The following is a 52,415-nucleotide window of genomic DNA, read 5'->3' on the forward strand; positions in this document are numbered from 1 at the left end:
CGACTCCACAGAAGGGGTGTTTCTGGGAGGGAAACGTACAGTCAGTCATCCTATCCCCTTAGCAAGGCTTTAGCTGAAACAACCTGACAAGGGATGGTCTCTTGGCCAAATGACTGACAGGCCCAGATGAGTTATCTTCTAAGGGAGGAGTGATGGTATGAAACATTCTATCCTTTTGGGACAGATCGTGCTGCCACCCACGGCCAAAGGTATTCTGCTCTTTTGACGAGGCCTAAGAAACGGCAAAGCTGATGTTTGCCTTTCTAGTGTGACCAGTGGGGTGGGAGGTGGGGGCCGAAGCTCCAGTGGCCTCCAAGAACATGGAGAAGGGGCAGCTGGGTAAGGCTGACTAACCCTCTGTGGGGAGAAGCACAGTAAGCTGGGACATCCGAGTCCCACCACCCCCCTACGATATACAAGACTGTGACCAGGGGCCTCTCTTCTTCATACGGCATCACCCATCTCCTGGAAACAGACGGACATTCATCAGTTTATCTCCAGCTCTACAGCAGGTTGAGGATGCTGACATAGTTACAATAGATAGCTTTTTAGGTCCCTTCAGGGCATAGGGTCTGTCTAGTTGGTGCCCTCCTGGGGGAAGCAGGAGGGAAGAATGGATCTGGTGAGGGATCTTCCAGAGGCTTGCTTCCTTGCCTTGGGTGCCCTGAGATGAAGAAATCCACACTGTTTCTCTGAGAGCTCCAGATGGAAAAGGGAACCTTTCCTGCTGTGGTTTAGGAAATTGCTTTTGTGACCAAGAGAGAGCAATGAGAATTCATCCCTGATACAGCTCAGTGCTGGTCAGGAAAGGAACCAGCTCACAGCAGAGCCAAGACAACTAGGAGTCAGTACCCTGCCTCCCAGCACTTCCAAAGGGACTCAGAGTCCCCTTGGGAACCTCAGATGTACTAATTATACCTGTGTGTCCCTTCAAAATAAACCACAAGCTCTTTCTCTTCCACGGTTCCATTTGTGTGTAGAAATACAATAATTGAGCAAAGCAAAGAAAACTTTAACCTTTTGTTTCCATTTTTATTGATGATGTGCAGAGATCCAGACACACAGGGGTTAGGTGGGCTTTGATGCACTTCTCTGGATGACACACTGATGACAATACCATTTTTATTGAAAAAAACACGAATTCTGTGCAACAGTGGGACAGACAGCCTGAGAATGTGACCCGTGGCCGTGCCCCGGCTTATCAAGCCTCCGAAGTTGCTCTAGAATATTCTCTATGCATAGTATCCATACGATCCATTTGCTGTCTGCATTCCCTGGGGCCTAAACAATCCCAGACTTCCCTAAGCCATCTTTGACTAACACACGGCACAATTTGTCTAACCTGAAGAGAACAATGTCAACTCATTCTTAGGCATTTCTTTCCTGTGGTTCAATGTAATCCAATCCCAGGTGGGCAAAGATCTCTTCTTCACTGTCTGCTTCAAGAAACACCCTCTGCAAGCATAAGGAGAAACACACACACTCAGAAGCTTTCCTTCAGCGTCGCAGTACAGACACACTGACCCACCTCCTCAGGGTGAGTGACAGCTGAAGCATCCCACCCTGCTCCTGAACGTAAAAGATCAGAGAAAGTCAGGGTGTGGTGACTCACACCTGGGATCCCAGCACTTGGGGTGCAGAGACAGGAGCCTGGGCTATAGAGTGAGACCTTAACCCAAACAAACAGAAAAAAGCCCTAGTTACTGCTTCCTGTAGTTTTGACACTTTCCCATCCAGGAAAATGGCACGTGTGGATTAAGGTAAAATTGTGACAGAGTTCCCCAGTCAGCAAATGATACATGGATAATTTTCCTATGGGCCTCTAATTCTTCTAATTTTGTGTGTGTGTGTGTGTGTGTGTGTGTGTGTGTGTGTGTGTGTGTGTGTGCACATGCGCTATAAGAACAGTAGACCTTTTTGCTCATGGATTTGACAGTAGAATTGTTAATTCTTCATCAGCCACATAGTAATGTCACTGTTCTGAGGCATGAGTTGAACAAGGTGCCACTGTCAAGCGAGTCCCCCATGATTAGGACTGAGGCTTGATGGCCTCCCGTCCATCTCTGGGCACCCATGTGGCTCTACTGTAGGAGATGCTCATTCATGACCCACTCAGAACGTGGTTGCATTGGATTGGCGTTTGTGTGATGCTTGTGATTTGTAGCAAGCCTTGATTTTCTTTGGAGTGAATGACTGTAAACACCAAGCACATAGTCAACTCAATGCTGGTCACCTCTGTGCTGGCCCTGGAGCCCCATCAGCTCACTCTCTGAGCCAGAAGCCTCAGAGTTGCATCCTGGGCCAGGTGGGGTCTGTCATCTGAGCAGATATTTCCAGCTCCTCTCAACTGTGATCCACAGAGAACAAAACATTTGTACCAAAGAAACCTGGACATGAAAATCAGTTAGGGTTAGGGTAGGGGTTAGGTAAGAGAGCCCAGCAGGTAAAGGTGCTTTCTGCCAATCCTGAGGACCTAAGTTCGATACCTAGAACCTACATGGTTGGTCGGAACTGGCTCCCCTGACCTCCACATGCAGATCATAGCATATGTACACCCATTTCTGCCACTATAAAAAAATAAATAAATGTAATAAAAATTGTTTAAGAAATCTGTTCAAGGGAAGGGCTTGGGGGCAAGGGTCAGCAGTGCATCTCAACAAGGGAACGCTACCTTGGTCTTGTCATACAGAGCATGGTTATCCAGCATCATCTTCCGCTCATGGGTGGCATAACGCCGCAAGTCTCTCTCAAACTGCTGCAAAGAGAATTGAAATAAATTACTATCCATATGCAGCGTTTAGAGCCATCCTGCGCCCTTGGGTGTTTGAAACTGCCATCTCCTAGCATATGTTCTTATATGACTTTCTTCCCCAGGGCCATGGTCCTGGGTGGCTGAGCTCTGGGGTCTCTGTACCAGAATAGAAACTCAGTGTGAACAGGAAGCTGATGGGCTTGTTCCCTTGTCAGATGCTGTCCAACAGGCAGCAGGTGGTGTGTGAATATCTGTTGAATAGACGAACGGACAATGTGAGCATTGTTTCTAGAAAAAATACCTGGTCCAGAGTAAATGCTGCCTAAATCATTTTAAGTTTTAAATATCATCATTATAAAAGAGGGTGAAGAATGGGGAGATCTTGGCCCAGATTTTGGGCCTATCTGTGTGCCCTTTGGCACACTACCCAGCCTTTCTGAACCTAGCTTTGCCCCAGAGTGGAGGGAGTGCACATTAAGGCCACTCCCTCTTTGATGTCCACCCCTACTGAGATTCTGTGAAGAGTCACAGTGACATCTCTCATGATCAGGAGTACACCCTGAGACTTCAGGGAATAACACACACACACACACACACACACACACACACACACACACACACACACACACACACACACACACGGTGCGGTCTAGAATAGTCCTTGGGATTAAAGAGAATGCCTGGGACAGTTGCGCCCTCTAGTGGTGAGAAATGATTTCCTCTTCGCTGGGAAGTTTCTGGGACTGGGTGAGACTTTGCCACCCAGGAGCCCTTTACAGCAGGTGCAGATGCAACCAGCCTTACGGAATAATTGCCGGGAGCAGATTCACTAGCACAGATCAGGGAAGTTCTAGGTCCTACTTAGCTCACTGGCAGTCTACCCCAGCTCTTGGCTGGGCCGCAGCTGCCCACAGCTCACACTTGTTTGCCAGCTTGGAGAAGTTTGGTGTTACAGTTTGGAGAAGCTGTAGGTGTAATGGAGGTTGGCTAACAGAGGTCAATGGTGGGCTGCTCCCAGCTCCCACCCTGTGTGGTTTGGGAGACAGAAATGTATTCCTGAACTCCTTGACCAAGGCCTTCCGGGAGTTTCTGTGCATGTAAAGAGATACAGCTCACTCAACAAATACCTGCAGAGTGCCAGTTCCTGGGGAGCTGAGAGTCTAGCAGGGGACACAGACAATTTATAATAACAGAAGAAATAAGCAAACTATGTGCTGATAGGAAGCCCGTGCCGTGGACTTACTGAGCAGGACTACCATGGTGGGCATCAGTGAACAAGGGCTTGAAGAAGGTGATAAAAACCAAAATGGCTCAAGAGAGTTGTGCTGGATAGTTTTATGTCAACTTGACACAAGTTCGAGTCATCTGAAAGGAGGAAACCTCAATTGAGAAAACGCCTCCATAAGATCCAGCTGTAAGGCATTTTCTTAATTAGTGATTGATGGGGGATATGCCATCCCTGGGCTGGTGGGTTCTATAAGAAAGCAGGCTGAGCAAGCCATAGGGATCAAGTCAGTAAGCAACATCCCTCCATGGCCTCTGCATCAGCTCCTGCCTCCAGGTTCCTGTCCTGCTTAAGTTCCTGTCCTGACTTCCTTTGATGATGATCTATGATATGGACATGTGTGGTGATATATTGTATGCCCTAATGAAGCTTGCCTGAGGATCAGAGGACAGAGCCAGGTACTAGATTAGACATAGAGGCCAGGCCGTGGTGGCACACACCTTTAATCCTGTCACTCGGGGAGGCAGAGATCTATCTGGATCTCTGTGAGTTCATAGGCCACCCTGGACCACATGAGATTGACTCAGTCTAGGAGAGAAAACAGAGCCAGGCAGTGTTGGCAGACACCTTTAATCCCAATACTGGGAAGCACACAGGCCTTTAATACCAGGAAGTGATGGCTGGGTGGAGAAAGGTCTATAAGGCATGAGGAGACAGGAACTAAGGGCTCTTTTTGGCTGAGGCTTTTCAGGTGAGGACTCAGAGGCTTTTAGTCTAAAGATTCGTGGAAACAGGATCAGCTGAGGAGTTGGCGAGGTGAAGTGGGCTGTGGCTTGCTCCGCTTCTCTGATCTTTCAGCTTTCACCCCAATATCTGGCTCCAGGTTTTTTATTATAAGACCATTTAAGAACTGAACAACAGACATGTAAGTTGAAAAAAACCTTTCCTTCCCAAGTTTCTTTGATTTATGGTGTTTCATCACAGGAATAGCAACCCTAACTAAGACAAGAGTCCAGTCCTTTCCTGAGCCCCAGAGATTTGCTGGGGATGGAGGTGGGGGTCACTGACACCCAGGCATCATGCTGGGAACTAAATCTACCAGGGACACAATTTCTTAGTTTTTAGAAGCTTTGAGAAATAGTAGCTCATCTCAGGATATTGCGGACTCAGACAACATGCAGCCACTCTGACTCCCATCAGCTGTCACTCACTGCCATTGCTCGTTCCTGCTTCTCTCCCTCGGGTTTCAACAAGTCACACCCACCCTCTTCCTTCCCCCAGGTGGGTTGGCCAGAGCCTGGGAGGGAGATTCAGGGCGGCAGCAGCAGTAGACAATAAGAAAGAGCAGGAGCAGCAAAGCCTACAGGTCCTCCTGGTCTACCAGTGACCTTGGATGCTACCCTGAGTTAAAAGGGACAACTAAGGAGTGCCATACGTCCTAACAGGATCCTGTGGCTTCAGGGCCAGATAAGATACTTAGGAATGCCTTCTTATGGTGCAGGCAGTGACACCCCGGCATTTATGGAACCCTGAGCCTGCTCCCAGCTCAGCTGCTTTGTTCTGTGAATTTTCCGCTGCGCTACATGACTGCGGATGCTTAACAAGAGCCTAGCATTACCTCTAAAAGAAGGTGGGAGGCAGTGCCCAGTTCAACCCCAGTTTTAAGATGAAGTCACTGTCTGGCTGAGTCCTCAGCAGAGCCCTGTGAGGTTAGTGTTGCTATTAGCCCCAAAGAAGGCCCAAGGACTGTTATTTACCTGAGATTCAAGAGCAGGGTTCAGCCTCTTGATTCTCAGAGTCTCATTTTAAAAACCTCACCAGTTTCTTGCAGCAGCACTGGGAGGCAGAGGGCATGCATGTGGTCTTTTGCTTCAGAAATGCAGACAGCAGGTAGAAGGTACAGAGCCCTAGTGCAGCTGCATCATTGTTTACAACAGACTCCAGGCTTCAGCCCGGGGGTCTGCAAGCTGTGCATTGCTGCCCGTGGAGGGTGCCACTCACATCAGTCTTATAGGACTTAGTCCAAGATCGCTCAGCTGGGAAGAGGCAGGGCTGAGCACTTCAGTAGGCCTAGGGCCTGAATCCATCTGGGTTACTCACACTATGCTGCTTCCTGGCTTTATCTAAAATTCCTCCTAGTTACCTATGGGCTTTTCAAACATAGGTGGCTGGGCTTAGCTACCTAGAGTTTCTGAAGGAGTGGTATACAGTGGTGTGGAGAATTTATAAATCTAACCTGTCCCTACGTAAGGCCACTGCCGCTGGCTTGGTGAGCCGCACACTGGGGATGTCTGTTCTAAATGAATCTGACTCGTGACCGTATGGCAGTATCACACCCCGGTTTAGAGGCTTGGGGGCATGGTCCCCTCACTCTCCGAGCATTCTCCCCTGCTGCCGTCAGCTCCCTCCTGGGCCAGGGCCGCTCACAGCAGACGGCTCTTACCCTGGAGCCCGTCCATCCGAGCAAGGCGAAGGCCCGGCGATCGTAGGGACACATGACCAAGTCTACGCGGATGGCCTTCCAGCCCTTTCCTTCCTGCTGGCTGCTCTTGTCGCCGCCGTCCACTTTCTGGTGGTACAGCTTCAAAATCAGGAAGCATTTCTGGAAGTGATCGAGAGCATCCACCTTCCTGCTTGGCAGCTTGAACTTCTCGAATGTCGACTCGATGAGGTCACAGTACAAAAGCAACCCCTGAAAAAGAGAGGGAGAGAGTTCAGAAAGGGCCCTTGGGGGGCCCTTACCATCTTACAGTGGCTCTTAGGGAAGCATTTTTCAGAGCTGAACAGACACGGGTGGGCTTCTGTCCTTGCTCTCTCGGCAGCTAGGAGAGAAGGTAGTAAGTGGTTCTCAGGCTCTCTCTACAGAAAAGGAATTTCTCCATGAGGAAGGCTGAGCCCAAACTCCTCAATAATAAAACTTCAGAGGCTCTACCTCTCCTTGTCTGCTTCTGAGGGACAGCCTTGCTCATTTCAAAGCAAACCGCAATGAACAGAGAGCCGCACTGTTCCCTGTGTGTCACGCTGACGATGGCCTGGCCTGGCTCAGAGGGTTGTGGCTGGAAGCCCAGGCCCGATGTGGGGTACGGTGACCTGCTGCTTCCATTGTTTTGTGCTGTTTTCACAATGCCAGGGGTTGAACCCAGGGCCTTGAACTTGCTAGCTAGGCCTTCTACCCCTGAGTATACCCCAGACCCGGAAATGATGCTTCTCCTGAGAGAACTATCTGCCCATCTTGGAGGCAGTGGGAGAAAGCCCATGATGCCTTGTCTCGTCTCAAGTGATTGTTGAGAAAATTAACAAGTGATTCAAAGGAACGCCAGGCAAGTACCAGCCTCTGGGAGTTCCTCTCTTCCTCACAGTGGTGCACGTGGCTGGTAACAGATGGGGGCACTCGATCCTGAACTGGCCAAAGCTTCGACTAGAATGTTCCTTCTGGTGCTGGGTGCGCTCTGCAGCAGAGCCCTGCTACCACCTCAGATGTGGCCCGAGCTGTCCCAGCCAGCTTTCTGCTGGGTGTCCCTACTGTTTGACGCTCCCCTTCCTGTCCCGACTTCCCTCAATGTGATTTCTGTCCTCTGAAGCTGCTTTGAGGGTGGGCTCAGGCTTCCCCATCGGTGCCCATAGTTGTCTTCCTAGCAGAAACCAAGTGACTGTCCCGGAAGGAGGCATTTCTCTCCTACTCCTTCCCTCCAGTCCCGGGGTTTGGAGGTTGGAGGAGTTGGGGGTTAGGACAGTTCAGCCCTTTCATAACGTGCTCAGCATAGGTGTGGGTTTTTTGTGTTTATCATTTGTTTGTTTGTTTTTCTAGTACCTCTTTCTATCTGAGGGTGGTTGAGTCTATGAATTAAGAACCCAAGGCCATGGTCACAGACGCTGACTTTAAACTCCCTCTGGTTCTGGGTAGCCTGGAATGGAACTCATGGTTATCCTCTTGCCTTGGCCTCCTGAATCGCTGAGATGACAAGCATTAGCTACCATGCCTAGTTCTCAACATTTTGAATCTTCCAGAAGTTCCATGAACTCCAGGGGGACCACATGAAGCAGTTAGGGTCCTTGTACCATGCATGAACCCAAGCCTGAGTCATGTAATCTCCTTCCTTTGTGGTGAACTATCAGCAGCCACAACCAGAATTCAAGCAGAATGTGTGCATGTCTGGAGAATTCTGACCTCCCCAGAGATCAGTATTTCTAAGTGCTTCCCCTCCCTTTCTCCTTCCTCTGACCAAGGAGTCTTCTCCAAAGGACACCATTTAGGGTCACCTGATGGGAGAGCACACTGAGGCTCCTGGGCTGCTCAACACACTTCTCAGACATTTAAGCATCTTGTGGGTATGCCGTGCACGGTCCATGAGTACACGTGTGTGCACTGTGTATGCTATGCTTACAGCCATGCGTAAAGCGAAGCTCGGTGTAAGAACGGCTGGGAAGGGGGGTGATGTGGAGGTGGAAGCCAAATTCGAAGAACTCCGCTGATTTCACAGCTGAGGCACTGGGGGTGTGTCGGGACAGCAACACCAAATCACCTGGCACCTTGTCCCTGAGGGAAGGGGTGGGGCTGCCCTGCAGGCTCCTGGGCCCCCTGCAGCCCAGTGCCTGGCTCTCACAGAGTTCAATAAGCAGCCCTACCAGGGATCACCGCAGCCTCCATTTGTTAGGTGTTTACCATTTGTCAGGCACTCCAGGGTCTCCCCCATTGAGTGCCCTGTTAGCACAGACAGGAAACGACCATGAACTGTTAGGGACCATCCCGGGGTGCACCACCAGTGACTGGACTTCGGAGGTCTCCGATCAGACGTGTTTCACCATTGGTTCCCACTGCGGGGCCTGGGATTATAATGCCCATCTCTGCCCAGGGGCCACAGCAGGAATACCTTGAAGCTGGTGATGCAAAGAGGCCTGCCCCACCCCCCACCCCCCCACCCCTTCCACTACCCTCACCCCCACCCCCACCTCTCCACTCCAGCAGTCACAGATAGTCTCCGCCTGAGAACAATGGCACAACAAACACCAATGAGTTTCCAACCTTGGCAGTGGGCCTGGGGAGAGAGGTGTGGCAGAGAAAGCCTTCCCTCTCCTCCCCTACCCTCCTCAGAGCAGAGCACTGGGCAAGTGTCCTGACTCTTTGTGGTGTCTTCGGGCTGAGCTTATCTTGTCTACTCTCAAGGGCTCTGGTCACCCTGTGCTCCTTCTCCTGAAAGGGACAGGGAGACATGGCATGGTCTCACAGATGACTTTGGAGCTGATTCCAAAATCTAGTTTTCGTTTAGAGTGCTCATGGCTCCGGGCCTGGCACATTGTCTGGTCTCCTCTGGCATATCAGTGAATTGGCCCGTGCCCAGCAGATACTGTCCACCCAGGAGCGGGGAGCTGCACCAGGGAAACTCAGCCTCCTCCTCCTCCGCTCAGTCGGACCTGCAGGCCCCTAGGGGAGAGCCCTTCTCTCCCTAGGGAGAGGGCCAGAAGTCAGATGGCTTTGGCTGTGGGATTAGCTTAACCCCGCTTTGACCATTAACAATGGGTGGCCCTGTGGCAGGTGGATCCTGGACAGTAGCTATTGACCATGACCTCTGCAGGGCCCAGCCTACCCTCACTGGCTTCCTTCTTCAAACAAGATGCATACATGTAATGTGCAGCCTAGGACCCAAAGCTGGTCAGTCTCACACCAGCCGTGTGGTGCCGTCACGAGGTGTTGCAAACCATTGAGAACTGACTCTGTAGTCACCGTACAATGATCATGTAATAGAAAATTAGCAATGCTTGGGGCTGGAGAGATGGCTTCGTGGTTAGAGCACTGGCATGTAAGCACGAGGACCTGAGTTTCAGATTCCCAGAACCCACAGAAGTGCTTGGTAGACATGACTGTCGGTCTGCAATTCCAGCCTCAGAAGGTGGAGACAAGGGATCCCCAGAGCAAGCTGGCTAGTAGGACTACCCGTATCGACGAGCTCTGGGTTTGATTGAAAGACCCTACCTCAGTGAATAGGGTGGAGAGTGATTGATGATGATTCCCAGCATCAACCTCTGGCTCCACACACCCCCACACATGTATGCCTCTACATATGCAAAACATGCATACATACGCACCATGCATACACACACACACACACACACACACACACACACACGACACATAAAACACTAGAGACACACACACATACACACACACCACATACACTACACACACAAAACACTGGACACACACACACACCACACATCACACACACAAAACACTGGACACACACACCACACATACACACACACACACACACACACACACACACACTACATACACTACACACACAAAACACTGGACATACACCACACGTACAACACTAGACACACACACACACAAATACACCACACACACTCACACGTACTAGACACACACAACACACCACACATACTTTCACTCATATACCATACACACTCACACACATACACACACACCACACATGCAACACTAGATGTACACATGTATACACCACACACACTAGACATACACACATACACCACACACACTTTCACTCCACACACAAACATACACCCCCACACACATATACCACACACACACACACACACACACACATACACACACACACACACACACACACACATACACACACACACACGAAAAGAAACAAATGAAAAGCACTGCTAAGAAGGTCTTGAGTGGCAAGTGACTGCCTTGGTCTCCTTACCTGCTGTCCCCACAAGTCTGTCACTTTATGCAAGAGTTGCTGCTCTTCTTCCTCTGTGGCTCCTGGGCTGGTAATTAGAAAGTCTACATCATGCCCAGTCATCTTACCCCTAATTTGAAAAAGCACAAAATGGGAAATCAGTTCCAATTCTAGCCCTTCATTAAAAAAAAAACAAAAACAAAAACAAAAAAAACAAAAACAAAAAAAAAAACAAAGAACAACAACAAAAAACCTCTTTGATTCTGTGTCCCAAGTATGGGGTTTGTGATGCAAAATGCTAACAATATTTTTAAACCAGCAGTTCTTGGTTGTACAACTCTACTTCTTACAAAACCAATTCTTGGCAGAAAAAGCCAGATGTGGCATATATATTGCTATATATGTATGACAATAAGTAGCTAACCAAGAGCTATGGCCATACCATACAAGGTAGCCTTCTTGGAATTATGGTATGGTTAAGTGATTTTTCTTTTCTTCTCTGTCTCTGTCTCTGTCTCTGTCTCTGTCTCTGTCTCTCTCTCTCTCTCTCTATCTCTGTCTCTCTCTCTATCTCTCTCTCTATCTCTATCTCTTTTTTTAGAGGAGGTCTCCTATGGTCCAGACTGACTTTGAACTCACTATGAAGCTGTGGATTACCTTGGACTTCTTATCCTCCTGCCTCCATCTCCCAAGTGTCGGGATGATAGGCATATGTCACCACACTTGGTTTATTGGATGCTGGGAATCAAAGCCAGGGCTTCCTGCATGCTAAGCAGGCACTCCACCAACTGAGAGAAAGGCCCAGCCCAGGGAAATTCTCTTAGATTTAGTCCTCTTTGATCCAAGTGACCAGGTAAGGTCTCAGGAGAGGTGGGTGAGGGGCAGAAGGGACAAGAACCCCTTTCTGATATGGAGGCATTAGTGTCCAACTGACTACATACATTTCTGAAGACTCATTCACTTAGTTATTCACTGGCTTAACCAAAGTTTCCTGAGCATCTGCTTTGTGACTGGGCTCACACTCTGGTCTCAGTGGGAACTAAACCCCACTAGCTCCACAGGGAAGGCGTGCATGATATAGGCATCTGGGAAGCATGGAAGAAAGTCCCTAATCCAGCACAGAGCAAGGGCGAGTCAAGGGGGGCCTTCTGGAGCAGCATCTGAATTGAGTCTTAAGGAAGGAGAAGTCAGATGCGTGCCAGTTTTACAATATTGTAGAGAAAATTCCACCTGACCAACATCAGAGGCAAGAAACAGCTTGGTGTGCAAGAGATGTCAAGCCCTTTGGAGCTCCCGAAGTGAAGCGCTGGGTCAAAGCAGCAGAGAGAGGCGGGCACTGGGTCAGAGGAGCCTTCTGCACCACTTCAGAGGCAAGTAGAAGAAGGTGCTAGAACAACTCCATCATTTACCTTCGGAAGCCCCCAGTTATGGTGACCAAGGCATCTGGAAGAAAGGCTGTAACTGTCTCTTTAACTAGCACGCTGATGGCCTCTGCTTCTGCCCTGTTCACACAGCTAACAAGGTCTTCGTAGTAGAGGAATCCTGAGAGGCCAGTGGACAGGCCAGTGGGGAGGAAGGCACACACAAGATGACGTTAGTTTGAGAGGATGCTGTCTAGGCGTTGACCAGACTCAGCACAGAGCACAGTAATCTATGGTGTTGCCTTGTCTGTTTGCTTGTGGGCTCTTCATGGTTGCAATGGAGTGTTGAATTTTAATGGAGAGGTCTACAATGTCCTTACTAAGGGAAAAGTATTCAAATCTTTCTGGAATCTAAACTCTTCCTATCTGATGTCATAATAAGGAACCAGCCCTGCTGCATCCTCCTCTTCTATTTTGAGCAAAGGTCCAGTTGTCTCCAAACTTCTCATTTTTCTGCCACTGCCTCCTAAGTGCTGAAATTACATGTGTGGAGCACCATGTCCAGCCTTCTTGACCAACAAGCTGTGCCCTGCTATTTTAAAGGGGGATAGGGGCCCTGGCGGTGGTGACACATGTCGTTAATCCCAGCAATCAGGAGGCAGAGACAGGTGATCTCTGTGAGTTCCAGGCCAGCCTGGTTTACAGAGTGAGTTCCAAGACAGCCAGAGCTACACAGAGAAACCCTGTCTCAACGTGCCCCCCGACAAGTGGGGACTAAGAAAAACTCAGGACTTGGAAGTGATGGTTTCATTTGAAAAGTGAAAGGCAACAAGAGGGTCTGTGTCCAAAGCAAAGCAAAGTGCCTTGAGGGGATGGCATGCTGCCTCTGGGCCTGGGACTATGGACCAATGACTATTCAGAAGCAATGTCATGGCGGGTGGCGGGGGGGGGGGGGGTGCATCTGGCTGTTCCCACAGTGGTTGGAGGGAAGCAGAGAGGAAAAGGTGCTTATCTCCAAGGATTGGGGTGGGTTCTGGAGGGAAGCTGGGTGTGTCTGGCACAGTCAGTGTGCTGACAGTTACTCATGCTTCTGTCCAAGACACTGCACTTTCATTAAGGGGACCACCCAAACACCACTTGACAAACGGGAGACATACTCCTCTAGAGGCTGCCAATTGGCAGAAGGAGACACAGAAAACCTGTTGTTCCCTGTTTCTCACCCTAGGATGACAGGTGGCCAGGAGGCCATTTGGCTTGAACACGCTGTAAACAAAATTCCCAGGTTCAAAGCCGTCTGTGATCTCTAAATGGGACGTGTTGACAGGACCAGGAAAAGACGTTCACGCTAATACCGCCATCACCTGTCCCTCCCAAGTCAGATGCTGGAGGAACTACTGTCTTCATATGAATACTGATGTTTTCCTAGCTCTGTTGTTAACAGTCACCTTTTTATCGGGACATAGCTTTTGTGTGTGTTTGTGTGAGGAGTTTGGTCTACAGAGCAACAGCTCCACTAGGCTTTAATAGAGAAATTGTCCTCACCACTGGCACTCAGGTATGACTCAGTCCCTGGAATTCCCTATGCTCACCCAATCAACGATGTACATGAACACGAAGTTATGATTTTTTTTTTTTTAAGAATGTGTAGCTGCCAACTAGCACCTCACACCGTTATTCCCAGGACTCAAGACGCTGAAGCAGGATGGTCATAAGTTCAAAGACTACCTGAGTGAAATACTGTGTTGCTTCCCACTTCCTCTCTAAGTGTGGGCAGTTCTCATTATCATCCCACTCCATCTCCTCGCCACTGACGTTTAATGGTTACATACATTTCTTTTCAAAGGTATCTCTAAAGCTGGTGTAAAACATGATTACTGGATGTGTACTTTCTGGGGTCCAGAGTAGAAATAGTAGATCTTTTTTTCTTAGACTCTTTTTTTTTTTTTTAATTTCCTGTATGGCATCGTATAAAAGCTTATTACCAATCACTCAGAAATCAGCAAATCTGAGAGATGGCACAGTGGTTAAAAGCAACTTCTGCTCTTTCAGAGGACCCTGGTTTGATTCCCAGCACCCACGTGGTGGCTCACAACCACCTGTATGTCACTTCAGTTCCAGGGGATCTGATGCCCTCTTCTGGCCTCCATGGGCACTACACAAATGTGGTACCCAGACATGCATACAAACAAAACATTCATACACATAAATTAAAAATAAATAAAAATCTTTTAAAACAGAAATTAACAGGTTTACTGTCACTCTAAGACATCTCCAAGATATGATTCACCTCCCCAACTGTTTCTTGTGATTTCATTGTCTTTGGTCTATCTGTCTGTCTGTCTGTCTGTCTGTTGTTATCACTTAAACAGAAGGTAGCTGTTGACTACTCCCACATACCCAGTATCCTCTGCTAGAAGACTCCATTACTTCCTTCCATATTTAAAAACTTGATAACTTCAGTATTCTCCATAACTCCAGAAGCCACAGTGTTTGGAATTATGGCTGGAACTCCCTCTTGAAGGACAATTTTACTCTATTTTTATTGCATGTTAAAAGCAAGCAAATCTTACACATTTGAGGGGTTATGAATTACATCTTCTCATTTCTGGGAAAGGTACCAGCACAGTCCATAGAAGGAAGTGACCTGGCCACCGTGGGGAGCTGGGGGGCTTGCCAGACATTCAGATGATGGTAACAGCTCTTCCATCTCCACAATGCACTGCTGTCTCTTCCTAGGCTCTAGGGCTCTGGTTGGACAGATCAAGGCTGTGTCTAGATTGCTGCCCTTCTCTGTTTTCCAGTCCCTAGCATATTCACAGTGTGAACCAACCCAGTGCAAGCGTGGTTTGTCCAGACATCCTTTCTCTCCTTCCTCCTCGTCAGCTTACTCCTCTGTCTTTGACTCTTCATGCCATGATTCTTACCCAGGCAGGCAGCCAGACCCAAGTGTCTAGAGGAGGCTGTAGGAAGCAGGACAGTGCCCATCCTGGTTTGACCTCTGGATAAAGCAGCCCAGGAAGAGGCCTTGTTCTAGGCCAGGCCCAGGGCTTTGTGTGAGCCGATGTGTTTCCCAGTTACCTCAGGTTCGTCAGTGAGGTAACAAAGGCTCAAGATTTTAACCCGATCACTCAGTGACAAGTGCTGGAGCCAAGATATACCTGACCCCCAAGCCTGGAGTGCAAGTGAAGGTGGCCTCCCTGTCACTCCACCCTGACAAACCCAGAGCAGCCCGTGATCTGCCCCGTTACCTGCTTTCTGCATCCGCGTAAACCGCAGGCTTTTGTCTGACTTGATTTTACTGAGAGTTCTGAAACCCATCCTGAACCATTTCTCAGCTGTCTTCAGACCCACTCCAAACACAGAAGTAAAGAGCTGAAAAGGAGGAAAGGCAGGCTGGTAGTTCCCCTAAATCATCACTATGACAATGGAGTGGCGCTTTCCAAAGTCTCAGGCGACGGACAAGAAATATAAGCAAACTTTGGCCCAGTTACTCTTGAAAACGGTGAGAAAATGGGTAGTGTGTGTGTGTGTGTGTGTGTGTGTGTGTGTGTGTGTGTGTGCCTCCAGGTTGCTCAGTCTCTTACACACCATCATTCACCACACCTTTGACAGAGGATGCTCTTGGAGACTCAGCATATTCACCCCATCTACAAATGGGTAATGGCAAAGGACAGACTTAAAATGTAGTCCAAGCCTGGGCGCCTGCTTTGGCCATACACGAGGTTTTATATCACTTATGAACTAAAGGAATTGCTGGTCGCAGTACCAGAGACTCTAAGGTAAGAAAAATTGGGAGGTGATCACCCTGGGTCCCAGAAACGAAGACGCAGTGAGGTCGTGAGTTTGGGCTTCCAGATCAGCTTTGCTCCCCTCATGTACTTCTGTCCCTTTGACATTTGTAACCACGAATGACAGATTCTTAGAAGGTAATTTCTTCATATGGAAGTAAACTGGAACACCGTGTTTGTCCATGCATCTGCTTCTTCGGACTCTGCTCTGGACTGAGTTGTACATCCCATGTTAAAGCCCTAGTCCTCAGTGTGAAGGTCTTCGCATGTGGGGTCTTTGGGAGGTGTGCTACTTAGCTTTGTCAACTCTACACAACCTGGAATCACCTGGGAAGAGGGTTTTAATGAGGAATTATCTGTACTACATTGGCCTGTGGGTGTGTCTGTGGGGGATGGCTTGGCTGTTGATTGGTGTGAGAATCCTCTGTGGGAGGTGCCGTTCTCTAAGCATGGACTCATGCTTAATACAACAGTGTAAGAACGAAGAAAGACAGCCTAGAGCAAGCAAACTAGGACCCGTGCCTTTGTTACCTCTACCTCTGCCATGTGAAGGCAGCAGCAAGAAGGTGGCAGGCCATTGCAACCCACAAAGAGAGCCCTCCACAGAATCTTGACCTAGCGCCTTGACCTAAACTTTCTGCTTCCAGAACAGGCAGACAACAAATTTTTGTTTAAGCAGCTTAGTGTGTGGCATGTTGGTATGGCAGCCTGAGTTAATACAACCATCCACAGCAAGCAAACAGGAAGCCACTCCCCAGTAAACAAATGTAAAATCACTACTTACTTTGAAGGATTTATATCGTTCATCATTTAACACGGCTTTAACTTCAGAACTTTCTCCATCCTCAATAATTCCCTGCAAGGAGAGTTGAACAAAAGATTTGAGTTATGTCCTTATGTAATCACATCAGTCTCAAATCTACAGCCCCGGCAGCTGATTTCTCATGAAACTTGGAGAATTTTTCTGGCTGACCTGTAGAAAGAAAGAATTTCCATGTAATTCTGAAAATTCTTAGTTGATCATAGATCCAAAGACCCTTTATAATCTTGGACAAGGGTACAGAAGGATGAGGGTCTGAATCCACAGAAGATAAGACAAAATATTCACTGCCAAGTATTGTCCAAATAGTCCCGATAATTTTCTTTTCAATGGGTTCAACTTGCTGAGATAAGAGGACTTTTCAATCCATCAGGTTAATTGCTGGTCCACTGAAAAGCCAGTCATTATCAAGCTTTTATGAGATCTAGCCTAGTGCCTCTGTTGTCTGAGCTGGGATATTTTTTTCTATAATAATGTACTTTGCATTTGATTAGATTGAAACTTGCTATTGGGTGGCAAACTTGCCTTGCTGGGAAGTCCTTAAATGTTGTTAAACATGCATCTACCACCCAATTTCTTCCCAGAACACTATAGATGCAGAATCAGCCCACTGAACACCACCCTGTGCTGGACAGGAAGAGCCCTGAGTGAGCCTGAGCCTCTCACCCAGCCTGGCTTAGGAGCCAGAGCACTCTGCTGCTCTGAACTCTCAGGCTTGAGTCTTTTCCCTACTATCTGGGTCCACATAGTCCTACTGGGATCATGCTGGGTTATGGATTCTACACATCTATACCTATCTCTTTTCTGTGCTATGTTGATCTATCTATAGTTAAATAAGAGGAGAGAGTCCATACCTATGTGATCTCCTCTGTCTCTCTCTCACCTATTTGGAGGTGTAGCAAATTCCACTTCTCCCTTACCTCTATGATACACTTCACCTTGTCCCCTAGGCAAGGGATTCCCTCTGTGTCTTTCATGGTGATAATGGGGAACGGCAGAGATTTCAGTACAGCAGCTGCCCTCATGAACGCCACATAACAGCCTTCATTCTCTCTAAACTCATAATTTTCAGCCAGGATATCAAAGGCATCCTAAAAAATAAAACCAGATTAGCTGCTCTGCTCTTCAGAGTCACTCACAAGTCCCTCCTGTCCCTTTTACTAATGGGGTGCTTTTGAAGCAAGGATCAACCTCCCACAACTTTGCATCGTCCCCTGTGGGACACTATCATTTAACTGAAAAGATACGTGTCTGTTGTGGAATGTTACCTGAAGATATATGATAATCGTTTATGCTGTGGAATATTTTTTAATGATACAAAGATATGTTGGATTTGTTTAACACTGTGAAGCTGTGTTACTGTGTCTGTCTAAAACACCTGACTGGTTTAATAAAGAGCTGAACAGCCAATAGCGAGTGAGGAGTAAAGATAGGTGGGGCTGGCAGGCAGAGAGAATAAATAGAAGGAGAAATCTAGGGAAAAGGATCTCAAGGAGCAAGGAAAGGAGGAGAGGAGGACATCAAGGGACAGCCACCCAGCTACACAGCAAGCCACGGAGTAAGAAGTAAAGAAAAGATATACAGAAATAAAGGAAGGTAAAAGTCCAGAGGCAAAAGGTAGATGCGATAATTTAAGTTAAGAAAAGCTGGCTAGAAATGAGCCAAGCTAAGACCGGGCATTTATAAGAAAGAACAAGCCTCTGTGTGATTTATTGGGGGCTGGGTGGCAGGAAACAAAGAGAAAAGAGCCAAAGAGTAAAGAGTAAAAACAACCAACTACAGGTGTCCAATGAATTATGAGGAAACTGAGTTCAGCATCATTAGACATTTAGAAATAACTTAACCAAGCGGTGACCTGGTGCTCGTGGGGTCCCAGCAGTCATGACTGGGTATAACCCTTTGCTGTCTTCCCCTGCAGCCCATGGCCAGGGTTCTGTCATGATTCCCAGACATCCAGTTCTCTTAGCTAAATGACCCAGAGCCAGGGTTATTTAAGGTGAGGCGTGTTTTCCTCACCAGCAGAGAATGCAGCTGTGGCTCAGTGGCTGCTACCCATTTCCTGTTCCTCCTCACAGATGCACTTGAAAGTCAGAGACGAGAAGCCCTGTGCTCGATACTCTACTGAATGTGCTACCCTGGCAAACCCTGACCCCGGAGCAGCTGGGAGCCTGCCTACTGTCTCTATAGAATAAACTGAATATGTTCTTCCATGTCCATGAAAAGGAGGCCCACTTGACATAGAACTAGAGGTCAGGTTAAGCAGGCAGGCATGGAGGAACATTCTAAGATTTCCAGAAAAGTCATAATTTAACTTGTAGATTCATGGAAAGAAGCCTCAAGCCCCCCTTCTGCCCTGAGTATTGAGAAAGCCTAATTACCGTGAACATCCGGTTACAGTTGTTTAACGTGGTCTTTCTCTGACAAGCATACTGGGAAATCTTTTGTACAGTAGGTGGTGGAGCCTGGGTGTCCTGGGAGCCTGGGGCACGACTCAGGGAAGAGTTTCTTCTCACCTACACAAAAGCATAAGCATCCATTTTGAATGACAATGCCAATCATAAGTGTACATAACTATAAATATTTACTCAAATATAAAGGAAACATTTACTTTAAGACAATTTGTGGAAATTATCCCTGGAAGAGGGTAAAATCACAGAAGACTCAAAATGTGTCACACACATCTCTAGTGTCCTATCATAGACATGTACAATTTTCTTTTTATTAGTATATATTAATTACACCAGATAATGAATTTCATTGTGACATCTCATGTATGTACAATGTATGTATTTTTGAAATCACAACAATAAAAAAGAACCAGAAATTAACGTTCATTTCTTTTGTGTGTGTGAATTTATTACAGATGGTCCAAACCCCTTTCTCAAAGGTTCTAGCATTATTGGTCAAGGATTTGGATTTAGGAATTCGTATTCTTTAATTTTTTAATGAATGATCAGAGTGAAAAAAATAGGAATTTTTTACTTTTCTGACTTCCAGAATATCAGGGCTGAAGTATTTTGAAATATCTGTGCATGAAATGTTCCTACTAATAATTCTCTTAAGCTGGGCAGTGATGGCTCACGGCTCTAATCCCAGCACTTGAGGGGCAAAGCAGGCAAATCTCCGTGAGTTTGAGGCCAGCCTGGTCTACAAAGAGAGTTCTGGAACAGCCAGGGCTGTCACACAGAGAAACTCTGTCTCAAAAAAAGCCCCAAATAAATAAATAATAAATAGTTCTCTTATGGGGCTGGAGAGATGGCTCAGAGGTTAAGAGCACTGGCATCTCTTCCAGAGGTCCTGAGTTCAATCCCCAGCAACCACATGATGGCTCACAACCATCTAGAATGAGATCTGGTGCCCTCTTCTGGCCTGTAGGCATACATTCAGGCAGAACACTGTATACAAAATAAATAAATAATTTTTTTGAAGTAAAAAAAAAATAATTAAAAAAAAAGTAATTCCCATTGATTTGGTGCTTTTAACATGTCAACACCGCACATGATTTATGTGTGTGCCACTTCAATTCTCATGTCATCTAAAGAAGTGGGCATGATTGTTATATGATAGAGGAGCAGACGGAAGCCCAGCAGAGCTAAGTGGACTCCATGAGAAAAGAGTCTGGAATCAACCCAAGTCTGTGGATTCTGACACCCACGCCCGTGGCCGTCCAGCAAAGGAGCCACTTACAACAAGCTGGTGTCTCCCTGTCATCTCCACCGGTTTCCCGGCTCGCATGCACTCAATCAGCCAGGAGACGTCAAGGAGTTCAAGCTGGGAGCTGGCTTTGATGTTCTGTAGATGGAGCCACTCCAGGACGTCTGAACCTGAGTTGTTCTCTGCCACAATGTGGGTGACAGAATCACTAGAAGCGGAAGGCAAAGTCATCAGTAAAAGAAGCTTCCAAAATGAGATGTTCGCCTCCCTCTTCAAGGTTTCAGAGTATCCCAGCTAATTAAAGGCAGGGTACACACTGGGCCTGACTCGTGGATCTTCACACAGTAAATGACCTCTCTTTTAATTAGAGAAGTGGCAATGGACTGCACCCCAGGTTGGATGCGTATCTATCTATCTATCTATCTATCTATCTATCTATCTATCTATCATCTATGATATTAGCAAGAGTCATGTAAAATAGAAATTAAGGGAAGATAGAAGGTGAAATCGTCCTTAAAGTAGTACCTGGCAGTGTGCAGGTAGTTTTGGTATATTATTTCATTTTTGCTCATGGAAGACTCTAACCCAGTAGTTTTCAAATTAGTCTGATGAAACCTGAGTTAAAATTTTTGTATGAGAACCCAAAGTTAAATAGGTGTAAATGTGCGTGTGCCTGTCTGTCTGCATCAGGTGGAGGCGATAGAGCAAAATGCCTTAGATGAGGCTCTAGGGGCTGAGAAGTCCAAAGTCAAGGAGGGCTCACTCTTGACAAATGGCACAGAAAAAAAATGGGACATTTCTGGATCTTAGGAGCCTACACGAGACAGATGGCTAACGATTCTGAACAGACAAAAGGCCAGGGTGAGATCTGGGTGAGGTTTAGAGAAGGAACAGAGCTTGAGTGAGGTGAGAGCAGCCAATGGAAGTTGGCCTGAGTGAAGGGGCTCAGCAGTCGGGGGACAGGAGAAGATTGATGGGATTTATGGGACTGGACTGGTAAGTGTATGTTAGCTGTAGCAATGGCTGAGCCAGTAGTGGCAAGGGTCTTAAATGCCTTGTTCAGGAACTTGGTACTTCTTTTCTGGGGATGTCAAGCCAATGAAGACTTGTGTAAGCAGAGTACCATTAGTGTTAGTGGGCCATTTTTAAAAGCTAACCTGATCCACACAATGCTTTGGAAGGGAGAGAGTTGGGGGGGAGGGATATGTAAGGAACAGCAGACGAATTCCTGGTACACTTGAAGAGAAAGCAAAGGAGAAGCAGACGGGTGCCTAGCAAGAGCACCCTGGAAAAGGTGGAGATGGGAGCTATGTCATCCACACAGGAATCACAGTGCAGCGACAGCCCTGCTGGTGAAGACAGAAATTGCATCTCTAGCGGAGAGGTGGAGACCTGGAACTGAAGCTGCTTCTGGTGTGTTGCTTTCTGGATGCAGATGAAACTGAAAATATCTGGTTGACAGGCCAACCTCAGGCTGCTGTCACAAGACAGGCTGGAGGTTGGAACTGAGGCCATTTGGGTGACAGAAGCAAGCTGAGGTCAGACAACATTTTGTAGGGGCCAAGGCATAACAGGTGACTACGTCCCTAGCTTAGGTCCATAATATTCCAAAAATTATTTGTAATACATTTCTTGAAAGGTTCTTAACATCAAAACTTCAAGGCAAAAACAAAAGGACTAGTCAGTTCACAGAGGAGGCTTTAGTCCATCCACACCTCTGCCTTTGGAGGGAAACAGTTTTCCATAATACACATATATGCATATATATATAATATTATTATACTTGTTATATATCATTGTTTGTTATAATATTGTTGAATAAACAGTAATACTTATAGTAATGGAATTTTGCCTGAGCTCAGAGAGAAGGGCATGCTGAGCAGGTCCTGATGCTCAGCCTCCAAGCCTCCCTTCCTATCATCCCCTTCTACTCTTTTCCTGGGACTTCCTGGGACCTCATAGGCAGGTCCCAGTTCACACTGTGTATGAAAGCCACACACCCTTCTTAGATCTCTAAACAGCTTTGCGGGTGATGGCTCTGCACTGTGTGAAGGAAGGCTGGGATTGAAACTTCTGATTCCTGTTCATACAACTAGTCAAACAAAATCAACACTGTGCATTCAGAAATAATAACAACAAAATCAAATAAACAAGACACCCCCCTTTCTCTCCCTCTCTCTCCCTCCCCCGGAAAGGTTTATTATGCCTTACAGTTCCAAAGGCTATCTTCCACCAAAGTGAGAATACACGAGGGCAAGAGCATGAAACCAGATGGTCTCAATGTGGAAGCAGAGAATGAACAGGAAGTAGAACCCAGCAGGCGGTCACACATAAAGCAAAGTCTTGAAAGTAAGAGAAGGGCTTGTTGGAAAGGAGAAGGGTTTCACCAGGATAGGGCAAAGGGTGGAGAATGAAAAGAACTAAAATTCATTATATACACATAAAACTATTGAAAGAATTCCTCAAGGCCAACCCTACCCCATGGGGCCCACTTCCACCAGTAAGATTGTACCTCTTAAAGGTGCCACATCCATCGCAGACGGTGTGACCAGCTGGGAACCAAGTATTCAAACATGTGAGCCTATGGGGGACATTTCACATTGAAACAGTAACAGTGCCTAAAGTCTGTGATGTGAGAAACATGTACTCTTTCTAGTCACAGTGGAGTCGTGGGATAAATTCTTGATTGGCAACTCAAGCTAGAAGAACATTGGCAGATTTCAAACCTGATGCATTTTTCGAAGACGCCTCAAGATTAAGTATCAAAATGAGGTGTTCTGAATCAAGGGCTGCATCAAACAGGTAGCAGCAAATCCTCCGCTAATGCAAGCAAGAGAAGCAAGAAAACCATGGTCACATTCATGCATGGATGCATTCTTAGAGAGATGCCTGAAGGATCGTGCAGGGTTCAGGACTGTGCCGTTGGTTGCCAGTTAAGCAAGAAGCAGACATTTTAAGTCAACATTTAGAAGTTGCTTGTAACATGACATTGCCAAACCAGCTTATTTATGTTTAAATTAAAGCACTGATATAAATGTTTGGGTTTTTGTTTGTTTGTTTATTTTTGTAAACTGGTCCTTTGACACAAATAATTTAAGAAACGCAAATTTAGAGGCTCTGCCCATCCTGGCCCAGTCTACATTCCTCATCCTCTTGTGTTTCCTGGTGTCTAATCCAGGCTGGCATTGTTTCTTTGGGGTGGTGGCAGTCATGGTCTCCTGCAGACAATTCTTTCTGACTGAACACTTCTCCATGTTCGGTCCTGAGCCTCGCCAGACCATATCACAGGGCGACTTGCTCCCTCCAATGTGGCCTGCTGACAATTCCTTATTGATGCACTGTGACAATTATCTGTCTAGTTGGAAACATATGCATTTGTCTCTGCTCTGAGGGCTTCAATATTGAAAAACTAAGAGTACTGAAGCACTGCCATATACCAGGCACTGGTGTTAAATATTAAATATATTAAATGTACATGTCACACATTTAATTATTAATAATGCTGTGAGGCAGGTATTATCAGACTCACACAACAATGAGGAGAGAGCCTTGGGAGACATTAAAAACCCTACCCTGCTATTAACTGTGGGAATTTGATCCTGGGTCTGTTTTCACTCAAGCCTATGAACTTGAGTAGCCACTAGTTTGCCCTCTGAGACTTGTTGTTTGTTCCAGAGCAGAGGAGTTCCATGTGCTCAGTTCCCATCCACCCTCCTTACAGAAGATTATCATTATGGATATCATTCAAATAATGGAAAGAGAAGGGATATCTGAATGGGTGCCATGGTGAAAAGCAACTAGTTCCTCTCCAAGGGGCAGAGATATGAATAAAGAAACTGTCCGTCACATAGCTGCCCAAGAAGCCCTTGTATATAATTTATGCTTTCTTATTTGATGTCCAGTGTCTGGACTACAAGACTGCAGGAGGTTAGTGCTATCCCAGGAAATCTGAAAATAGCTGCTGGATCTGCACACACAGATGGAGGGTCTACAGGGAGGCCACCAGCTGCTCTGGGCTCTCTGGGTTTCTCCCAGTCTCCAAGGGAGCCAGGTGAGTGCAGAAGAACTGAGGTCCATCTTGTAAAGAATGCTGCCTCTGAGGAGCACTCTAGGCCAAGCACACTCACCACCTGGCTTTGCCCTGCATCTCTTTACCTGGTCTGCCTCTGGATAAAGCCCTGCCTCTGACACAGGCTTCAGGAATGTCCTGGGGCAGAGGAGCTGCTGTGAAAAAAACCAAACATCATGTATACAACTTAGTCCACACATCAGCCATAAGAGGTCGACAACATAATTTCAGACAAGGAAACCAAGGTTTGATGAGATTACACAAAGCCAGGATTCAAATCCAGCTGTGTCTGACCCCCAAAACTAAATGTTCTGTGGTTAGATTCCCAAGGGAGGTTCCATTTAGTTGATTGAGACACTTTTCTACGCTCCTTATTTCTGCCATGAACTAACTACCATAATTTTTCTACTGATGGGTGAAATACAGATAGGTAAGGGCAAATAAATCTGCAAAAAGGCTGAGGTAGGCACCACCTTGCCTGCCAGGGAGGCCTAGGCTTTGCTATTGTAGTGAGTGGTGATGGGCACTCTCAGGCCGCTGTCTCTAACCGATTTCAAATGTTCCCAGGAGCTGCTAAGGTTTCAAAGTCCAGCTTTCACTCAGTTTCTTGGCCATGACGAATAGGTAACATCTTAGACTAGGGTTGACAAGGTTTTCATTGATTATGTTTCTTCTGTGACAGCATTTGTTCCCCTGCCTCCTGCAGAAGAGAAACACCGGGTCTACCCAGGAAGGAGGAAGCAGCAGGCTGGAGTCTGTGGTTGTACACATTATGTGTGTGTGTGTGGGGGGGGGGTGTATCAGAAAACAACTTCAAGTGCTGATGCTCCCCTTCCATCTTGTCTGAGATTCAGTCTCCTCCTTCCATTGGTAATTACCCATAATGCACTCACCTTAGTCCTTGTCCCTCAGATCAGGGAGTGGTATCACTACGCCTGGTGTCCAGCTCAAGGCCAGATTCACAGCCATGATCAATAGTTATTTGTTGAATTAATGAAATCATTAATAGTTCTAAAATAATGCCTCTCTGCCCCTAAGTTCAACCAAAGGTATTCAGGAACTGGAACTTTAACTCAGCTCCCTGGATATGGTGCCCAGGAGGTGCTGATGGCCCATCTGCTTTCACTTGGCAAATGCTTGGCTTGAATATGGTTTCAGTGTGTCCCCCAAGAGTTCATGTTTGGAATCTTGGTCCCCAGTGTGACAATGTAGACAGTAATAAAACCTACAAAAAGTGAAGCCTAATGGGAAGTAATTAGTAATTGAGGTATTGCTCTCTGGAGGAATTAATGTAGTTCTCCCGAGAGTGATTGTTAGGAAAGAAGAAGGCTGATCTTTCTCTGCTTCCTGCCTCCTCAGTTAGCATGCAACCACCCTTGCTCATCTTACCACTGGGATGCCAGTCACAGTTCTTACTAGACCTGAGCAGCTGGTGCCATGCTCTTGAACCTCCAGAACTGTGAGATAAAACAAATGTCTTTTGTTTACAAATTAGTCAACCTCAGGCACTTTGTTATAGCAATGGAAAACAGATTAAGACAACAGAGATGGCCACAAGGCTGAAGCAAGTTGCATCTGTGAACCCAAGCACACTATCGAAGAGGGCAGTCAACTTCTTACATGAGTCTCTCATGTCCCAGAATGAGTGTTCCAGGTGGGGTCCTCATGGCCTTCTATCATCTAGTCTCAAAAGTCACACAGTGCCGCTTCCACTTGGTTGAAGTAGTCACCAGCCCTCCAGGATTCAAGGGAAAGAAAGATGGCTCCACTGCTTCATGGGAACAACCATACTGTAGGTAGAATTTTCCTGTCCCACAGCCTCCAATAAACACACTGAAGCTTATATCAATTATGAATGCTTAGCTGGTAGCTCAGGCTTATTATTAGCTAGCTCTTACAACTTAACCCATTTCCACTAATCTATGTGCTGCCCTAAGGCTCACAACTTTTACCTCTATCCCATTTTCTGTGTCCGACTCATTCTCTGTCTGACTGGCAACTCCTCTGACTTGGCTCTTCCTCATCCCATTATTCTCAGTTTGGCTTTCCCACCTAACTGTACCCTGTTCAGCTATTGGCCAGTCAGCTTGTTTATTAAACAAATCATAGCCACATATACAGTATAAAGAAGGATTATTCCACAGCATTTATACTATGAACCAGTGCAACAGCCCAGAACTGCACTCTGGGAAACATGACTGTGGATTAGGGTCTTCTCTCCAGCAGCACTAGCCTAGATGAGGTCCCACACCAACTCAATGACAGTGTTTCCAAACCTGCTGCTCACTCCTCCTGAGGTCATTTTAGGGAGTACAAGCCTGAGCACATAAAAGCTGTGTACATTTCATGCACGTTTGTATTTTTTTTTTAATAAAATGCCATTATTGGCGTGAAATCCCCTGGAGCTGAAGTTACAGAGAGTTGTAAGCTGCCATGTGGGTGCTGGGAATGGAACCCGGGTTCTCTAGAAGAGCAACCAGTGCTCTTAACCACTGAGCCATCTCTCCAGCCCCCAACATCTGTATTTCTTTGTGTATATGTTTGTTTTTTGTATGAAGTATGTGTGTGTGTGTGTGTGTGTGTGTGTGTGTGCATGTGTGTGTTTAAGCTAGAGGACTGTTTAGAGTGTCTGCCTTAGATATTCTCCAACTTGTTCTTATTTATTTATTTATTTATTTATTTATTTATTTATCTAATTATCTATTTATGTATTTGGGACAGGATTTCTCGCTGAACCTGGAGCTCACAACTAGACTTGGAAACAGCTGGCTCCATCCCCGACTGCTCTAGTGAGGGGTTACAGACACTGTTGAGCAGAGCTATTTACATGAATACTGGGGATCTGAACTCAGGTCCTCATGCTTGCGTGGCAACCACTTTAACAACTGATTTCCCCAGCCACATTTTTACCAAGATTGTTTTCTCCGTACCAAACCATAGCTTTTATGGGTACTATTTCTTAGGAGAAGGCTACAACTTATTTAGTGGTTCAGTTTAAGGACAATTAGAAGAAGCATGTTGAGAAGGGGAAGGGTAGAGGAAAATGGGTAACAGGTGCTGAAATACATTTAAAAGGACTAAGTTGTGATGTTTACCCACCACACACACACACACACACACACACACACACACACACACACACAGAGTTCATAATAGCCCGTCTTTTATGTCATGGAGAACTGGGAAGGAGGCGCTTGGTGGCTCTAGACACACAGAAATAGAACTGTAAAGAGATAGAAACACTACAATTTGATCCTTACTCATTGCATGCACATTTTGAATTATTATTCTTTACCACATAAATATGTGCAGTTATTACATCTTAACTAGAATATGTATGACAAATAGAATTTTATGCAGAAATTCAAAATATTGCTAGAATTGCCAGGTGGGGCTCGGGTGTTCAAACCCTGTGTGTTATAGAATTATCTTACAAATCTCAGCTCTGAGTATTTTTCTCATGTATCAATCTGCCTGTTCTTGTCTTCTCCTCCATACCTGGCTCCATATTATTAGAGAAGCCTTATATGAAGAAGGGAGGCAGCCATTGTTACCCCACCCTTTCCAGTGTGACTTTCTGAGCTCTCATGGATGGTCACCCACTTTCATGGTTGTCTTTGTTGCCTGGGAGAAGTCATGGGGTGTGTGTGTGTGTGTGTGTGTGTGTGTGTGTGTGTGTGTGTAAACAATGACTTTAGCACTATTTATAGTTAAACTGAGCAGCTTAGAGAAGCCAGCTTAACCCACCCTCACCCCAGCTCAGCCAGTTCTCTTAGCAACCGACATGTTACAGAATCCTTGAAATGAAAGTGGCTGAGGTTGGTTTTAATCCTCACACAGCAACATCAATAGAGACAGCTTTCTATTCCAGTCCTGGCCAGAATTTCACCCGATTCTTTAACTTCCTTTAATGGTATTATAAAATTTCTCATTAACTTGAAGCTCATAATTTTTGAAATAGAAGGTAGTTTAGATCAGGACAAAAATAAATTTTCTATTTTTTTGCTCTTGAATTTATTTAAAAAAGTTTTTATTAGGTTGCTGAGGACAAAAGCAGAAATTATAGACTGAAGAAAAAATGTATTTAATCGCAAAAGTTACTAACACAAGTTCCTTGGGTGGTTTCATAGTCACCAGGTAAGTTACTGTCTGAGTAAATATCTTCTTTTGTTTTTCAAGACAGGGTTTCTCTGTGTAGCCCTGGCTGTACTAGAACTCACTCTGTAGACCAGGCTAGACTTGAACTCACAGAGATCCGCCTGGCTCTGCCTCCCGAGTGCTGGGAGTAAAGGCATGTGCCACCACCACCCAGCATAAATACCTTCTTAATTTTATGGGTATGGATGTTTTGTCTGCACGTATGTCTAGGACCCACATTGGTGCCTACCCAGTGCCCACAAAAGCCAGAGGAGGGCATTGAATCCCCTTGGACTGGGGTTACAGCTGGTTGTGTGCCACATGTGGGTGTTGGGAGTCTAACCTGGATCCTCTAGAAGAGCAGCCAGTGCTCTTAACTGTGGGCCATTTCTCCAGCTACCACAATGTGGACGGCTTGTTGCCTTGACCTGACTGAGTGTGGTGAGAGAGAGGAGAAAGGACAGACACTAAAGAAATGAAAGACACATGGACACAGAAAAGCTGGGGTCGGGTGGGCTGTGCACATCCTGGTGGAAGGGCACCGACTAAGAGTTGCTAGTTTTTGTACACACTACCAGAATTTGCACTCAGAACAGAGGAAGGCTTTGCCAATTTCCCATGGGTCTGAGGCATTAGTCCTTAATATGCTTTTGCCCATGTCAACAGTACACATTCACTCAGGATTTCCTCTGCTGCCCACATTCAGCCCCTGAGCAAATGTCTCCTAAAGGTTACTGCATATTTAGAAAACAAAACAACAACAAAAAAAAAAAAACAAAAAAACCTAAGTTCTAGGTCACTGAGACAGCTCCACAGATCAGATCAAGGCACTCATCACCAAATCTGACAGCCTGAATTCAGTTCCTGGGATCCACGTAGTAAAAGGAGAACCGACCCTACAACGTTGTCCTCTGACTTCCATGCACGTGCTGTGGTGGGTGTCCACACACATAAATTACAAATAAACTAAAAATCACATTGAAAAGAAAATAGTCAAATTTCTGCAGACAGGGTCTATCTACCGGCTGAGGAAGAGATCTAGGTCAACTCCATAAGGTGACTGACCCTGTGGCATCCTGGGGAGTAAGTGCTCTTCTCTGGAGGGCTCTCGGTGGATGTTATTAGAAGCAGAGGGGTTTATGGAGAAAGCAAGCAAGAGAGAGAAGCAAGAAGAAAAGCAAACAACAAACCTAGTAGCTCCATGTTAGGGGCCTGTAATCCAGGGGTTCAACATCAGGTTTTCATCTGGCCCTCAGTTTGTCTGCTTGTTTGTTTATTACCAGTAATGGCCTTGAATAGTTTGATTTTGTACACCAGAGTTTTGAAGTGATAGAACAGTCTCAAAGAGACACAGAGCTGGATAGTGCTCAAAGCATCAGGGCCAGACTTTACTCAGCAATGGTGAAGGGAACAGGCAAGATCGGTGTGAACAAGGGAGACCAGGATATCCCAGAGTGAAATCCTCACTCCTACAGACTGGAGGTGAGAGCTAGCTCCTTCAATCTTTCCATGTCAAAGAAAATGAAGCTACAGAAACACGATGATTTGATTGTTACACATTGCATGCATGTATCAATTATTATTCCACACCCCATACATAGGTGCAATTCTTTTTTGTTAACTAAAATATATGTGTCAAATATAATTTCATACAGGAATTTAAAAAAATACTGTTATTGTCAGTCAGGACTTAGAGGTACAAAGTTAACATCTGAGTGGTTAAAAGGTTCACGTGTCGAAGTGGCAGAGAAAGGATTGGTCATTGGAGCTTTCCAAAGCAATTGCCTAAGAGAGGGCTCTGGAGTGCATCTTCCCATTGCTGGGTTTGGCTAGCACGGTAAATCCTCCTTGCAGCCATGAGCTTTCTCAGGCAAGCATTTTAAAGGGAATCATCTCAGGGAAGTGCCTTTAACCTCTAGAAACCTTGCCAGTGTGTTGTAGGAGGCATCGAGGTCTTTGTGTTCACAGATAAGCACTACAAGAACCTGGAGTGTTAAGCATACAGGGTTGTTCCCTCAAGGGAAGGAATGTGATGCTTGTTATCCATACAGAAGGCTGCAGAAGATGCACTTCCTAGCCTGGTGAACTTTGATCTTTGCAGCCAGGGACTTCTCCGGCACCAGCCCCTCCCCCAGACCCTTACCATAAGCTTGTTTTTCTCAAGCAATCTACAGAACCCATCTTTATGGACTTTACAAACAGTCTCAACATAGTCACATCTGATCTGTATTTAGCTTACTTTGTCTTTATATCTGATCTGTATTTACTCATTTATGTGTGTTTTGTTGTGCATGTGGGAGTGTATTAATTATCACCAGAATAGTTTTCACCAAAATGTGCTGTTTAAAAATGCCTAAAAGAAACCATTCGGAGTCAGACTCCCAGAATTGGAACCAACATCAGCTGTTGAGTTGTGTTGAGCTGAACAGCCTTCTTGCTTCCTATGGCTCCTCATTCGTTTGGCATAGACACCCTGCCTCCACACACACACACACACACACACACACACACACACACACAATGTATGACTAATGAGAGAGTCTCCACCCATTTTCATGTGGAAAATGTAGGGTTTTATTACCATGAGATTCCCCACAGCTTTGACGACAATAGCTCCGAGATAATGAGTGAGGGGGTAGTCACACTGCACAGGTCAAACGATGAACAGATGGAGAGCAGAGGCAGACAGGTTAGAGAACCTATACCCAGCCCAAGCTGTCTGAAAGGAATGAGCTCTGGAGGCTAACGCTAGTCTTGGGTCACATTATGTCGGCAGTCACAAGAATAGAACAGAGATAGCATGCAGGGTGTTCATTGCTCTCTGAACCTGGTCGTGTGTGAGGAGATCAGCTCCCTCAAGATCTTGCCGCTGTGACTTCCTTGACAGGATGGATGGTAAAGTGTGATGCCTTTGTCAGGGTATTTTATCACAGCAACAGACAAGAAACGGAGGGGCTGGAGAGTTGGCTCAGTGGTTAAGAGCTCTTGCTACTCTTGCAGAGGTTCCAAGTTCAGTTCGAAGAGCTGACTCGGGACCTGACTAACAACCACCCATAAATCCCGTTCCAGAGCATCCAGCACCCTCTTCTGTATCCGAAGGCACTGCACCCATGTGGAACATATACATACAGGCAAAACATTTATGGATACAAACCTTTTTTAAACAAATCTTTTTTAAAAAAGAAAGAAAAGAAACTAAGATAATGGCACAAATTGAAAGTTTTTTTTTAACATTTATTTAGAGAAGAGTGGATGACAGATGAAAGCTTTCAGGTAGCTCACCCTGTAGGAACTGGACTTGAAGATGGTTGAGAGCAGCCTTGTGGGTGCTGGTAACCAACTTGGATCCTCTGGAGGAGCGATCAGTGCTCTTAACCACTGAGCCATCTCTCCAGCCACAAATGAAAAGATTTTTAACATTTATTTATTGTGTGTATAGAAGTCAGATGCTGACTTATGGGAATGACTCCTTTCCTTCTGCCGTGTGGTTCCCAGGGATTGAACTCGGGTTGGCAGGCTGGGCAGCAAACACACCCACTGAGCCATTTTGTAGGTCTATCATCGTTTTTAAAAATGTATGTCTAAGGCCAAGTGTGGAGGTACATGTCTTTAATCCCAACACTTGGGAGACAGAGGTAGGAGGATCTCTGTGAGTTTGAGGCCAGCCTGATCTACATAGCAAGTTCCAGGACAGCCAGGGTATCTAGAGAGACCCTGTCTCAAAAAAAAAAAAAAAGTATGTCTATTATAAAAAAAGAAAAATGGAAAGACACAGAATATGAACGTACACCTCCCACACCTGATAACTGCTGACAGCATTTTCACGGGCTGCCTTCCTGCCTTTGTTCCACTTGTTACGGTCATCTGACCTGGTTTATATTGTGGAGAAACAATCTCATCCTCTCAGCATGGCTGTACAGGTCAGTGGATCTAACTAATCAACAAGAAAATAATCGCACTTTTCATTGCGCTACTATAAAATTTATCAAAAGATACTGACATCCTTTCTCTCAGCATCACATCAGATAGAACACTGATCTGAACGCCAAGGTCAGGGGAGCAAACCGGGCTGTACAGAACTGCAGATCTGGAAAGCGTCGGAGCCAGGAGGTGAGGTCTAGAAGTTTTCTCCCTACAGAAATGAGTGGCTCTATATCAGGGCACAGAAATTCTGTTAGCTCCAGGGCTTTTGCTTCCTGTGGTTCATTTTCCTCTACAGTGCACACATGTGTTGAATGTCTCAGCCTGAGAACTTTGCCCCATCATAGGCACAGCAGCGGCTTGCTCACCAGGCACCCGTTTCCTCTGTCTCCAGAGCAGCTGGCACCGTCCTGGCAGCCAACATCTGGAGCACCATTCTGCCTCTTCGATTCGCTTTGCTAACAAAGTGACCTGCTTCCCGATCATCACCCTAAACACTTGGCTCAGCCAGATTGCTCCATTGGTTACTCAGTCAGTGGGCCTCACCTGAAGCTTGAACCTTTTACCAGAAAGCTTTCTGAGTAAGTGGACGGCTCTCACCTTCCTTGCTGGCCCTTGCTCAGTTTCTTTACCGTGAAAAGCAGCTTCCTATCTGCTAAAACTTTTCATTTCTGTTTTTAATTTCTCTTTAAATTTATTTCAGTTTTTGTCTCCTCCTTGATCTATCTAGTTTCTTTCCCTTTTAGTGCTAACACTGTGTATAAGTCTAACAGATTAGTTACAGGCAAAAATGAGATGCAAAAATTAGGCTTGTGTGAGAAGAATGTTAGGGAACCAAGTTGAGGGTGGCTGTACTGACTTAAAACAAAACAAAACAGGAAACTATGTGAGAAGAACTCAATAAACAGAGAACCTCAGGAAATTTCAATTGGGGACATTTTAGCAAAAGAACAAACTGTCCTCTGAGTTTGGTGTGTGGAGTTTGGCATACCTGGTTATTGACCCTGGAAATGGGTCTCTGCAATGCTTCAAAGTCAGCATTTTATCGGCAAGAAATGTTTGACAATTTCCTTGTTAAATTCGAAGACTTAAAATTCAAAATACCACATAAAAGTCCTATCATCTCTGACCTGTGATGCTCAACCCACCCCTTGCACAGTCACACACAGTGAACTGAGTGGATCTCCGACATTCCCACTGCAACCCAGCAGTTCTATCTGCAGTTATCATATACGTCAGGGCCTTTATTGGTGCTTTGATTCTCCACCTTGATTCAAGACAGTGAATGTATAGAATAGTCAGGAAAGCAATGGTAACTGCTTCTTGCTGTCAGTGACTCTGTGTAGCTGAGTCCCCATGGTGGCTTCAACTACCTCCCTTCCTCTTATCTCATCACTCTGTGGTGGCATCTGTCACCCCTAGACAAACATCTTTAGCCAGCATCTCATCATGAAGCCAACTTGGACCACTCTTTGGAAAACCATCACCAAGTCCACTTGGGTGCCTGTGGTGAGCCATCTCAGCCAAGCCCACCAAAAGCCCTTAGCACAGCCAGGTGTGTGGAAGTCAGAGCCAAACCATCAATCAATCCTCCCTGCTCCAAAGCAGCAATCTAAAAGACTGAACCCAGGAGTATTGGCTCAGTATGGTAAAGAACGGAACTGAGTGGTTTCAGTGGGAACTTTTCTGACTATTTTTCTGGTTATCACTACTGGGTAATTCATCTCAGAGTTAGTCATGAGCCAGATTTTTAAAACTCTGATCTTTTGGTGCCAATTAGTTCCTATATGATCCTATTTAGCCTCCGCTCATCTTGTCTCCCTTAGTCAAATGGCTCCTTGGGTCTCTTGGAGATGTCTGCAAGGCCCCTGCCTGCTTGCAAAGTGGCCAGAGCGGTCCTACCTGAGTTCGCTTTCCACCCTGAACCCTTTCCTTCGGGCCAGCTCCATGAGGAAGGCTCTTCGAGATGTTCCCATTCTCTTCTCCAAAATGAAGAGGACCAAGTCTCGAAATCTGATGTCATGAGATGTGGCGGCCACCGAGGTGCCCATCTGTCTAGGCCTCTTCTTCCGGGGACCTAGGTGGACTGCTTGCAGTGGATCCATGGAAGCAGACTGGCTGACTGCTATGCCATCAAGTGGTGTCTCCTGCACGAGGGCTCTGATGTCATCTCACCAGCAGACTCTGAAGCTGGGAGAAGCTTCATGGGTGCCACCCGGGTGACAGTTTCCTGCTAATCAGTTCCTTTGCCCAATATGGAGCTCCTGACAAAAAAGAAGAGATGGAACTTTTGTTTTCATATGCTTGATCACTGCAGCATCTCAGACTAAACTTGTGAAGATAGTGGGATCCTGCCCCTGGTTGAGTACGGTTTCTTATTTCTAAATGTGCTCAAGCCCTTTATGTTGCATTTTTAAAGCTATGTAATTTTATTTTTATTACATTTACTTACTAGGCAAGGGGGTATGTGTATGCATGCCATGGCATGGCTGTGGAAGTCAGAGGAATTTTCTCCCTCCACTGTGGAGACCCAGAGATCAAACTTGGTAAAGATGCTGCTGGCCACTGCTGACTTTATTTATTTATTAATCCCTCTTTTACTCCACTCTCCTTCTCCCCTCTTGGACATTACATGGGATGCCTGTGTTTTGCACAGGTATCATGCTGGCAGTGGCTGTTTTGATTTTACATGAATGGTGTCTGCATTTCTCACTCTGCTGCTCACCTTTGGGTTTTTTTGTTTTGTTTTGTTTTGTTTTTTAAGCCTGTAACTATGATTTTCAGATCTCTGTTCTACGCTGCTGCTTTAACTTCTATCACTTTGTGGTGGGCACAGGACCACAGGTTGTGAGCACATTTTATAAATAAGGAAGCCAGGGTTCAGTCACTGCCGATCACAGAATAAGGGGTGAACGAGATCGTAAATGCAGTCCTTCTGGGTTCAAAGGTTACACATCTTAGTTTGGTTTTTGTTGTTTTGTTTTGGGTTCTGGTTTTTCTCGTGCACTAAGGTTTTCTAGAGAGTGATCAGTTATATAAGTAACATAGGTCTCTGAGATGAGATGGCATTTGGATAAGAGATACTTTCATGAAGTTAGGGTCACTTTCAAAACTCTGTGCAAAATGAAATTTACATCTTTAGTCAACATATTTCATAGCTCTCACTTCTTTAATACCTATTGTTGGACCTAGTCAAGCACCTACAAGCCTTTGCTGATTGAATCCTTACAAAATTACTGTCAGCTAGATATCCACATAATATAGCAGAGAAGATTCTGGACCTTCTAAACAACCTGCTTAAAACCACAGAAGCAATAAATAGCCACAACTAAGAAATGGCTGAGTCAGGGTTTGAAGTCAGGTTTGTCCGACTTCAAATTCTATTACTCTTGGGGCCAGTGAGATGCCTCAGTGAGTAAAAGCACTTGCCTCCCATCCTGAAAACTCGAGTGCCCTCTCAGCAACCAACTCGATGAAAAGTGAAGCTGATTCTCACAAGTTATCCTTTGATCTCCACAGGTGTACCAGGGCACACACACTCATGTACACACACACACACACACACACACACACACACACACACACACACAGTAAAATATAAGGAAAATTTCTAAATTAAAAAATATATGTTCTTTCCAGGTATGATGGTGCACACCTTTTTAGTCCTAGCACTGGGGAGACAAAGGAAGGCAGATCTGAGTTCGAGGCCAGGCTGACCTACAGAGTTAACTCTCTCTCTCTCTCTCTCTCTCTCTCTCTCTCTCTCTCTCTCTCTCTCTCACACACACACACACACACACACACACACACACACACACACAACAAGCAGCCTCCTTCTGCCATTCCTTACCTAGTGTCGTGGTTTGAATAAAAATGGCCCACATAGGCCCATAGGGAGTGGAACTGTTAAAAGGTGTAGCCTCCTAATAGGTGTGGCATTGGTGGAGGAAGTGTGTTACTGTGTGTGGGCTTTGAGATCTCCGATGCTCAAGCCTGGCCAGTTGTTACAGTCTCTTCCTGCTGCCTGTGGATCCGATGTAGAACTCACAGCTCCTTCTCTAGCACCATGTCTGCCTATGTGCCACCATGCTTCCCACTGTCGTGGTAACTGACTAAACCTCTGAGCTGTAAGCCACATCCAATGAAACGTTTATCTTTATAAGAGTTGCTGTGGGTATTGGTGTCTCTTCACACAATAAAACCCTGACCAAGACACCCAGTAATAAATCTGGGCTCTTCTCATCCAGTCTGCCACTGCGTTTGGGACTCTTGCTGCCTGCAGGGACATATGAGCACATGAAGGCCTCAGCACAGCTGAAGGAGGGTGATTTGACAGCTGCCTTCAAGCATCTGCAAAACTGTTTTGCTCAGGGAGGTAAAATGGGAAATGACAGAGAGCTATAGTGTAACAGATTTCAGTTCTCTGCAAGTAAGAGCTTTTGAGTAGCTACAACTGTCAAAAGCACAGAGCAACTGTGGGGTGGTGTAGTAGAGACCATGACAGTGTTCAAGCTGGTGCCAAGCATGTGTTCACTGAAATGTCACAGAAGGGATGTAATCATCGGAAGGGGCCTTTCATGCAGCTCTCTGTGGTGCTAGGTTTGCGTGAGAGAGAGCAACAAGCAGAGACAAGGGGCCCTTTTGGCCGTCTGTTAGATGTTTGGTTTGGGTTCGCTACGTGATGAAATTAGTCTTAGCTACCAAGTGGCCCAACAGCATGAACAAAGCACAGGACTCTAGCCAGGGCTTGGGGTGGTGTCATCCCTGTCATGAAGGAAGACCACAGAAGCAGCAGCAGGGATAGGCAATAGCACAGGGATGCAGCCAGGGATGCTTAAGATCCGATCTGCGTGGCTGGGAAGCTGGGACCTTGTGCAGTTGCTGCGCTGCTGGTGTCCGCATCTGCAAGGTAAGAATGAGATAGCCCATTCCACCCCCTTACAGAAGGAATGAGAAAGAGGAAGAACCTTAAACAAGAGCCAATAGTAGCTCCCATTTTCTTCAGAGGGTCATCCTCGCTCAATCTAAAATCAGGTCTATATTTTATAAAATCATCAAATTATCAAGGTATCATATTGACCAATGTTAACTATTGTCCCACCCCAGAGTGGGATGTGTTTCTTACAGTACTCTGAGCTGTATCAGTGTCCTTTTCCTGATTCCCAAGCCCCAAGATTTCTAATACCCATTACACTAATCCTCTACGCTGAATTCTCTCTTTTGACACACACACTGTATGAAACACCTAACTGAATCTTTTAACACAATGTCCAGTGAGTGTAGAGGTGCAGACAGGGGTTATCTACACCCCTGGAGCCAGACTCTGCCTGAAGAGAGACTCACGAAGATGTGCATACCAGGCAGCTTGTCACAGCCTGATCTGTGCAAACAAGGCTTAGACGCAACAAGAGTGTCTACCAGCAGACTGGCGGATAAAGTGTGATGGGGTACTCGTAGCCACCTAGGTCAGGCCCTATGTAGTAAGCAGCAATGGACAAATATCCACAATCTAATAATTACAAAACCAGCTCACAACTTGTTGTGACCAGTTCTGGTAGAGAAGAGCAGACAGGCACACGGCCAGCCTCACATTGGAACCGTGAATCCCACAGCTCCTGGGGTTTAGGCAGGATTTCTAGCTTTGTCTTCGTGCATTTCTCTTTTACAGATTTGTTTCTTCCCTTCCTCTCCTCTCCCTTCCTTTCCTTCTTTCTTTTTGTCTTTGAGATAGGGTCTCACATGCTTCCCAGGCTGGTCTAACTCAGCAGCTCACAAGGCCCTTCCCAACTCCACCCAACTCAGAGCACCTTGAACGACACACCCCGCCTGGTTATTGTTTAACAGACAGATTCCTACAATAAACAGGAATTTTATTTTAACCACAACAAGAAATACTTTTTTAAAACTACCTTGCCTTTACACCATGTTTCACTGGTGACTCAAGGGCAGTGAGATTGTTATAAGTGAGCTGAATAGAGGGTGAACATGTCACTGTCACAGTTCATGTGAAGTCCTACCTGAGTGTCAGGGTTAGACTTGCTTGGGAATTTCACCTGACTAACTCTGGGGATGAAATGTGGGGCCTCTATTCCATTTTTCTGACTTACAGGGTCCTTCACAATGGCATCCTGTGATCTGAAGCCTTTGTGTTATGGTTTGAAAATGGTTTGTACCCTCAAAGAATACATGGAAACTTTATAGCAATTGGAGCATTGTTGAGAGGTAGTCTGTGAAGGGGTGACTAGGCATCAGGAGGGATCAGTGCCCTTGTCACTGGTTGGTTGGGGTTAGTTACCATGATGGTGTGTGTTGTTAAAAAGTGAAGCCACCCACGGGGCTAAAGAGATGGCTCATGCATAAGAGCACTTGTCGCTCTTGCAGAAGACCCGGGTTCCAGTCCCAGAACCACATGGTGGCTCACAACTATCTGTGGCTCCAGTTCCTGGGGATCCAATGCCTTCTTCTGGCCTCTGTGGACACTGCATGAATGTGGTGCACAGACGTACATGCAGGTAAAACACCAGGACACACAAAATAAATAAAATCTTTTTAAAAAAAATTGAAGCCACCCTTCACAATTCTCCTCTGCCACACATCACTACATGAGAAATACTTGCCCCAAGCTCTTTGACATCCCAGACTTCAGAATCATTAGCCAACATAAACCCCCTTTCTTATAAGTTACCCAGCTTCAGATAATTTGCTATAACAACTGAAAATGGATACATAGTCAGATTAATGGAGGTCAGTGGAGAACTGCTCAGAGTCATTCTAAAGTGGGTCTGGGGACACAGAAGCATAGTGGTCATTTCAGGAATTAAACTCTGGTCTGAGGAGATAGCTCAGTCAGGAAAGCGCTGGCCATCCAAGCACGAAGATGGGATTGGATCCAGGGGACTCATATTAAAAGCTGCATGTGACCGCACAGTCTTATAAACCCAGTGCTAGGGAGGCAGAGACAGGCGGATGCCCAGGGCTTGTTGGCCAGCCAGCCTCATCTAACTGGAGAGCCCCAGGTAAAAATGAGAGACACTGTCTCAAAAACAAGGTGGATGCGTACACACACACACACACACACACACACACACACACACACACACACAAAGAATAAAGTCACTATATAAAAGTAAATTGTTTTGCTATTCCCGTTGGCAGGCCTGTTAATGCCGGAAGTTAATTTCTTCCTTCTATACCACCCAATTGCATCAGGTGTTAAGTGGTTCCTTGGTCCAGACAATTGGTCAATAACTTCCAAATCCTTTGTGTAGACTAAACAAATCAAAGTCTATTTTTCCTTCATGCTACTTGCTGGAGGGTTAGGCTCTGCTCTAGACTTGGCCTAATGGAGGCTTGACATGTCTGTGCCTGCAACATCTGGACTATATCTTAGCCACTGCTGCAGCTGGAAAGAGATCATGGCGGGGTTGCCTCACTCCCACACTCAAACGCTTTGTCTTGGAAGTGATGCACATTGCTGATGTTCATCACCCGTTGGTTAGAGTAGTCTCAAGATTCCACCTCTCCACAGCAGGACCAGAAAATATAGGAGAGCATGTGGGATGCAGGAAAACGCATGTTCCTGACATGTAAGGACCATGCCCTTTATGTCAAGGGGGTGATAGTGAGTGTACTCCAAGCCAGGGAAGAGAATAGGGAGCCTCCGGAACCACGTTCCTCCGGAACCACGTTCCTCCCACCCCAGAGGAGTAACCCTCTGCTGTGTGCAGGCCACTCTCCGGCTAGTGTTTCAAGTTGCTGATGTGGGCAAACAAGGAGGTCTGCTCTCCCAGAACTACTTCTACACCAACTTCCAGACATGATCTGGAGGGAGCCTCATGAACGAAGTGATAGAATGCTGTCCTGGGTTTGGCCAGGGGCCTTTCCTACATCCATTTCCTTGTCCATAACAGTCCTGTATGTACCAAATGTAAAGGAGATGGACTACCCTTTCTATCAAAGGACTAAATTAGACAGTGGTCCATCTTTAGAGAAGTTAGTAAAGACATCATCTGGCAGAAATTCCCTCCCCCCAGCATTTTCCAAGGTAAAAGTATGTGCATGAGGAGGCCTCCTGATCTCAAACGTGACCCTTTGCCTATCAGCTGCCCCACTGGGTCTGACCACTCAGAATGAGGCGCAGGACCCCTTTGCATTAAAAAGCAGGGCTCCCACTGAGTGTGTTTGCTTGCTGGATTTAGAGGGGCTGTTCATCCTTCTGCAGAAGTAAAAATTTTTGCCTTGCTGAAAAACTTTGTATTGTGTGGACTTTTTCTTGGACCCCAGACCCATTTCTGATACTGTGTTGCCATGATCTAATTATTCACATACTTTCCATTGGGTTGTAAGTCCTGTGTGTTCATAGCTGAGTCCTCAGCACTTAGCACAAGGCAGGAACCACCAGATGTTCACAGATCCTCTTAGATTCCAAACATACGTTGATGTGATTAAGCTTTCACACCGGGCAGCTGTCAATCTTCTGCCACAGCTGTCCTTCTTTAACCTCCACAAGCACAACTAAGTGTCTTTTCAATATGAATGATCAAGAGGCGTTAAAGAGCCCGGCCACTCAAACGCAACACTCAGCACTATGAGCTATACACTCATAGGTGTGTTCCCAGACTTTTCTGTGCCTCAATTCCCTTACCTGCACAATGCAGGTTCTAGTGGTCTCTGCCTTACGAGTGCTTATGTAGACTAAATAAATAAAAAAGTATTGCCAAGCAATGCTTGCTCAGAACAGTGCTGTTAGCTAAAAGGCCATGACTTCTCTTTATCACCGCCCTGCCCCCTGCCACTTCCCTGTGTCCTCACACACTTCACTCATATTTCTGCCAGTGCCTGTGGGGTGCTTTCTGTATAGTGGATCTTTCCAAAAGTAGAGTTCAAGCTACTGAAGGCAGACTCAGGATCTTAGGGAGGGTGGAGAGATCTGCAAGAATCCCAGGGTGGTTTTCAGGGGATGTTCCAAGCCAAACAAGCCATTCTTCAGTGCTGGGTATGGTGGCACACACTTATAATTCCAGCAACTAGGAAATTGATGCAGCATGGTCATGAGTTTGAGGCCATCCTGGGTTATATAGTGAGACTCTGTTGATGATTCATGCTGATGATGATTCTGTAGTGAGTCAAGTCAGGGGGATCAGACAGACTAGCTCTATGCAATGTGTATTAAAACATCAAACACCCCATGAAGCCCTGTAGTAAAGAAACCTGCTTGGTTTGTTGAGTTTGGAGCATGCCCAACTTGCTCCTATTCTGTTCGCTGTCATGCACGATACTTAGAAAATCTATTGGATGTAATCAGGAGTATTGGTGACCCTGGACTCAGACAGGCCTGAGCCACCTGACACTTTGCAGATGTGTCTGCCTGGACAATTTCTATCACTGGTAGAATTCTCAGCTTCCAACTTGTAAAATGGCAATCAGGGTACAGACCTTCAGAACCTCATAAGCTAAAACTTCCTCTGTCTGCCTGACCCATGTGGGTGCTGCTAACTGGCTTCCTGCCTTCCCACCCTCCACTCCAAGGTCTAGCTGGCATGAGTGACACTCCTGCTTGGATAGGGTGTGACAGGTTTGAGGAAACAGGGCACATCTGGCCACTGGCCACTGTTCTGCCATTCCCAGGCAGTCGTTTCTCATCCAGATTTAATATTGATCCATGTCTGTAACTCCAGTCCATCCTCTTCTCCTTGGTGACCCCCATGGCCATTCTTAGAGCCCTCTACTGAGGCAGGAAAGAGGCTGACAGGCTGCAGCTTTCCCCTGGATGGACAAGCACGTCTCCCCTCATCAACAAACGCTATTTTTACCCTGAACCCAGTTGCTTTTTGCATACATCGAAGGAGTCAGTTTAGGAGAGGAGACGTCTGTTTCCGGCAGTTTTATTTTCTTTTATATCGGACACCTCACATCACCTCCTTATTTCAAGCTGCCCATCTGGGAACTTTGCCATCCAACTGCAGGCGAGGTCTTGTTTTGGTTTGGTTCCTTACTGAGTGAGAGGCCGCTTCCTCTGTGGCCTGCACAGCTGTTTTTGGCTCTTCACAGCAGGTGTCTTCTGGAGAGCAGAACTGCCCCTCTGGGAAAAGCTGTAGAGTTTCTCAAAGGACAAAAATCTTAGGAAGTTTGCTTCTTGTCATTGAGAAGCCATCCACAGCAATACATACTTCCTGAGTGCCTAAATACAAGAAAATTCTGTATTTTAGCTCTGTATTTCATCTTTATCCACTAAGTGAGAAATGACAGGACATAGGACTTGGTGGCTACATAGCGGTACTGGTGGCTTCTATTTTTTGTTTTCTTTGAAAAATTTTTATATTTATTTTATTGTATGTGTGTGAGTGCTCTGCCTGAGTGTATGCCTGTGCACCACATGCATGCACGGTGCCTAAGGAAGTAGCGAGCCTTGGGGTGCTGGGAACTGAACCCAGGTCCTCTGCAAGAACAGTGAGTGCTCTTAGCCCCTAAGCCACCACTCAAGCCCCCTTCTATTCTTCATTTGCCCCCTTTTTTTAAATTAAACTCCAGAGGAACACAAAATGAGCAGGCTGCAGCCTGAGCATCCCCCGTGGATGTGAGGAGGGTCAGGTGTTTGCCTACAGAGAAAGTGTAAATAGGAGAGTCGGGGTTTTGTTTGCAAAGACTTGGGAGCTGTTGACTGTGTCTGAGCAGAGGCTGACTGAGAACTACGGTGCCTCATGAAAATTAATCAGGCAGGGATGGATCAGGGAAGAGAGTGGGAAGCATTTAAGAGATAACGGTCATGAGATGAACTAGGACCAGGCAAAGGGAACGGGAACAGAGTCTCAAGTGGAATAACAGCCCCAGACCACAGGCTGAGTTGTTGGTCACTGGCTGGGAGGAGGGGGTGTCAGTCAGTGATGGCCCCTGGGTGCCTGGAGCCTCCTCTAGCCTCCGGCCCTGCCATCCCTGGCTTCTTTCACAGGAGTATCTAGCCCTACTCCCCTTCTCTCTTTGTTTTTTTTTCTTTTTCCTTCCTTCCTTCCTTCTTTCTTTCTTTCTTTCTTTCTTTCTTTCTTTCTTTCTTTCTTTCCTCTCTCTCTCTCTCTCTCTCTCTCTCTCTCTCTCTCTCTTTCTCTTTCAAGACAGTGTTTCTCTGCATAGCCCTGGCTATCCTGGAACTCACTTTGTAGACCAGGCTGGCCTGGAACTCACAGAGACCCGCCTGCCTCTGCCTCCTGAGTGCTGGGGTTAAAGGCATGTACTACCACCACCTGGCTTGTTTTTCTTTTTGAGGCAAGATTTCATGTAGCCAAATTACATGGCCTCAAACTCACTGTGTGGCCAGGGATGACTTTGAACTCCTCATCTTTCTGCTTCTACCTCTTGAGTGCTGGAATTACAAGCACAAGCCTAGGTGTCTGGTTTGAATCTCTCTGTCTTGAGTTTCAGGACTATTTACACTCCACTTACAAACCTTTCCAAAATCCTAAGACTGAGTTACTCATCACTGCTCCCTGTGCTGTCCCAAATTCTTTCCATCTTTCTATTGCTCAGTAAACTCTTGAGGCAACCAGCTCAACATCCTGTCCCTCTGGATTGCGGCTAAGACACCAGCACGGGGTCAGAGGTAGACATGGCAGCCACCAGCACGGGGTCAGAGGTAGACATGGCAGCCACCAGCACGGGGTCAGAGGTAGACATGGCAGGTGAGCATTGTAACTGCTCACTAAGCTCTTGAACGCTCAGCTGCTGGTGTTCAGTGGCTGTCCTCAGGTGGCTCCTGTACACGGAGACGATTCAGCCCATGCCACTAATGGTAACCTGGAAAATTCTGCTCAATTCTGGTTCCAACTTTCAGGGCATGCACCCTTTAGCTAAGAAGCTGATGACATAACAAAGTACTAGCAATAGTGGCCACCTGTAGGGCTGGTCCACTTTAGCAAACACTTCAACGTTTGTCCTGACCTTCAGACATCCCTGGAGGTGAGCATGCTGGCTGGCAGGATCTGTGTGGAAGATTAGAATGGAGACCCAGAGCTGTGACTCAAGGAGACACTGTTGCCAACGGCCAGAAGAGAGCCGATGGAAGCCAGCCGAGAGTACAGCCATGAATTCACTCAACAGACACTTACTGTTGAGTGCCTTCCAGGATCCAGGAGTTCTTCCAGGCTCTAGATCTGCAGACTGAAAAACAGGGCAGCCAGTCCCTGCCCTCTTGGAGCTTAGAGTCTATTAGATGAAAACAGACAGTAACTAAAGTTATTAAATCAACTGGAGCTGGCTAGTGTAAGAACTATGGAAAAGAGTAAGAGAACAAACAGAGTGTCTGTGGATGGGGCTGTTCCGATTTGAACCAAGTTGCTCTGAGAAGGTTTTACTGAGAAGGTGACATTTAAGAAAAGGTATGAGGAACAAAGAACCATAGGAACAGGCCCTAGAGGACAAACTCACTGGGCCAAGGAGTCAAGTCAGAAAGATGTAATTTCAAAAGTGACTTCTGCAATCTTTAGACAATTAATTGAAAGACAGAATAGAAGTGTTCACCAAAGTAGTAAAAATATGTAGAATTAAACCAAACCTGGTATGCATTTGACCTTCACGGTTTGAAGATATCTATTAAATAGTTCAGTTATTCTTTCCTCAGTTTTATGGGGTTATCTCAAGATATGGGAGTAATTGTAGCTCTAGGCGTTTGGGCCACCTTAGGTGGGAATGTAACAGCTAGCAAACAGAAACTGTGGATAACACTATGGATCCCCCTGATCATGCCCAGCCCCTTAGCCAGGGACCTTCTTCTCTCCAGCAAAGACAGTGATCATCAAGGCACTGACACTCTGTAGACGATGCTGACAAAGATTGCCCAGCTCCTCAGGCAGGAGGCTGATGGCTCCAAGATAAGCCTCCACACTTCAGGTCAGGGCTTTCCTCGGAGGAAACCCACATCAATTGCTGATCAATGGGCAGGGAAGGTTGTTGCCATGAGTAACAGCTCTGAATCGTCACTGAGCTCCAGCACATGGGCGGGCAGCTGCCTGTGTTGTATCTATTACAGTTCCTCCTGACCCATCTTCTCCCACGGCCCTTGATCCCACACACCCCTCATCTAAGTCCCGCAGACCTCCTCAAAGAACATACCTTTAATATGCACTTGAATTGCCTCTGCCCCTTCCTCCCTACCATTCTATAAACAGACAAGTGTAGCTTATCTCTCCACTTAGAGTCTTCAATATGCCTTGGAGGGCTGGGCATCTGCATATACCTGAGGCCTTAGTTTACACACCTAAGGATGTCATTTCTGTTTCTGTCCAAAGAGACTCATAGCAACTTCGTCAGCTCCTGACACAGGTGCAGACGGCCAAAGGGCTCAGCCCACAAGCAGCCATGCCAAACCATTTCTCTAAGCTGTTTTTGCTGATGATGCAGCCAACCCCCCCCCCATCCCTCTCCAGGAAATACAAGTCTTTTATCAGCACCTGGGAGGAAAAGGGGGTTCAACCGCCCTGTAGACACAACCCGCACATGTGATGCCAAGCGCAGTCCTTAGCAACCTTGAGGTTTTATTTTAAATGTTTAAGTGTTTCTCAAAAAGAGACATTCATAGGAGGGGGTTGATGTGGAAAATCGTTTTCAATGCAGTAGTCATTTTCAAAATACAGACTTTTGAATAATCCTTTCCTTTCTAAAATTTAAATAAAAGTAAAATTCAATGTTAGAAAGTTGTAGGGACAATAGTTCAGCTCGCATCATGTGCCAAATCTCATGTCTATATTTAACTAATATACATACATACATACATACATACATACATACATGCATACATACTAGCTACATGCTGCTGTGGTACAAGGATGTCGGCTCCTTTCAAACATATCCTGGGGCAACAGGTTGCTTCATGGCAGAAGAAGTAAATTTTCATACTGCTGGTCAGCTGAATCTCTGCTAGAAAAGGTAGAAGAGAGACTAAGCTTGGTAGGTAAGAGCATTTACCATGCAAGCGTGAGGACCTCAGTTCAGATCCCCAGTGCCCTTGTAAAAAGTCATATGTGGCTACTCACACCTGGAACCCCAGTGTGTTGGGGGGTACAGAGAGAATGAACTGCTGCAGTGTCTTGGCCAGCCAGGCTAGCCAAAATGGTGAGCTCCAGGTTCAGTGAGAGACCCTGCCTCAAGGGAGCAAAGTAGAGTTTGATAGGGCAAGATGCTAGAGGCCCCCCTCCAGGCTCCACATTTGCACACATGGGCGCACGAACTCACATACACACTGCTAACACACAAATAATAATGCCAAATTATCATACTATTTTCAAAGACAGAGGGTCCAGAACAACAACTTCTGCTGAAGGAAGAAGTTGACCTCCTGTAGCTTGGGAAGCTGGGGGAGGGAAAAGGGAAATCCCACAACTTTGATTAGGGTCATCAAGCCATCTCCTGAATTCAGGCAGCTCTAACAGAACGCTGGCAACAACAACAGTTTATCTCTCATGCATCTGGAGGCTGAGAGATCCTAGAGCAAGGAGCCAGTAGATTATCCCTGGGGAGGGGTCAGCTCTTTGTTTTCAGATGGCCCCTCCCACTAGCTCCTCCCTGGAGATCCCTCATGAGAGAAAGATCACTTCTCTGTCTCTGTCTTTCTCTGTCTCTGTCTGTCTGTCTGTCTGTCTGTCTGTCTGTCTGTCTCTCTCTCTCTCTCTCTCTCTCTCTCTGTGTGTGTGTGTGTGTGTGTGTGTGTGTGTGTGTGTGTGTGTGCATGTAACAGCGCATGTTGAGGGCACAGAACACTGAGTCAGTTTTCTCATTTCACCTTTACATTGATTGGTTCCAGGGACTGAATGCAGCCTTCCAGGCCTGATCCATCTCAGCTAACCTCACTCTGTCTTTTCTATTAAGGACATTAATCTCATTCCTAAGGGCCCCACCCTTATGAACTGACTAACATTGAAGTCCTTGCCTCCCAGTGCATTCACACTGGGCATTAGAGCTTTACTGTGTGAATTATTTCTGGTCAAGGCAACACAAATATGCAGTCTGTAGCAATGGAAAGAAAACAGATGCACACGTTGTTTTGCTTATTAGATTCATACGTTGTCACATTAAACATGTGTTTCTTATGCAGACCTTTGGTTCACAACCCTGGCTGCATAATAAATGTACCCAAGCTTCTAACAGTGGCCAGTCCCAGTTGCAGACTAGAGGAATTAAATCTGAAGGTGGAGGTGGGAGTGTGTGTGTGTGTGTGTGTGTGTGTGTGTGTGTGTGTGTGTTTCAGAAGCTCAAGGTTGAGAAAACGGTGGCATGGAGTCTTTGTTGAGCATGGCTGAGATGGAAAACTCTGCTTTGATCTCCTTTATAGAATTCTGAAATTCTCTTGACACTTGGGTTTGCTAATGAAAAAAACTATTCTTAACTGCTGGGTCATTTTCATCAATACTCTGGGTAATTTAAATTTGCACCACCAAGATCTCACCAGGTGGCCGGTGGCAGGGCACCAGAAGGCATCACCTGCCCTGTATGAGAGAGTGTCACAGGACAAATAACTGCTCTTCTATCGTTCATGTCCAGGTGCCACACTGGGGTAGAAATCTGAAGGATGTCACATCTCCTGGAGTCACTGAATGCATTGGCTGTGAGGGGCTGAAACAACAAAGCGAGGGTGAGCCAAAGCAAGGACTAGCTTTAGCTGTCTCCACAGGAAAAAAGAAAAGCAGCGCCCTCTATAGACAAAAGTAGGAAGCTCACATTTTAGTGATTTTGTTCTCTGACACACGAGCTTTCGAGTACTCATGTTCATCCACCCACATGCCTCTACACACAGAAATACACAGTCAAGGGCACTACACACACATGCATGCACACACACACAGGCACACATATATAGGCACACACACATACAGGCACACACACAGGCACACAGAGAGGCACACACATACAGAGGCACACACTTACACACACACACACACACACACACACACACGCACAAGACAAAGGCAATACAAACAAGGACCACATTAGTAGCACCAGCCTGGTCTCAGATTATTGTACAGAGCAAGAATTCCAGCTTCCTGGAATTCAGACTTATACCCAAGAGTAACGCTGCAAAATGAACCCACCAGTGTTGCCAACAGCATGCTTTTACCTGCAAAGGAGCAGAGCAGCGAGCTTCCTGAACTGGCCAGATTTTCCGTTTCTCTGGCATGGAAGTTCTCTTTGTCACCACTGGGGGTCAGTATTTCCATCTTGGAAGGCTTCGGGGTTGTGAGCCAAGTCACTGAAGGAAAAAACATGGTGAATTATATATCAACTAAATGACTTTTGGGGGTTCCAGCATCCTCTTTTTTTTTATGTTCCCTGCTTCGAGTTCTGTCTGTGTTTTCCTGTGTGCAGTAAGCATCCATTTTACTTGCAAAGGCTGACACCAGGTTTGTACCATTCATTCAGTTTAGAAAAAGTTATTTGACGGTTTCGTGTGTGTGTGTGTGTGTGTGTGTGTGTGTGTGTGTGTGTGTGTGTGTGTGTGTAATGAATTTTTGTTGTTTTTACCTGCCACCCATTCATTCGTCTGGTCAACATGTTTTGTATATGAGAGTGAGTGTGTGTGTGGGGGGGGAGTGTTCGTGTACATGCTTGTAAACTATAGGACAACCTTCAGATTTCCTCTCTCTCTTGCACAGAGCTTGCCAAGCCAAGTATACTGGCTGGCCAGTGAGCCTCAGGAACCTGCCTGCTTCTGTACCACCGCTGCCCAATACTGGAATTAGAAGCACATTTTATATGGGCTGTGGGACTCCAACTCAAGTCTCCCTGCTTTCAGGACAACTGAGTCGTCTCCTGAGCCCTAAATGAACACACGGTATCCTGTAGCACAGGATCTCCTCCTATGGAACTTTGGGGATTTTGGATGCCAAATAAGGCTTGAAAGTGGCCATTCTGTAGGAAAAGAAGCCCATCCTAGTGTTCGGCCTCATTTTGACATTTGATAGCTGGGCAACCATGGGTAAGACATCTTGACTCTCTTATAGTTACGTACGACATGCATAACAAACACTTCCCTTCTACCTGATTTTGAAAAGTAGAGGTGTTGAGCGATGAAATACACAGAATGGTCATTAAACACCTGTTCAAGTCTGTAGACCAGCACATGTGTAACACTGAGTGGACCCTAATGTAAATAGTGGACTTGGCTAGGTCTCTGCAGGTTCACCCACTCAGCAAGTATACTGCTTTGATGGGGGCTGTTGGTATGTGTACGGCATCTCCTTACTTTCCTCTTAATTTTGCTATAAATTCTGAAACTGCTCATTGAATTTTTTCACTTAAATTGTTAATGATGTTACTTGTACACATGAACCCTAATTGAAGGCGTGTATAACGTGTAGGTAGAGGCTACTCTGACTTCCTGATCCTCCATCCCTGGGCTGTAAAAATAGCATGAGGTTGAAGTCAAGCCCATCATTTTCTTGACATTTTGGTGACAGGAAATTTCCTTAAATCTTCTCCAGGTGTCTACCTAATTTTTAAAGACAATGCCAATCTGCAAATTCCTCTTTGAGAAAATATCAGTTGACACTCAGATTATACACCAGAGAGGTCATGGGTCCCATTTCCTTCCACAGTTAGCAAATGTTGGGGTCTTTGCATATTGTAACACATAAAAAAGACACCCTACTGGAGTTTTTGCTTGCTTTCCCTGTGTATGTGTGTGTGCATTTATGCATCTCTGTGTGTGTGTGTGTGTGTGTGTGCATGTGCCTGTGTGTGTGTGTACATGTGTGTGCGTGTGCATGCATTTGTGTGTGTGTTTGTGTGTAGGGATCACATCACTCCTTGTGTTTGTTAATATTTTTGTTGGATATGCTGTGTTTTCCTTGTTTTGTGGGACATAGTTAGAGAAACTATGACAACAGGACCACTCCTTGGTACAGTTAAGGGAGAGATCAGCCAGAGGCATCTGGAAGAGTCCAGAGTAGAGAGATAAAGAAGTAGACTGAACATGGCCAGCAGACTAGACATGGCCAGGGCTGTCTGCAGAGAGGAGAGAACAGTAAGGGATGAAGAATGGAGAAAACATAGTGAGAGGAGAAGGAGCAGAGCATGGAGAGAAGGAAACAGCATAGCAGGAATAGCAAGGCTATAAGGAGAGCGAGTGGCTGGGGGGTGGGGAGCGTGTGAGCTGCAGGGAGCTTAGGGTAGGGAGGAGTAAGAAGGACTAGGACACTAGCATGGACTTTGAAATCTGTAAATGGTTCTTGTGATGCTGAGGGAGGCTGGAGGCCAGCATGAACTTGGAGGCACCACAGGTAGCCATGTGTCCCTTCTGCCAGGGGAAAGGGAAGTGACTCCTTTTGGTAGATGGAAACCAATTTCGAAAGTTCATGGGGAATGCTGGCTTTTATCTAAGTGCCAGAAATCCTCCCACAGTCCAGATTGAGCCCATTTCTGGATATTTGGACTACCTTTTGGAGTCTGGAGAATTAGAATTTCCTTTGGACCTGACAATAACAAAACTAGCTTTCATTCTGTATTTTGGTTGCTAACATTTGCTCTAATGTGTTCTCTGCCTCAAAAAAATGTGTGTGTGATATACGTGTGTGTTTGTGTGTGTGTGTGTGAGTGTACATAGCTCTGTGCCTCTTTGTATGTGTGCATGCGTACACACACACACACATACATACACACAAACCAGAAGTCAACATCAGATGTCTTCCTCTATCTCTTTCAGTTGTATTTTTTTTGAGACAGTCTCTCTGAGCCTGGAGATTGACGTTTCAGCTAGACTGTCTGGCCAGCAAGCCCTAACAACCCTCCAGTCTACACCTTTCCTCCCCTGACCAGTGCTGGGGCTACAGGCACACATCCCCACACGTGGCTTTTCCTTTTTTTTTTTTTTTTTTTTTTTTTGTTGTTGTTGTTGTTTTTTGGTCAATTCTGAGGTTCTGAACGCAGGTCTCAATGCCTGCACAGTAAGCATGTTAACCCGCTGGGCCACCTCCCCAGTCTACCTTTGACTTTTGTCTTGGTTAGCAGTGGTACTTTGTAGACCGTTTATGGTGTCTAGGCTTTGCATCACATGTAGACTTTTCCCATTCAGAGATTATAAAGAGGAGGGGAATCCTATATTCTCTTCTTGGTTTTTTTTTTAAAATCGTTTTATTTTCATATTTAAATTGTCAGCCCCCATGGATTCTATTTTTACGAACCAAGTATGATATTGGACCAAAGTTCCTCTTCCTCTGAAGAGCTTCCTAGTTGTCCTAGATTCTTTCATCAAATAATCTGTCTCCCCTGGTCTGAAACCTCCATAGACGGTGAGAGAATCAGCATAGGTCAATGACTTCTAAATCTGGCAGCAGAAAGCTCTGTAAGGTACAGAAATTCAGACGAGGCTTACAGCCCCAGTGGTGGCTCTCGTCATTTGGAAAAAGAAGAAATAAATGTGCATTGAGCTGGAGCTACACGTCAATAAATAGCTGTGTGGGAGAGTGGAAAGAACACGGCCCCTGAATCAGAAGCCCTCCCCTTGCTTCTCCTGTGTGAACAAGACACCCAGCTGCCGTGAGCCTTGGTTTTCTCCTGTGCAAAGAAATATTAGCCACTGTGTCATCGTGTGGTTTGGTGGTCAAGTGCATTAGTGACTGTGGAAGAGCTTTATAAGCTGTGGGGAGCCATAGGCCTGGCTGCTGTTTGTGTTTTTGCAAGGCTGGCCCAGGACGGCTAGTTAATGTAGGTGACACAACCCAGATTTCTGAATGTTTAAATGTTCCATCTTCATGATTTCTTAGGAGCTGGTCAGCTTCTTTTACCTTGCTAGTAAGAATCCTGGGTCTGTGGTTTTTTAGCTTTCTCCTTTTAGACAGTATCTGGTCAGAGAGGTGGTAAGAAGAGGAGGAATGACAGGGACATTCAGTGTCATCTGCCTGGAAGAGGGCTAAGAAACAGAGTGAAGTTCATGGCCTCATATGATAGTTTTCCAGGATTTTTTTGTTTTTGTTTGTTTGTTTGTTTGTTTGTTTCTCAAGACAGAGTTTCTCTGTTTAGCTCTGGCTGTTCT

At 46.0% G+C, this 52,415-nt stretch overlaps 1 protein-coding gene across 2 annotated transcripts; it reads right to left on the reverse strand.

The window, feature by feature from the left end:
• Positions 1-1,060: 1,060 nt before the first annotated feature.
• Positions 1,061-34,509, reverse strand: Dntt (DNA nucleotidylexotransferase). Of its 2 annotated transcripts, none has more exons than XM_059246631.1 (11): positions 34,307-34,509; positions 20,311-20,485; positions 19,002-19,136; positions 17,544-17,714; positions 16,588-16,659; positions 15,264-15,387; positions 12,064-12,196; positions 10,676-10,784; positions 6,421-6,669; positions 2,672-2,752; positions 1,061-1,455 (listed from the first exon to the last, which is right to left on the reverse strand). In XM_059246631.1, exons 1-11 carry the CDS (start codon positions 34,507-34,509, stop codon positions 1,369-1,371), a joined length of 1,539 nt encoding a protein of 512 aa, XP_059102614.1. In that variant the 3' UTR covers positions 1,061-1,368. The 2 variants fall into 2 exon arrangements, with proteins under 2 accessions (XP_059102614.1, XP_059102609.1); XM_059246626.1 differs by having other exon boundaries at positions 2,672-2,755.
• Between the last annotated feature and the right edge of the window lie 17,906 nt (positions 34,510-52,415).

Source organism: Peromyscus eremicus, chromosome 1, assembly GCF_949786415.1.
Source record: "Peromyscus eremicus chromosome 1, PerEre_H2_v1, whole genome shotgun sequence".
Classification (NCBI taxonomy): domain Eukaryota; kingdom Metazoa; phylum Chordata; class Mammalia; order Rodentia; family Cricetidae; genus Peromyscus; species Peromyscus eremicus.

What these genes read in the sequence shown, in the direction of transcription:
- Dntt (XM_059246626.1), bottom strand. Translation starts at nt 34,509, where the DNA reads ATGGATCCACTGCAAGCAGTCCACCTAGGTCCCCGGAAGAAGAGGCCT. An exon ending in AACGATATAAATCCTTCAAA is followed by an intron (nt 15,388 to 16,587) that starts GTAAGTAGTGAT and finishes CCTCCTTTTCAG; the next exon opens with CTCTTTACTTCTGTGTTTGG. An exon ending in CAGACTTGTGGGGACAGCAG is followed by an intron (nt 6,670 to 10,675) that starts GTAAGGAGACCA and finishes TCTCTTTTTCAG; the next exon opens with GGGTTGCTTTTGTACTGTGA.